We start from the raw sequence: 67,520 nt of genomic DNA, 5'->3' as shown, positions 1-67,520 counted from the left end.
ATCTACGTGCGATCGATGCCACCTTCTCCCATCAACGTACCTTGAGCTGGATCATCTTGTGCAGCAAAATGCCAATCGACACCAAATGGGACAAGTCCCCTGCAGCTGCTGTTAGCCCATGGGCTCTCTGCCTCCTGCCATCGGCTCTGTTTCCATCATGGGATCTTCGCTCCCGCCGTCGTTACGTACCAAACACGCGAAAAACGTTCAACCCCATCGTGGCGCCCTTGTCTCTCGGTCCGCTGCACTTGGCAGGATAGGAGGCACAGCGGCGCGGAAGGCCCAGTACACAGTCCCAAACGGGGGCGAAGCAAATGAGCTACTATCGTCACCGGTGGTCGTCGTTGGTATCACCGCTGTCGTCGTATCGTCGGTGCAGCTGTCAGCTGTGCCGGTTTGGTTTTGCGTCAGGGGAACGTGCGGGAGCCAGATTCGTGGAACGGATGCGCAGGTTCGCAAACGCGCGTATCCTCGGGATCAAAGGCGAGGCGAAAGAAGCGAGAGTCCGTCGGATGCAGCGATTGAATGACAACGACTGCCGAGCGTTATCTGTCCCCTTGTGGAAAGTGGAAAAGTGGTGGATTGTTCTTGCCGAAATGAGAGCAGAGTGCAGCCCGCGCCGGAAGGTGCAAAAGGGAAAGGACACGAACGCGATTAGCTCCTTATTGGCTGCATGGCCCACTGAGAGAGATGAGAGAGAGCTGTCCCGCGTTGTGGCCTCTAGCGCGTTATGCCCACTGAGGGTGCCGAGTGGATCGCCGCCACAGCGGCACACAGTGAGCAACGGCCCCCCTTGTGTGGCAACAAATCTCAGCCGCCACAAGTACCCCTTCTACCAAACACTGCTACAAGGTACTTTTACTACTGCTCACTCAGGCAAGAGGCGGTCCGCCAAATCTTCCGCTTCTGGACGTTTCCTTGGCCCCCGCCATAGGCCCCAAGCTAGCGCCTTCCGTCGTTGTCATTCAACATTACCAAGCAGGCGCACCAAGGCTAGGCGGCCGAGGCGTTGCGCCAGACGCTCACGGAAGCATCGACGACATCCCATAAAACGCTCCTGCCCGCCTTGTTGCCCTCCCTACGGCGGCCCTGTGATAACAAAACAAATATCTACGGGGCCAAGGGCCAGCTGCAACGACTTTTCCACTTGCTCCGTGCACTCTTCTGACTCTCTATTTCTTTCTCAGCTGGCCATATCTTTATTGCGTCATCATACTCCGTGCACAAGATACATATCGTTTTACAGACAACCACCACCCGTCACCATGTCGGCAGACGAAATAACAGACGCTGCCTCTTCGGCCGACGATGACTACATCGAGATTGTCGTCACCCATGGCAAGAAGTCGTACACGTTCCACATGCCGTCCCAGGCCACCGTCGAAGACATAGTGCTCCTTTGCGAGATCGAGCTGCAGGGCCAGGCGGCGGACGGCGAGCCAGCCACGCACTACACCGTCACAAGACTGATTGCACCGCCGCCCGTCGGCTTGATCAATGTGATAAAGGACGGAAACAATGTCCTGGCCGACTACATTGCTCGCCTCGCGGCTGCGCGAAGACGGTCGACCAAAAAACAGCAGCAGCAGCAACCGCCCAACCAGCTCAAACTCACCCTCTTGGCGACGCCGTCCAGCGCCATCCGGAACGTGCGTGAGGCCAGTGAAGAGGCCAGCCGGCGCATCTCCCGCATGTCCCTACTGCGACAGCGTGCTGTTCCCGCGAGGCAGACTGCACGACAGGGCGTGCACACCGTCTCCGGCGCCAGCTCCTACACGTTTTCCGACATCAAGCCGCTGCCCCACCTGCCCGACCCGGACCGCTCGCTTGCCTACCTCCGTCGCCTGCGCGACGACCCAGGCATCCGCCATGTCATGCAGACGCACCAGTTCCGCGTCGGCCTGCTGACGGAGATGGATCCCCGCCTCTACACCGAGGCGAACCACGAGGGCACGTCGCGCACGCTGGGCCTCAACCGCAACCACGGCCAGGTCATTGAGCTGCGGCTTCGGACCGACGACTTCACCGGCTACCGCGACTACAAGACGGTGCGCAAGACGCTGTGCCACGAGCTGGCGCACAACGTGCACGGCCCGCACGACAAGCACTTTTGGGCGCTGTACCGGGAACTGGAGCGGGAGGTGGAGCGCGTGGCCGACAGCCGGGGTGGCCGCGCCGGTGGGCGGACGCTGGCGGGCGGCCGCGACGGAGACTACTACGAGCCGCCGACGGCCTCGTCGGACGACGACCAAGAACACGACCACGACCACGTCGATGCCGGTGGTTTAATCGGTGGAACCTTTGTACTGGGCGGCGCTGAATCCAGCGATCTGGGAACGTCGACGGCGACAACGACCGGACCTGTCGATGGAATTGCCGTCCCGCCTGCGATGGGCGACCGCGAACGGCGTGCGCACGCGGCGGAAGCGCGACTTCGGCGGGGCACCGCAGGCGAGGGCGGTGCTGCCGGCAACGACACGACGAGCAATGATGGCTCGGGCCAGTCCGCTCGCCAGTAGCCGGTAGCTGTTGCTTTTCACGTTTTCACTTTCCTTTCTTTTTCTTCAGCCTGTATTTTGGCCTTTATGGCATGGCCTGGCATGGCATCTGTTGACTCTGCATTGCGAGGGCGTTTTGGGGGTATCTGTCGTTTTTGTATGGTTTGGTTTGCTGGTTGTTTATCGTTGTTTATTGTTGTTTACTAGAGATGCATTTTTATGACAGCATTGCATTTGATGCATTTGATCCATTTGATCCATTTGATGCATTTCAATATACTGTTGCGCATCGCACCACTGCTAGAAAGCAATTGCACAATGGGAACCTCATGATGGTGAACTTGATGGCGAACTTGTAAACTTGTTCGTTGCTTTAGGCTCTTCCATTCGGCGTGTCTGCACATTCAAAAGGGTATCTGACACCAAAATGTAACGAGAACAACACGCTCGTTCCATCACAAAGCGTGACTTCTAAAGAGAGCTCGGGTAGTTTCGACAGAAATCGAAATTGCCACTGTCGGCCGTAGTCCCATAACCAAACGCCATTTTTCCAAAGAAAGTATGCTGTATAACATGAAGAAATACATGAAACCAAAAATACAAGGTAGGCCGTCCGCTAACGCCGTCGTAGGTTGCAGGAAATGCAAAGAATATAAAAGAAATACGTCCTGTTCGGAAAATGTAGGTCCACGAACAGGTCGTGGTCGCAGTTGGTTGTTATGTCGATGGTCGATGATGTATGGAGCGTAAACGATGCTCAGTGGCTAAAAATGCCACCGTGGAATCCGCGCTTCGTCTGTGCGGCGTCCTTTTCAGACGAAGCGGCTTTCTCGGCCGTGGCATCGATGTGCGCCTGCTTCGTGTGTGGGGGGTTCTTGACCCATTCCTTGGCCTCGTGGTTCCATGTATGTCTAGTTGGTTAGCAGGATGCATCTGGCGTTTTGTGTATGTCTGTGTGTATGTCTATGTGTCTGGCACATACCCCTCCCATTGCGTAGCGACGAGGCTCTTGGAGCCATATTCGTCGGTCAGGATCTTGTCGAAGCTGTACGGGATCGTGGCCGGCACGCCTTCAAACTCGGTCTCGCGCATGGGGTACAGCTCGCGCGTCCGATAGCGGTGGAAGTTTTTGCAGCTCCAGATGCCCGGGCTGCGCTTCGGCTCGCGCTCGGCCAGGCCGGTGATGTCGATGAACATGCCGTTGGACGTGTCGATCCAGCGCGCGTCGATGATGTTGAGGCCGTCGCCGCGGGGCAGGCCGTGGTTGGGGTTGATGTCCAGCAGGTACTCCTTGACGACGTCCTCGCCCGTGGCGTCGTCGCGGTAGCGGTACGTGTGCAGGGTGCGGTTGTAGTGCTTGGCCAGGTAAAAGAGCGTCACGTCCGACACCTGGACGTCCAGGTCGTAGTCCCAGGGCATGATCCGGCCGTTCCACCACCAGCCGAGCAGCGTGCCGTGGGCCAGCCAGGTCTCGACGTTGAGCGAACGGAACGTGGTCAGGTACGAGCGGATCAGATGGCGGAGGGCGGGGCGGTGCTCGCCGTAGGGGACGAGGCCCTTGAAATAGCGAATGTCGTAGTGGCCGAGCTCGTTGTCGCTGCCCGGCTCATGGAAGTACTTGTCGCCTTTGACGGGGCGGTTGGGCGGCCGTCTCTTTGCGAGGCGTGGTGATGCAGGTGGCTTTGCCAATGGCTGCTTCGCGGCGGCGGTGGCTGCTGAAGTCGAGCCGGGTACAGTAGCTGCAGCAACGCGTGCTGGTGACTCTGCTGTCGCGAGCACACCGCAAAGCATGAACGAGGCGACCAGTAGAAAGATATGCCGCAGGGAGGTCATGGTGGGCGACGTATAGGCGAGAAACGCAGTTCAACGAAACATGGAAGCAGACATGAATGGCGCACTAGATATGTCGTCCAGGCTCGTGGGACACAAAAGAGTCGCGATATAATCTGTAGAGGAAACGCTGGTGTGTGTTCTGCTCAGCTGGATCTCGTCTGGGTCGGGGATCTGCAAAGCCGAATCGCAAGCCGAAATCCGTGACTGAAAGGATGAAATGGCAAGCAACAAACGAAGTCAAGAAGACAATAGAATGGAAAAGAAAGAAAAAGGCAAGCCAAGGAGTGTCGAAAATAAACAATAGGTGAAAAACAGGAGAACACAAAACAAACCCGACCCGCCTCCGAGGCTGGGCGATGGTTGGTTCTTTGTACGTCTACGAAGTATGATCGGTCGTTCAACTCAGGGACGGAGCATCAAGAAGCGAGAGTAAGGACACGACATATGGGGACAAACTACATAACCACTTATTACGCCGCCCCTTGCGAGGCATGGCAGGAGCGGCCAAGACAACGCGGAAGGCGGTCTTGGGTTGTGTATGGACAGGAAGGTGCAGACGTACACATACCCCGTTCAAAGTGCAAGAAAGGAGAGGCATGCTTGGCGAAGTACAGCTCACAGTGCGAGGAAGTTGACAGAGACTTTTCAGACGAGCAAATGCCCATCGGTTCTGAAAACAGAGTTCTGATGACGGGACTTGGACAGGACTCGGAGAACCTGAGTCTTTCCTTGAATGGCAAAAGGCCACGCGGACAAGGGACCATCTGCCAAAACCTGCAGCACACACTGGAGCCCGGTGGATTCGCAGAGGCCAAAACTGGGAGGCGACGAGACCCTTGCAAAAAGGCATACGTAAGTCTTGGCGCTAGATGCATACCGTGCCGAAGCCAGGCGGCGGACACGGAGTACTTGGGTTCCTGGGAGAGTTGGCAAGCACGCGACCAAGGAAGGAAGGGACAAAAACAAAACGCGCCTTCCTATCTTTTGTTCTGTTCACTACTGTGGTCAATGCAAATGGAACGGGAAGGTGCGTTGCCTTGGCTCTTGGCTCCGTGCAGCCGTTTTGGCAAAATGCAAAATGCCAAATGCCAAAAACAACACAAGAGTTGCAATAGTCGTGGTGTTACAGATGGTATACGGAGTACGATGGAATAAGGAGGGACAAGAGGACTGGACAGGCGAGCACACGACACAACGGCCGATAGACTCACGGCAAGGCGAGTTGGAGGAAATCTTGGCGCCAAAATCTTTAATCAAGTTCTTGGCAGGTGGGTCTGCGCCAAGCCAGTGAGAGCTTGCTTTGGACGCCGGTATCTTGGTATCTGGCCTGTGTCGCGTGTCCTCTGCCCGGGTATTGGCAGGCACAGTTACGGAGCACGGAATAGAGCCTTCTTGTGAAGCGTCGTCCCGCGTCTCCCTTGAAGAGTCGTCAGACAGACTCTCGCTTGAACGGCTCCTTCCTCCAGGGTAAGGGCAGTTCTCCCTTTCCTCTGTACATTGTAAATTGCAATTGTGCCAAATTGACGGAAGGTGCAGCCGTCTGTGGGAAAGAGCGACGGGCTCTCCTGCCAATGCCCACTTTATGCTAACGACTGCTTGCCGCGCGTCCTGTCACTTTTCCGAAACCACTTCCCTTTTCGTTCACTCCTTCCTCTCAGTTGCTTGTGTGCTTGTATTTGCCCCAATTTGAGTTTACGGAGCGCGGAGTGGCTTTTATTGCACCGCGGTGGACAGCGTCTATCATCTCACGAAGGACGTCCGCTCACACTCGCACATAAACTGAACCTTTCTCGCGCGAAAAAGTCGCACTGGACTCTGTGTTGCTCCGTTGCAAAAATACGTGGAAGGAGATTGAAGAAACAGTGGGTCTGTCCGTCTTGGCGCCGTCATGCCAGAGGCGAGGAAGGAGCATGGCGCCAACGGAACACGGCTGCCAATGAGCCTCACATCAACGGGGCCTGGAGGCTCAAAACGACACGCAAACATCCTGACGATTGTGTGCCGGTTTGCCGGGACTGGCATTTGACTGGAAGAACAGAGTATTGCGACTATGCCGTGTGCCGTAGGTGCGGTCGGGCTTTTCTGCGTCATCCAATGGGAGTGCGCGTGCCTTTCCTTTGGCAACCGGCCATTATTGAATGTGATAAGTTGTCCGCTGTTCTGTGGCAGAATTGACTGACGAGAGCGTAACCATACTAAGCAATTACGGGACCTGTTAGTTACGGGGTGCCGCATTTGCAATATCCTTGCGTCGTATATCGAGATTCGTAGAGTACCTGCAAAGCAGCTTCGCAGTTGAGAAAGAGCCCCGAGTGTGTGCTGCTACCCTCTTTACTAATACTGGTTTGTCGTTCCAGACGACTGTCATATCCGGTATTGAAGTATCGTTTCTCGTGTGTTGGGCGTGTGACAGTAATCCTCCCAGCAAGCAGAAACGTGAAACACGTAAACACGATTCTGTCGTTCAACACGACTGTTTGTTCCAAGAATGTGGTTTCAAAACCAGGACCGGTGTGCAAGGCCAGAGGCTTCCACGTAGACGCCGCAGCATCGGTCTTCTTTGTCTATTTTAAGAAGTGGACAAAAATGCAAAAAGATATTTATAAAAATAAGGTAAAAATAAATAGAGGTCTCGCCTCCTTCGTCCGGGCGTCCGGTTTCATCTACGATCGGTCGATCATTTACGACAGTGAGCAGACAGGCAAACAGGCAAACAGAGCAAATGAACAATGCATTCAAACTGAAATCTCGTATGTTGTATTTCGGCAAGGCAATAAAAAAGGTTCGCTGTCCGCCACGTAGCCAATTTTATATCGTATCATCATAACAAACAACTCAAATGTGTCTAGAATAAGGGGACAAGACGCCAAAAAAGAATACCCAAAACAAAGACAACGGTCAAAAAGATGCCAGCGTAACACAAAGCTGACGGGCTCACACATCCGTACTCTCCGGATCCCTGCCCGTAAACACCTTGTAGAGACGCCGGCTCAGCGCCGGCCCGACAGTCCGGTCAGAGGGTGCGCCGTTGCGGTTCCGGCTCCGCAAGCAGGCTTCGAGGGCCAGCGGTCCTTCGTCGGCAAACCCGCGCAGCAGCTCAGGCACCGTATCGTAGCGCGCGGCCACGCCCATGGCGATCGGCTCCGTGACCCGCGCCACCTGCTGCAGCATCAGCACGTACGATTCGGCGGCGTCTTCGCCCGTTGCAATCTGCCCGCTGTCCATGCAGAACGACGCCGCCGCCGCCGCGTACAGGTCGTCACGCTGCTGGCGGTAGCGCGAAAGCGCAATCTGCTCCGTAAAGACCTTGATCCAATGCGCCGTGTCCAGGCCACCACTCGTCTCGTGGACGAGCACATGCCCTTGCCCTTCGCTGCCGTCGCCGTCGGCCCCGCCGCTGTGCTCCATCTGCAGATCCAAAAGCGCCTCGTCCACGAGCGCCTCGTCCAGGTGCTGCGGTGCTTGCTTCTGGCCCCGTCGGCCGAGCCGCTGTGATGGCCGTGCTGCCTGCTGCGCGGTCGCTGCTTGCGCACCGCTCCCGCTCCCGCTGCCCGCCTCGCCCCGCACGGCGGCCACAAACTGGCGGTTTCGAATCGTCTTGTTTCTGCTCCGCCAGTCCTTCAGCCCTTCAATCAGATACACAATCGTGTAGCCGGCAAAGGCGGTCTTCACGGCCGCCACATGGCTGTCGAGGTCGTGGCCGCCCGTCTGATGCAGGGTGTCGGGGTCGCCGTCTCGCGCCAAAACCAACCGCACAAACTCGTCGCCTCGCAATACCACAAGGGCATGCTTCTCGTCCTCGAGACGCGTGGGGACGGGCACCCAGTGGCCCAGGTCCGGTTTGTAGTCGTTGGATACCTTGCGTCGCCACGTCACAATGTTGTCGACTGGGCGGCTTGTCCACTCTTCGTGGGCGGCCTTGACCGCGGCCAGCTTCTCTTGGGTCGTCTCCTTGGTTGCCTGGGACAGGGTCGAGGGCAGCCGGACGACCATCTCGGGTGCGGCCGCGGCCTTGGTCAAACGAGACTTGTTGGCGTCGTGAAACGCGGCCGCCTCGGCCTTCTCTTTGGCTTTCTTTTCTTTGGCCAAGTCGGCTGCAATCTTGCGCCGCTCTCTCTCAACCTCCTTTTCTTTTTGTCGACGCTCCCTCTCGGCTTCCTTCGCTCGACGCCGAAGAGAGGCGTCGAGTTGCTTCTTCTTCTGGCGGTCTGTCGCCACAGTCTCGTCAAACGAGGGTCTCCTCTTCACTGCCCGAGCGGTTCGTCGAGCTGAGGGTTGTAAGGGTGATTTTACTGGCAGTTTCGATTCGATCAGCTTGCGGCTCTCCCTCCACTCTGCCAGGAGCGCATCGGCGGTCGCTTTGTCATACACGTCGTCTTCTTCGTCGGAAAAGACCAACGGCGGGCCCTCTGAAAGGCTTCTTCGTAATTGTCTCTCGCGGTGTGGCTGCGCGTGTGTCGGTGGACGTACGCCAAGATGATCCTTCCTAGACCTTGCAACGGGCGAAACGACAGATGGACTGGAAGACACAATGATTTCATCGCAGGGTTCTCTTTGGTGTCCGGCTTGCTTTTCTCCGAGCTGATTGGTTTGCCAGAGGTCGGCTCCTGGCTGTTGTGGCTCCTGTCGCTTTGGAGATTGCTGCCGTGATCTGGGCGACGGGTTCGCAAGCAGGTCGTCAATGTCGACAAAGTCAGAGTCGATCGTTGATGGCCGCGTCGTTGACCGAGACCGTTCACGTTCCGAGTCAGAAGAACTCAGCAGGTCAATGCATGCCGCATGGTCCTTTGGTGCACTCGGCAGCGGGATTTGAGTTGGGCGTACGGTTGGTGGGAGGGCGTCGTCAAAGACGTCACAATCGTCAAGATCGTCAACGAGGTGCACAAAGCGGTCATTAGGATCCGCGGCGGGTGAATAAAACTGGACAGGCAGGTTGTGCCGCGGTGGGCTGTCGGTGGTCCCGGCCAAAGGCGAGGTCGGCATGGCACGCCGGGGAGCCACGCTCGGCGAGCCAAGACACGGAGACAGCCGTATGCGCTTCGCTGGTCTGCCCTGCGCAGCCTCGGTACTGTCATCGCTGTCGGCAGCATTGGCTCGGAGTCGCTCGAGGGCAGCCCCAGCAGCCTTCTCTCGCATCGACTCCTGCGGTGGGCTTCTGTGTGCGGAGAGCGGTGGTTGGCTCGGAGTCCGGCTCAGAGCCGGCAGTCTTGGTGTAGGAAAGGCACCAGGGAAGGGAGAGGTAAGAAAATCGTCCACGGGGAAACTTGAGACGCCAGGTCGAGCAGAAAGCCGCGCTGCTGGCGAGTGGTGGCTTGGCTTGGACGGCGCCGGGGTATCGAAGATCTCGATGACGTCCGCATGGACGCCCACATTCCGCCCTGCCGTCGTTGGAGCCAGCTTCGGTAGATTAAGCCGTGGCGGCGGAAGCGTCGCCTCTTGTGACGATGCAACTGCACTGGTCCGATTGTTAGCTGGCGATGCGGTGGGCGGGTGCGGCGTGACAAAGGCGCCGTCCGAGTTGGAGTCGTCGCTTAAGAGAATGACGACGTCTCCCGCCATAGTCGATTGTGGTGGCGGATACGAGAAGCGATGGCGAGATGGGTGCGAGAACGTCAATATCAACGTCGCATCGTCGCCAGGAGATCCAACAGCAAGGGAATGGCAGGAGGAGGGGAAGGAGGGACACAAAATGGCCGTTTGTTGACATTGTCAGCTGCAGGCAATTAGCGGCCGCATCCAGCAGTCGCGACCCACAGCGCGTCTATTAAATGCACCCAACGCGAAAGAGCCCCGACGGTCACGTGCGATAGTCAGGGTAATTAACTTGAAGCGCAGTTGTGCAGTGAGAGAAGGCACGATCGACCATCTACCAACCAGCTGGTTGAACGGCACATTCTCATATATTTACCCTTTGCGAGCAGTATCGTATTGTTTCTGCTCATCACTCAGAACTGCGCCAAGATGGTTCCTCTCACAGTAGCTGTATGGTGGGTGGGGCATACAGGAGACGAAAGAAAGGGCCACCAGGCACTGTAAAGCAAGCGACCACGAAATGAAAAGGCATCCTTTTAACGATTGTTTTCGTTGTTCATTATACGACATCAACATTTCTTTTCCTTAAGCACTGTCAAGCCTCTCAAAGTATTCAGTCTTTGTATCTTTTTGTAAAATGTGTGTATGGTATATGTGTGTGTATTTGTACATGAATGGGCTGTGGACAACCTCGTTGAAATCATAATTAGGTATAGTGACAAGGAAAAAGAAGGAGTGCGTAAAAGGAGGAAAAGGAAGGGAAACAAAGAAAGCGAGAAAGGAGAAAAAATAAGAAAAAAAAAGAAGAAGAAGAAACGTCAGCCTAAAAGGCAGAAACACCCACAACTCCCACACGTATCCTACACTCGTCCGCTTGCCACTCGCTCGAAAGACTGACGGGTATCAAGCTCCCATGTTGAATCACCAGACACGCGCAGTTCTGGCCCGTCAGCCCGACAGTCGTTGTCATTGGGTATGATTGCCGCCCGGACCGCCAAACATGCGCACGTTCTGGAGCGGGATGTTGTTCCCAGACGTGGTCGTGGCGGTGACGCCGCTGCCGCCCGTGGACACGGTGCCGTTGTTGCTGCTGCTGCTCAGCTTCTCGTGGGCGCCAAGGGCCATGGCCATGCCGATGCCGTGCATGCCGCCCGAGTGCGCGTGGACAGCGCCGCCAGGGCCGCCGTGGACGCCGACGCCATGGCCGGCGCCGCCCATGGCCGAATGGCGGCCGTGGCCGTGGCCGTCGAGCGAATACAGCGAGCCGTTGTCGTTGTTGCCGTCAATTTCGTTGAGCACCTCGCGGGTCAGCTCGACATAGTCATAGGCAAACTCGCCAATCTCCGAGTCGTCGATGCCCAGGATCTCGGCTTCCTCGCTGGCGCGCAGGCGGAGGCCCGGGATCATGTTCATGACGAACAAGATGAGGGAGGTGCCGACAAACGAGTAGGCGCCGCCCGAGAAGCTGTCGGCGAGCTGGATGCCGAGCTGCGCCCAGTGGTGGTTGACCCAGCCGCCCGCGATGACCTGGACGCCGTCGAGGTGGGCAATGTAGTCGGCGGCAAAGAAGCCGGTGCAGACGTTGCCGACGAGGCCGCCAATGGCGTGGACGGCAAAAATGTCGAGGGCGTCGTCGATGCGCAGCAAGAACTTGAGCTTGGTGGCGTAGTTGGCAAACGCGGCGCCCAGGATGCCGTACGGGATGGCCGCCCAGGCCGGCACATAGCCCGAGCCGGGCGTAATGGCCACGAGGCCCGCCACGACGCCCGAGCAGAAGCCGACGGTCGACCACTTGCGCTCCAGCCGGTAGTCGAGGACGCACCAGGTGATGCCGCCGACGCAGGCGGCCAGGTTGGTGACCACGGCGGCCATGACGGCGCGCAGGTTGGCCGAGAGCGCCGAGCCCGCGTTGAAGCCGAACCAGCCGACCCACAAGAAGACGGTGCCGATGACGATGTGCGTCACGTTGTGCGGCCGGTAGTTGAGCTCGTGCGTGCCGTGGCCGCGGCGCTTGCCCAGCATCATCGAGTACGCCAGCGCCGCCGTGCCGCTGGCAATGTGCACGGGCGTGCCGCCCGCAAAGTCCAGGCCGCCCAGCCGGCTCGTCCAGCCCGACGGGTTCCACGTCCAGCAGGCAATCGGGTCGTAGATCACCGTGGCCCAGATAAACATAAAGAGGACGCACGGCAGCATGCGGCCGCGCTCGGCGACCGCGCCCGTGGCGAGGGCCACGGTGATGGCCGAGAACATGCCCTGGTAGACGGCAAACATGAGGTCCGGGATCCGCGGCGAGCCGACGGACGGCCGCGCCAGCACGTCCTTGAAGCCAATGTTGGCCAGGTCGCCGATAAAGGGCCCCGCCGTGTGTGAAAAGGTCAGCGAGTAGCCCCACAAGAACCACTGGAATGTCGTGACGGCCGTGGCCATGACCGACAGCCAGATCAGCGAGAGCGCCGACTTGCGGCGCGCGAGGCCCGAGTAGAAAAACCCGACGCCCGGGATCATCAGCAGCACCAGCGCCGTCGCCGTGATCATCCATGCAATGTCGCCCGTCTCGTACCAGATGTTGAGGTTGTCAGTAAGGGCGTCGCCGCCCGTCGATCCGGTGCCATTGTACGGCACTTTGAGCACGTACGGCAGGTCGTCAAGGTCGACGCCGTCGATGGTGGCCATTGTAGCGGTGGAGGGGTGTCGGAGGAGAAAAGTGGCAAGAAAAAAGAACAAGAAAAAGAAAAGAGGGACAATTGAAGAGCAGAGACTGCCGGTTCTGAGGTGTAAAGATGACGACGGGATGTGAGATGGGAGTGGGATACGAGTGGGTATATACACGGATGAGCTTGGAGCGGAGGATGTGGATTGGCGTCAGGGAAGCAGAGGGACAAGGAGACGAAAAAATAAAGGCCAAACGACACAAAGGCCAAAAGTTCGAAAAGGCAAACAAGGTACCTCTACGAGTATCAGCTGGTGTGATATGCTGAGAGAAGGTCGTATGCAGACACGGAGTATCACAATACGACGGTTTGAGACACGGAAGAAGGAACTGGGGGCGAGGAGAGAAAACGAAACAAAGCAGCAGGGCAGGGTATCCTTTACTATTCAAAAAGATGACGATAGACAACGGGAGAGCAAAGGTTCACGGTAATTTGAGTCTTTTGATCTGCTGGTAGGTGCATACGCATTAAAGTGAAGAAAAGTGAAGTAAACGGAAATAAGTAAAGAAATAAAGAAATGACAGAATCAAATAAAGGCCAGAGACAGTCCAGCACAAGACGAGATGAGGAGATGAAGAAGGCGTCGACCAGTGTGATGTAGACTATGCCATGCAGTACTCCGTAGAATATACCGCTGCTATTCTCACGGCTGCGGGCTGTGGTCTAGATTTGCAGTGGAAAGTATGAGGCAAAATACATCGAATTCAAAGTACGGAGTATTGCACCGTACTTGTTACAGTGTACCAAAACACTGGAACAGGGGGGTGAAAAGGAAATCGACCAAGCAGAACCCCATGTACGTGGGAGCCGTCCGGCTCGATGATAAGGATACAGCGGAGAGTGGAGGTGGAGGAGAAGAGTGGGTGATGGGTGTGACCGATGCAAGTGGCATGAGTGGTGGATGTGAGTGGAAGGATGCGGAACGTCTGTCCATTGGAGCTTATCTGCGACTCCGTTGACACGAAAGAAAAGCAAAAAGAAAAGGAAAAGAAAACGACAAGTCATGGTCTATGAATCAGGCGGATGTTACAACGTGCATCCAGGAGGCAGCAACCCGGAAAAAGAAACCTAAACGGCAGCGAAATTTAAAATCTATGAGGAAAACAGAAGCAGGAAATAAGAAAATACAAAACGACACTGGATGGACGGCGACTCCATGAAGGGAATATTACGAGAGGTAAGGCAAGTCGCCCAGGTTTGGCAAAACGATAGAAATAGGAGTATTCGAATGGAGAAAATAAGGTGCCAACGGTATTCGGTCGTCTTTTGTCGTCTTTTGTCCTTTTTGACAACTAGAAACAGCTGGGCATCGTCATGCGGGCGAAATTAAGGTGTGAAAATGACAAACAGGGCGAGAGAGACCGCAATGTTGTCGAAAAAGACACTTCTGAAAGCCATCTCCGATTCTTCCTTCGACGCAGGGCTTGTATTCGATATAAAAGTGGGTCCACCGTATCAGCAAGACATATTTCATCGTGTCGAGACTCCAGCAAAGAGGTAGATATCACTTCGAGAGTCGAGTATCACCGATGCATTGGGCATCCCCTGCAAGTGGCCTCGGTGGCTTGCACTTGTATCTTAAGTGACGGTGCGAACCCCTGTCGGAAATGGACCCACAAATTGATAACACTAACAGCGTCGTGTAATAGATAAGGACGGCTGCGGGCCGCCATTGGCCAGACCCGACGACATGCGGAGGAAGGAGCGCAGGACGGCCACCCGCGCAGAGTGGTCTCGAGGAAGGCGCATTCGAAGGACATGGAGCCGCAAAACGGCCTGCATGATGCTTTTGCCAACCGGGAAAGTGCAGGTGGGGGCAACCAGTTGGAGAAGGCACGACCTGCAAACCAGCCAGACTAAGCGGTATTACACAGCACATATGCCTTCGACCAGGTGCCGTTTCTGCTTCTATCTTTGTTTCTTTTTCCTGGATACCACCCTCCATCTTCTTTTCGGGACCCTTTATTGTTTTGTCTTGCATGGAATTGTGCTCGATCACACACCAAAATGGAGGGACAGAGGACAATCACCGTGAGAAATGATTGTCCAGTGAAATAGGAAAATGAGAAGAATTTCAACATACGATCCATAAACCGGTATTGTTGAGACGTAAAATGACCATCGATCGAACCACGTTAGATACGGACTACACTATGTGGCAATAAGCAATCCATACTATGCTTTAAATCCCCAACCACTGTGGCTAAGATCAGACTTAACGCTTGCTTTCTATTGTCTATTCGCCTCGACCGTTCCAGTGCCATGGTAGGGTCCAATGATTGCGACGCAGACGTCAATGCACACTCAAAAAAAAAAAAAAAAAAAAAAAAAAAAAAAAAAAAAAAAAAATAACAAGAACGGGCGGCAGGTCACCGATAGGACCTGCATAAATACTGGATAGTACCACGTAACGGTGAAGGCGGTGCAACAAACACATTCAGGGGAAGCCACGCCAAGTACGACAAAAATATGGTTCTTCAAAGGCAATATTGTAGTAAGTATTCGCTTCCACTATTTGATATGTTCTCGACACGACCATGGTCGAGACGTCACTCGTCAAAACGTCAATCGAGTCGATTTAGCTAGCTCTTGGTCACAGATCGACGGGGGAAGACAAGAATGACAAAGGAAAGACAGCAATCACGCTATGAACAAGCCCTATGAACAAGGATCAGGTACCGGCTGAACGTCAGTTGTATGAGGGTCTCATCTACCAGGGGATGAGTGGATGTGTGGGACGGCTTTTGTGTACTTGTCACCAACGGTCACTCGGGGCGAGGCCCAAGGACGGGAGAGCGGCGCCCAAGGGTTGATTTCGTGAGTTATAACAGGTCGTTCTTTGTTCTCGAAGATCACTATCCACGCCGAGAGAGCTATACCTGGCTACAGCTCATGTAATACGCATATATAAGTGGACGTCGAACCCGTTCTTTCAGACAAAGGTCCTACTAATAACCAAAGAATGAGACAAAACAGATGAGAGATGTGAGTACGAGAAGATACGATGAAATGATGATACGACACGGAATGGTCAAAGCTATATGCCAATAATAAGAGAGAATATCGATTCACAGCTCCATTCAGCCTACTGCACACTTTCTAATGTCTGTCGCAATGCAAAGGAAGAGAAACAAGCCGAGTTTTACATTGGGGTTTTGACAAGTTCCACGCAGGGCAGTTGCAATTAAATAATCAAACTGGGGCACGACCTCATGTCTAAAAGCGTTCGTGATGCTCTCGAAAGACAACATACAACATACACGCACACCCCACATATATACTCGACTCTGCACGTTGGCCTTCTCTCTCATCTTCTTCTGGATAAGTCGGCTCCATCCGCCCACGGCCGCCCCAACGGCAGCCTCTTTGCGTGATAGTCTCGTGTTTTCTACCTTCCTGTAGGAGTGCCATCTTTCATTTTGTCCTCCCCCAACAGCGGTACTGTTTCCAATTTCAGCCCCGCGCGCCCCCCGAGCAGCTGGTCGTTCGCCAGCGTCAGCTCCAACTGGCACACAACACGCGATTCGCGGCCCCACCCCACGCACGACCCGTCGTTTGCTTGTCCCCCTTTTCCCCCATCGCGGCGTCGCCGATGGCGAGAAAGATGCTGCCAGTGAACTAGCACAAACACCAACCCCGTGCATTCAGCTCATCGGTCCTCAAGTCTCCGATCTTGGATCCGCCTTGACTTGCCTGCTTTCATTCTTCCAGAAAGACGCGTGGAAAAAAGCTAAAAGGAAAAAAAATAAGGCGGCCCGGAATTGAATTGCTTGCATCTATTGACCAGTCCGTCCTTCAACCAAGAACAAATAGCGGTGAACTCTGTGTTCCCCATAACAGAGTGGGCAAGTCAGGCCAGTTCTGTAGACACGTACTTTTGCTTCGACTTCACAAACGAAAGTAATGAATGGAACGGCAGTCGTGTGAAACAAGGGATACCTCTTTGCATCCGACTTTAATTTGTTTAAAAGTTAAGATAAAAATATTAACAATAAAGTGTAAAAGCCAAACCGGCCGTCTCAACCATCTATTGGAAGGCGGCCTGGTGATGAATGTGTCTGTTTATACAAGTAGGAAGACGAGCAAAAAAAAAGCAGAGACCCAAACGCCCTCAGATTGGGTTGCCTCCCCGACGAGGCACCCAATATATGCTGTGTGAAATATGCCAAGTTGTACAAGAAGAAAGAAAGAGGCAGAAAGTGTCAGAAAGTCAAAACGTCGTAGTTCGTTACACGACACTGCGCACGCCACAGCATTAGGCAGTCGTCGTCCGGCTCAGCAGCTTGAACCGCTCCTCAAAGCCCTTGACCTTTTCGGTCTCGAGCAGCCGCTGCAGCCGCCGCGTCTCACGGCCGGCCGTCTCCAGGTCCTCCTGGAGCTGCATCACCTCAATCTGCGCCGTGTTCATACGGCCAACCACCTCCTGCATATCCGAGTCGGCCTTGGACAGCGCCGTCTCCAGCTCGCTGACGCGCGCCTTGAGCGTGGCCACCTGCGCCTGCTGCTCCTCGGCGGCGGCCGCCGCGGCCGCGGTGCCAGACGCACTCGCACCGCCACCGCTCATGACGCTGCCACGGCTGCTCGGCCGCGACGACGACGCCGCCGGCGGTGGCACCAGCTTGCCGTTCACCGAGAACATGGGCGACATGGGCGACTTGATGGCGCCGCCGGGGCCGCCGAGGCTGCCCAGGCTGCCCAGACCGCCGAGCTGCGCGGACGAGAGCATGCGCGGCGACGTGACGGGCGACCGGCTGGGCGACGACGCGCGGATGCCGCCCGAGGCGTCGCGCAGGCGCTGCAGCTGCGTGTTGTGCGCTTCCTTGAGCGCCGCGACCTGCTCCTCGTGGCGCGCCACGCGGTCCTCGGCGGCCGTCTGCGTCGCCACGAGCTGCTCCTCGAGGCTGCGCAGGCGCGCCTCCAGAGCCGCGATGCGGTTCTTGTGCGCCTTCTGGTCGGCATCGCCGCGCGCCACCATCTGACTGAGGCGGTCGCGCAGCTTGGCGTTGGTCTCGAGCTGTGTGCGCACCTGCTGCGCGAGCTCTTCGACCCGGCGCGCCGAGGCGTCCAGCTGGCCAGCCAGGCTGCGCTCGTTCTCAAGCATGGTCTTCTCCGAGCCGGCCGAGTCGGCCAGGCGTGTCAGGTGCGTGGCCACCTCGTCGCGTGCCGCATCGCGCTCGGCCATGGTGGACGAGAGCGACCGCTCGAGCCGCTGCAGCGCGAGGGTGGTCTTCTCGTCGGACGGGATCACCGAACCCAGCGCACCGCTCGACGACTCCAAGGCACGGATGCGCTCCAGTGCCTCCGCGTACGACTTTTGCAGGTTCTTGTATGCAGTCTCGAGCGAGGCCGACGTCACGGGCCCGGCGCGGAGGCTGCCGATGCTGGTGGCGGCGGTGTCGTCGGTGTCGTAGACACTGGACGTGTTGGAGCCGCTGCGGCTGGAGCTGCTCGAGGGCAGGAGAATGTCGTGCTGCTGCAGCAGGGTCCGCAGGTGGGCAATCTCGTCCTCGGCACGGTCCAGGTCCATCTTGAGGCCACTCAGGCCCTTCTCCACCTGCCACTTCTGCTCAAGCGCCTCCTCGGCCCGCCGCCGCAGGACGCTGACCTCGTCCCGCAGTCCTGCGACGTCGCGCTCGTAGCCGGCCTTCTTGGGCGACGCCGTGAGCAGGCGCTGGCGCTCCAGCTCGAGGACGCGGATCTTCTTGTCGTTTTCGCGGTTCTGGAACTCCTGGCGCTCCAGCAGGCTCTTGAGGGCGCTGTGCAGAGCATCACGCTGGGCCTCAACGTCCTTGAGACGCTCGGCCAATGCCTCACGGGACTCGGTCGTGGCATTGGCTGGTGTGGCGGACTTGGACGGCGGTCCGCCCGGCATGCCCTTGACGGTGTTGGACCTAGACAGGCTGGCGGCGCCCGATGCAACGGCATCGGCGCTGAAAGCGGCTGCCGAGCGCAGGCCTGAGTTCTCGTCCTTGAGACTTTGCAGCTCCTGTTGCATCTTGGTGGTCTCGTATATCTGGCGCGCGTGCTCCGCCGCCTGCGACTCGAGGCCCTCGACGCGGGCCCGCAGCTGCGGGACGACTTCGTCGCGGAGGTTGTCGCGCTCGTTGGAGGCGTTTTGCAGCTCCGTCTTCATAGCCGACAGGAGATCCTCAAAGTTCTCCTTGACACCGCGCTCCTCGGAGAGGCGGCGGCGCAGGTCTTCGCACGTGCTTTCGAGTTGCTTGACGCGGCCGCTAGCGTCGTTGTTGTTGCGCACGTCCATATCCAGGCCCGATGCGCGCTCGCTGAGCTCCTTGATCTGCTGGTCGAGCCCGCGGCGGCGGGACCGCTCATCGGTCAGCTTCTCGGTGAGCTCGAGGCGGATCTGGGCCTTTTCCTGCTCGGCGCGGCGCTGCACCTGCGCAATCTCCTCCTTGGCGGCATCGTAGTCGCCAAACTTGGAGGAAATGGCGCCCGAGTCGGAAAAGTAGTCGCTGGTGCGCTTGCTGCCTGTGGGTTGTGGGTTGTTGACTTCTGTTTGTAACCTGTCAACGAGGTCTTCGAGGTCCATCTCACGCCGGATGGACGCGGCCAGCTCGGCGCTGATGGCCTTGAGCTCGTCCTCCATCTCTTCGATTTGCCCAAACTGCTCTTGCTGCTGGGCCAGGGAGTGGGGGGAGAGGGTGGAGGATGCAGGTGATGCGGTAGTACGCGCCCCAGGGGTCAAGATGGGGGGTGTCTGCAGGTTCTGCAGGTAGTCCTCGTAGTATGCCGAAGACTCGACGCCGGTCGTGGTCGCGGCAGAATTCGTTTTTGCGGGGGCAATGATACCGAGCAAGTTTCTGTTCTTGTTGGTGTTTGTGTGGGTGCTGCCAAATGCGGTGAAGCCGTCCTGTGCTTGGGAAGGTGAGTTGGTTCCGGGCGTGGACAGCGTTGATGCATGGGTAAAGGTAGTGCTGGGCGGGGGCTGCAGCGAAGACGGGGACGGCAGAGGCGAGTAGCTCTGGTCCGAGAATTCGGTGGTGGACGGCGACGCAGAAGGCCAGCCGAAGAAATTGCCAAGCTTGAAGGCAGAGCTGGGGGATTTGTTGTTTGGTTTCAGAGTATTGGGGCTGTCGACGTCGTTGACGTGATTGTTGGTGACAATGGTGGTGATGGTTTCACTGTTGCCGGTCTTCGGAGAGGTGTTGTTGTCGACGTTGACGACGTTGACGACGGATGTAGAAATGGTGGGGAGAGCAATGGGGATGTTTTTGTCTTGCAGTTCTTCGTCGTCGTAGACCGAGTAGAGTGAATTTCGGTCGTCGGGTGACACTGATCTTTGTGCGTTGTCTTCTTTGTCGTTGAGTGTGGTGTGGTTGCTGTTGCCGTTGGGATTTGTGTTGCTGATGGAGCCGAGACGTAGATGTGGTGGACTAGTCTTGCGTGTGAAGAGGGACATGGTAGAGTTGCGCTGTGTTATATCGTAGCTGGCCTCGCGGTCTTGCACGGGAGACTCGGACTCTTGCAGGGACTCTCTCTTGGAATCGCCGCTCGTTTTGCTGCTTTCACGCTCAGAAAACAACTGTTCCGTGCGGATGTGATCGCTGCTACCCAAGGTTACAGTGGTTGCAGTGGTTAACTCCTGTTCACGTTGCGACGAAACAGTGGTTGGGTCTGTTTGAGGGGCTGCAGGGGTGGTGGCCGAGCTGTTTCGAGACGGCACGATTCCTGCAGCAGCACTCTGAAATCCAGTCTCAGAACCTTTGAATTCGCGGGATTCCTGGATTGCCCGGGATTCCTGAAAATCGGTACTTTGAAAGTCTAGAGCGACGGCAAAGGATCTACCAACCGGGTTAATGAACGATGATTGGGAATAGGCATAAACGAGAGAAGAGAGGCGGGAAAGGAAACAAAGCAAAGAAAAATGATCATAAGTGCTACGTAGGTCGCAAAAACAAAGGCGGCCCAAAACGGGGAATGAAACAACATCAAAGCGTAGAGTGGGGGCTGAGAGAAAAAGAAGGAGAGCAAGAAATCAGGAAAAAGGCAAGCAAGTGGGAGAAAATAACAACTAGGATTCATTTCACTCGCGCATGAAAAGAACGATCAAAAGAAAACCACTCACTCTTTGTTTCCGTCTTTGACCTTGGCGCTCTCTTTGTCGTCTCGGAAGATATCTTCGTTCTCTTCAACAATGCCGTCTTCGACGTCTTGCTCGTGTCCGAGCCCAATGTTCCCAAAGACGCCTTCAACAGTCTTGTCGGAAGACGAGGACGAGACGTGCGAGTGCAGAGACGACTTTGAAAGCGAAGATGGTGTCAACGAAGCGGGCGCAGCCGAAGCAGAGGAGCCAGCAGCAAAGAGCGCCGGGGTCTTGGGGAACTCGTAGAGCGTTGGGCTGTCGACAGAGCCGGAGCGGGTAAAGCGCTGGTCGGGGCGGGGTAAGAAGTCGTCAATGTCAATGTCGAGCGCGCTCTCCAGATCAAAGGCGAACTGCTGAGGATCAGGGTCCGGATGCGGTTGCGGTTGCGGTTGCGGTTGCGGTTGCGGTTGCGGCTGTTCCTGCGAGTCCTGCTCGTGGTAGGCGTCGTCGCCGTATTGGCTGTACTGGTCGTACTCGTCAAACAGGTCGAGACCGCTCTCGCTGTCGGGATGAGCCGCAGGCTCAGACTCCGGCGTGAAGTGCGGCGGGGGTCTCGAAGCAGTGCGGTCAACAATGGTCGGTAGAGACACCGAGTTGACCGACGAGTTGACAGATGAGCTGCTGGCGACTGGCTTCCGTCGGATGGGCGCGGCCGACGCGACAGAAACGCTTGTGCGAGCACTTGCGGTCGGCGTCGGTGAGTCCGAAGTCGGCTGTGCAGTAACGTCCGCGGCAGAATCGGACGCGAGGTTCTGGGATCGCCTCTCGTTGATGGAGATGCTGTTGCCTCTGCTGCTGACGAAGTGGTCGTTGACGTCGGCAGTGCCCTGTGCCGTCTTCAGCGGCAAAGGCGAGGGGCGGGCAGAGGATCGACGGGACAAATCTAACTCTCGCGGCGCCGGCAGTGGCAGGGGCGACGAGAAGAGAGAAGAGAGAGAAGACGGGTCGGTGACGGAGGCGTCGACGTCGAGAGCAGATGAAGGAGTGTCACCAATGGAGTTGGATGACGGGGAGGGGAGAGGGCGAGGGCGGGCGTGTGCTGGGAGGACGCTGGATAGATGGAGGAGTAGTTGGAGGAAGCCGACACAAGGGAGGAGGCCGATTCCGAAGTTGAGAAAGGGATGGGTGTCGGAAAGGGAGAAGGGGACGTGGACGAAACTAGCGAGGGAGAAGGAGAGGGGAGGGGGGGGAGAGGGAGAGAAGCAGAGGCAGCGGTAGATGGTCCGTGGCCGTTGTAGTTGTTGCGAACTGGAAAGAGAAGATCGGTCCTCCTTCCGGAGGACGTATCGAGCGACATGATGGGGGCCGTGATGGTTTTGTATGGCGCTCGCATATATTATTGTGGTAGTATGAGATTGTGCCAAGTGAGGGGGGGTGTGACGGAGGAGAGAACGATATCTGCCGCTCGCTCGTTCGGCCGGCTGTCTCTCAGAGTCACAGGGCTGCCGGTGTGGCGTTGTTGTTGGACGCTGCTGGCCTATCGTGGTGGTGGGATACGACGATGTACCTGACAGCGTAACCGTGTACGGCGTGGTACGGCGTATCAACGGAAGAAGAGAGGAGAGACAGAGATGACAGACGACAGGGGTGGTGTGTATTCAGGCGGCCAAGAGGGTCACGCACATTGTCAATGTAGCTTCGAGGGGGGGTAGCAGCGGAGGAAACTCTCCAAAAAGAGTGTAGACACACAGACACACAGAAAAGAGAGGAGAGGAAGGGGACGAAGGAGACAGGAAGCAACCAGGAAGCGATCACGAAAGGCAGCTCGTGAAAGGGAGCTGAGAGAGATTGCACGGACAGAAAAGGGGAAAAGCGCTGCCAATCAATTTGGGGAAATTGGGCCTGGCCGAGTTGAGAATGATTCGAGATGAGCCGATGAGCATATGAGCAGATGAGCAGATGAGCAGCGTGGGATAGTGCGAAAGGAGGAGCCACATGGAACGGATGGGCGAAAAGAAACGAGGGAGGAGGCAACAGGGAGAGGAAAAAGGGAGAAAAAAAGTCGAGAAATCGAGCAGCACAAAAAGATACAGAACATGGGACGACAACAAAAACGACAGTTCGCATTGACAAAATACAAAATACAAACGTCGTCGACAAACAAAGACGAGACGACAAAGGTGCTCGACAAAGTTAAGAAGCCTCGAGGATTCCATTGGGCGACGCGTCATGAACCGTGCGAGTCGCGCGCGGCAGCACTATTGTATGAGAACAGGCCTCAAAAGACCAGACAAAAGTACTTCTGGGTCTGTGTTTGTCTGTTTGTTTGTTTGCCGTGCAGTTGTGGAGCATCGCGGTCTCTCTTTGGGCATTTTGCATTTCCTCTGCTGTGGCAAATCTTGTTTGCTGCTCTTTTTCGGTCTATTCTTGCTGGTGCATATGCCTGCATGCACAGGGGTTCGGACGGCCCGCTGAGAGACGACTAAGCAAAGCAGGGACCCAGAAGAGAGCGGTCGGGCATGTTGACGAGTCGACTGGTAAGCTGGCGATAGTTTGGAGGGCCGTTGGAGCGACGAGGAGACGTGGGCAAGCGGCAAAAGTGGAAGAAGAGGAAAAGTGGATGTTTGCCCCTGGCGCTACTCGACGAGCAGTTGCACTTTCTGACTTTGTAAAGCTCGCGCTCGCAGCTTCCTCGAACGCGAAGGAAGTCTCGAATGGAAAGAACAGCGACCGAAGAAAGCAGGAGCAGGTCGTGTTTCCTGCTTGGTTCCTGCCTTGGTTCCTGACCGTTCCTGACCGTTCCTGACGGTCCAGCAGCTCCTGCCCAATCAGCACGCGCTGGCGGCGTGGAGAATGGCCAGGGGCAATCCTTGTCGCGCGCTCCCTCCATCCCTGCTCGTATCTTAGCGCCGCACCGTGAAGCACTTCGTACCTGTCGCCGCGTTGTTGTATGGGCAAACTACTTTGCCAGTGGGGACTGTAGGAGGTCTCATTTCGCGACTTTCTTAATTTGGCAGTTCGCCCTTTCCCTTTTGGGAGCTGCGAGAGCACATGGGAAATTGCACTGCAGCAAGCAAAAAGAGTCGCCGGTGGAAGTTGCGATGCTCGCAGCCATCGGCAGCCACTTCCTATCTTACCTCGTTGGGAAAGAGCGACTTGAAATGCGATCAACATCGTGCATGCAAAATGGTCGACATCGTCATCCCATTTGCTACTAGCACAGGAACAAGCCTCTTTTCTCGTTTACACAGTACATGTGCACAAGATATTTCGTATTCTCCAGCACAATTGCCGGCACATCCGCCTATGCAAGCAAAGTTCCGTGCATGCTGCTTATGCACGACGCCGTGCATCTGCAGAATGCACTGTATCCCTTGCTGGTGATAAAGAAGAGGCGGTCGACTCACCCTCAACGCTGTCGAACTTCCTTTCTTCAACGCCACATATTTCGTACATCGTACAGAATACCGAAAAGCACTTCTATGCCCCACGACCTCCTCTCCTCTCCAGACGGTTGAGAGACGGGCTGACACTACTGTAAGGGCGGCCCAACTCGTGCGCTATCTCTAAAGTGCTCGCAGCAGTCGATGCGGAGGAGACAGGGAAGCTGCCTCTCCATCCCAGTGTCATCGCCTGTTTGTTCTTGTGCACCTCCCTGCTCCCTGGTCTGCTGGCGATACGACACTATCCCCTCGCCGTGCAGCCTGGAGCGGTCTTTGCCTTTTTTTTTTCCACTTGTCCCCTTTGCCCCTTTTCCCCTGTTCTTCTTTATTTTTGGGCCTGCTGCGTAGTTTGTGTCCCTGGCTGTGGTCCCTTTTGCTGTCTCTTTTGTTACCGAGTTCTCAAGTTGGTGGAGCTGCGACTCCGTGTGGAGGCAGTTTGAGGCGGTAAGAGGAGACAGATGTGGCGGTCAAAGTGGGCTACAGACTGATTACATCGTATTGCAGAGTACAGTGGGCTTGCGGGTCCAGTTCGTTGTGGATTGGCCATGTCGTGGCAAGTGACCCTGGGCCGAAGTGGTCTGGCCTCTTCCTGGCCAGCCTCCTCGAGATATCGTCCAGTCGTCTCCTCCAGTCCTTTACGATGTACAGATGTTCATGTAAACCAAGCGTAACGCCCTGTGGCCCTGTGGCTGCCGGCGGCTCTTTGTCATCCTGATGGACCCTTTCGTAAGTCCTGGTCAGCGTCTTGCAGTGAGCATAGAATCGCTCTATTACGCTTATTTCTTGCCCACTGTCGCCGTCAAATTATCTGTCATGCACGGCGATTCGCAGGCCGTAGCCGTGCAACCAAAAATAATAATAATAATAGTAATAATAATAAATAAAATTAAAAAATGAGAGGAGAGAGAGAGTATTTTTACAAATTAGTAGTGCCATTTACATCAATTCCAATACCAGGTCCTCTCATTGAGACAGACTCATGACACAAATATTCCGATGACCGTTAACATGCCGAAACTGGCCCCTGTGTCTCTCCGTTGAGCCTTGATGGCTTGTCTTTGCAAAATGCCAGCCTGGTACCATCTTGCTGTCCTCTTCAAAAATAAACTGTCGGTAACTTTCTTTGTTACGGAGTCATATTCCCTGATTGAAAACCACGAACCCGCCCGTGCCCAAGACGACCAAGGAAAACACTCTTACGGTCCCGCGGCGATCAGGGAGAACACGAAAGCTTGCGCTCTGGGTTCGGGTAGGTGGTGGAATGCAAAATATGGACACAGGCCAGACAGTCTCGCCAGGCCGCACTCCAGTCATTGGAAAATGGCCGCAGTTCCTCATTGCCCATCCGACAATCCCATCCACGTATTCTGTATTACTTCGCACATGCTCCGTACAAAGAATATGGTTAAACGGCAAAGGGTCCAGCAACATGCCAGCGCTGAGCTGGAGTGACACTCTCAGGGTCCATGCCGACGTGCTTCCAAGTCATCGGCATGCCAGACGGCATTGGTTTGGTCGTACTGACCTGTTTTCGATACGTACCGAGCCAGACAAAGCGGAGTGTGTGCTCGCCATGGAACCGGGAACTCTTTCATTCAAAAGCTCACATTGTCGACACATGTCTGGCATGTTCATAGGCGGCACAAAATATGCTGGACGCGGGTGTGGCGTATGGCCCGTCGAATTGGTGTCTCGGGTAGGGCGTTAGTGCCTCATACGCGGGGTGTGGTCCCCTCATTTTTCACACTGCCGTTATTCTCTTCGTCTTTCATTCCTGTTCTGACGGACCCTTTCATTTCTGCAGCATGGCAGGTTCAGGACCTTTCTGTCTTCGTGTGGACACTGGACGTGTAAAGTTTGCGGTTGACGATTGGCAGCGAGAAATTGAAAATGCCACGGCCGCTCTGCCTTTTATGTTTCCGGCGTTGTGATAATCATCGATGCGGCGCGAAGGAAGCAATGTTATCCACGCATACAATTTTGCAGCCGTGTGAACGAAATCCAAATGTATCACCACAGCTGGGTAGTACGAAGGGGTGAAGATATCATACGTATTGAGACCTCACAACGTCGATGAAGGTAAGCACAGGTGGAGGGCTATTAGGAACAAACGGTGAATATAAAAGTAGGAAATATTTGAATAAATGAAAACATGCCTTTGTTATTATTAAATATTTTGAAATTATCTAACTAAATTCATATCAGCGGGAGAACATTAGAAATATACAATAACTGGATACGCATTTCAGAACCCACATACAGCCTCGTAGAAAATTGAAGAAACGCAGATGCACGGCCTACTTTCATCGGGTTGATGGCTGCCTTAAAAGTGATCATTCTGGAGTAGTCTGTGGATGTGTGGCACCCATTGTACGAATTATTTCTGTCTCAGATGCAGATGAGGGGAGGCGGGCGCATGACTTGGAGGTTTTGAGTACATGATCCAGCTCTCATGTGACACCCGTTGAAGAACAACTCAGTCGACGCATGGCAGGCAAGCAAGGTAAAAGACTGTCCATCACAAAATAACTCTGTAACGAGAACGAGAACATCTGCCAGGCCGATTTGGGTTCGTTTTCTATTATTTTATTTTATTTTATTCGCAACGCGTCGAAAATAAAGACATACTGGAAACAGGCGTCATTTGCGATATCGCCACCCTCATGGCTTCTGATTGGGCACGAGACCCCCCTTATGGTCAACCGGCACAGACACAGCCTTGTCGCCTGGTGATTTCCTGGTGGTTTCGCCTGTCTTATTGTCGATCGCCGGTCGGGTGCCTGCCGTTGCTCGATCGAATCACGAGGCCGCCTACTGTCTTTGTAGCCTTGCCGCAGCAAGTTCTTTTGTCGCCCAATCTTTGTGCCACACCTACTCTACCTATTTTTACCTATTTGCCTTTTGGCTTTGACCATGCAACTGCCATGTCCCGTTCTGATTGTTTCAGCCCTTTGCCTCCCTTCATCTCTCAAAAGGACCACATGGCCCAGCATCGACATCCTGATGTTGGTGCGCAGCCACACGACTGGCCCCAAAATGGCCTCATTGAGCCTCACAAGAGCATAAATAGCTGCAAAGGTGCACTCACGCGGTACGGTCACCTTTGAGACCGGCCTCGCGCCTGTTTGCATTCTGACCATGGGGAGAAAATGAAAATAGAATCAAAGTTCCGTATATAGTTCCGTATATATATAGCAAGAGAGATATATCATAGCATCGTAAAAGTTGGTAAACCAAATGTACAGCACCCAAGACCAAACCTATTCAAATAAACCTGAGTTTGACCGTCTTAATACGCAGAGCAACAAAGAAAGAAGAAAAAAACACACACAAAAGAATAAATCATCACGACACCATCGGCTGGATCACCACCAGCAAAAATACATCGTCATGAACGGCTCCTACAGTTCCCTCCAACCCACACCGCCCTTTTCCATCAACATCCTGTGGCCGACCGGCGCTGATGGAGATGCAAATTCTGATCTGCCCCCCTCACCCAAGGCGCCCCCACGATCGCCGCCACCGCCGCCGCCGCCGCTCGAATCGTACCTGCCCGGCGTCTACCGCGACGAGAGCCTTCCCCAGCTGTCCACCCCGTCCTTGACCGCCGCCTACCTCGTGACCGAGCTCGGCCTCGGCCGCCTCGATGGGTTCAGCCACCACTGGTTCTGGCTGCTCGGCTCGCCCGCCCTGCCGCGGCCCCTGCACGACTGTGTCCACCGGGGCCGCACAATCTGCGTGACAGAGCGGATGGACCGCCACCTGGGTCTGGGCCTGGGCAGCGAGGGCGGCCGCGGCGGCGGTGGCGGCAAGCGAGACCTGCTGTACCTCAAGCCGCTGCCGCGTCTCCTGCTGGACACCCGCTTTTGGGAGCAGGTGCTGGCGTGCGAGTGCAAGCGGGACGACACCGTTGTCGTCATGTCCGGGCGGCGGTCGTGGGTCAGCCGGCGAAGCGGCAACAACAACAGCAATGCCAGCGCACAGTCGTCCACCCCTGGCAGTCTGCGCTCCCAGTCACAGATGCAGCCGCCTCCACAGTCCCAGCAACAGCAACAGCGACAGCAACAGCAACAGCGGCAGCAACGGGCACAATCAGAAAAGACAGTCACGTCCTCTGCGTCGGCTGCCTCCACCTCCTCCTCAGCATCGTCCACCTGCGAGAAGCGCCACCTCTGGGACTGTGCCCTCGGCTTCCTGTACTCGTATGCCGCGCTCGTTGCCCACGAGAGTGACTTCCGCATTGCACAGGAACACGGGCTGTTGCCAGCCGAGGTCACCTGGCACAGCTGGCGACTCCTCACGCGGCAGGTCGTCACGTCGCCCGACGTCGTGGCCCATCGCTTCCACCAGCGGTTCTTGTACGGCGAGATGATGCTGCACCGCCTGCGCGAGATCAGCCAGCTGAAGCGCGGCGGGCTGGTGCCTGTGCTGATTGGCCGGCTGGACCGCTTTGCGCGTTTCTTCCAGGGGAATGTGCGCTGGTTGGCCTCTCTCATGGCCTACATTGCCATTGTATTGAGCTCCCTGCAGGCGGGGCTGACGACAGACAGACTCGCGGCGAGCTCTGCCTTCCAGTCCTTTGCGTCCGGCTTCACCATGTTTTCGCTCATCGCGCCACTGTCCATACTGCTCGCGTTCGGTGGCTACTTTGGCCTGTCTCTCGTCTACCACGTCGGCGTCCATCTGGTGACGAGCCACCTCTATGTTGGCACTGCTCGCCAGGCCATGATTGTTGACGGTGTCAACGCCTTCCAGCACCACTGGGGCGACTCGAAGAGCGAGGTGTAGACTGAAAAGGGCATAGAATGGGTGTAATGAGTGGAGCCGGCCGACTCGCATCCCGCACAACAGTCTACAGCCCGCCATATGCCATCAATGGCCCATTGAACCCCATCAAGGCCGATGCCTCGTCGGGGCCTGTGACGCTGTCGGCTGCCCACAGCAGGTACCTGCGCCCGGTCACGACGACCTGCTCGAGGTCGTTGGTTGCATCGACTACCTGGGAGAGCAAGTCGCCGTCTGACCGCAGGCCGCGGAAGCATGAAAAGAAGATGGCCACGCTCAGGAACTCCTCAAAATGGGCGACGGACCGGTACGACCGGTCACGCATGGTCTCGTAGCTGTGGCGGACCGTGGTCAAGGTTGACGCTTCCTCTTGAGGGCTCCCAAGGAGAGGGCCCTGACCCTGACAATGGATACCCCGCAGAACGAGCACCGTGTATAGCAAAGCCGCTCTAAAATCGTCGTGGCAGAGATCGAGCAGCCACCCAGTGTTGCACGCTGCTGCTGTTGGCATTTCAGCTGTCGTGGATATTGGCAGTCCAGCAACGGTCGTTATGTCGCCACCACACCCGAACATGGCTGGCGAGGACCGTCCCGAAAGTGGGATGGGCAGCTGCTGCAGTTGGCGATACTGTTCTTGCTGTTGCTGTTGCTGTTGCTGTTGCTGTTGCTGTTGCTGTTGCTGTTGCTGTTGCTGTTGCTGTTGTTGCTGCTGCTGTTGTTGGATCATCATCTCTGCGGCGGTGGGTTTGATTAGTCCCATCATATGGTCACCGCCGGTTGGCAGGTGCAACAAGGACAAGTACGGTGAATCCACACTTGCCACTGTGGCCGTTGCTGTTGCTGATGTCGTGAGATTCGTGCAGATGCTCGGGCAGCGATCGACAATCGCGGTTATCGGCGCAGCCCATGCTCCGTGGGTATTGAGCAAGGCCACCGAGATCTCGACAACAGCAGCCTTCGACAGCTCATGCAGAGAGGACATCTCTGACGATTCTCGACTTGGAATCCTCTCATCCGGTCGTACCAGGGACTGACAGAACGAGTCGTGGTGTAGTGCAAGCAAGGCGCGATTGGCAAGTGCCTCAAGATGCTGGTATTGGACTTTTGCTCGCTGCATTTGGCCGGCTGAAGTGATTGGATCGAACGTCTCCACGCCCAGCTGCTGCCAGCCAACGCTGGCGCTGGTTTCCATTGCATGCGGGCCTGCTCCTGGACCAGGAAGAAGGGCCGCTTTGGCCTCGCCCAGAAGCTTGCGAGTGCGTGCATGCCATAACTTGATTCGAGAGTATCCCGGGCTGGACGTGGTGGGTGAGTTGGCTGAGTTTACCATTGCGACAAGCAGCGGCATGAAGGCTGTTAGTTTGTGGTGGTAGAGACCATCGGGGTCACCATGAAAGTCGTCGGTTCCGGCGCTTATGGGCATTGTGTGTGTAGCTTGGAAGCCATAGTCGTTTGATGAAATTGATCTCAAATACGAGTACCCAGACACTTCCTTCGTACCAACATGGGTACAACTCGACCCTTCGTAGATAGCACTGCAGTCACTTCTACTACACGATACGTTTGAGATCGGTAGAGGCCGTAGCAGTTCAGTATCATAGTCTCCCGGCTTCTGCATTGTGATCATACCGGCTCGGAGAGCTGTCTTGAGGTCAAGAAGTTGGACCGTGACCCATATCCGACGCTTCATTTCTGTTTCGACGCTGTCTGCTGCTGTATGCTTGCTCGCGTCTGGGTGATCTGACCTGCGAAACGCTTGTATTCCAGCCTTCGTTGAGCGGTGTAGAAGCAGAGATCTGGCTGTGCTCATTGTGAACGCCATGAGAGATACAAGAGGCGAGTAGCCGTTGGTGAAAGACGGTATGCCGTCGCTACTTTCTGTGGTAGCACTGTCGCGCCCGATGTCTCCATTGTTTCCACTGGTGCTGCCACCACTGGCCTGTGCTTCGACCAACTTGGCCAGAAGCATCATGCAGAGCGTGCGAACGGTACAGAGGGTTGGCGCCACCATATAGGACGAGCGGCCAAACGAGGCCTGGGCTGCGTTAAGAAAGATGTTTGACCATTCTGTGGAAGACTGGCCCGAGCCACTGAAGAGAGAGTCAGGCAAGGATTCGGCACCGAGTGCGAGAATCATGCAAAGCTGGGCAAGCCATTCGTCGGACACCTCGGAGCGCGCATCGTAAAACTGCTGGACTTCGTACCGCAGCTGTGCCGGGTGGAAAAGGCAATGCGTGGCACCGAATGAGTCGAGATAATGGTTGACGAGCGTATCGACAACGTCGTCAGATGGTAGAGAGGCGAGAATCTGGCCCTTGGTAGCCGGGTTTGCGTTGCTAAAAGGGAAATTGACGTTGTCGTCGAAACAGGGATACAGGTATTTGAGGCTCTTGATTTGGCAGTACCTCTGTTGCCACTGTAAATCCGTACCAAACAAATATGGGAGGGCCTCTGAGAACTAAAGTGTGTTAGAAGAGAACAGCCTTGCTGCCGCGACGACAAGGCAAAATCTGGCAATGTGCTGGGCGGTTTGCCTCACCTCGCATGCAATTCGGCTCCAGTGTGACACGCCATTCAATGGTCTGGAACCCCTGCTGCTGTTGCTTTGGATCACACTGAAATTTGTCTGTTCATATGTCTCGCCGTTTGAGTCCGTAAACGCTGTCGTTTGCTTTGGGTTGATTGGGCTCGGAGGCAACGGGGAAGGCGACCGAGACGGAGATGACGAAGGACAAGGCGTCAAGGATGACAGGTGCGACGATACCGATGATGCAGAGAGAGATGGACTGCATACTCGTTTTACATGCAGCTTGGTAGGTTCGGTGATATCCTTAGGGGCTTTGTAACGATCGACAACCTTCCGATCTTGTCCCCTTTTCGAGCGGCTTGCAGCATGCAATGGCGGTGGCATGTACGAGCATTCATCTGCCATTTCGGCTGCCGTACACCGAGAGCACGGAAGCAGCTTGTCACACTTCAGCTTCCGGCGATGGCAGGGAATGCAGACGAAGACACGCCGGTTGCGTTTCTGGGCCTTGACGATGTGCCCGGATGCTGGGTTGTGTGGGTCGGAGATGGAGAAGGTGGAGAAGAAACCGGGTGGGATGTCTGATGAGTCGACTGAAGCCATTGTGGGTGAGCTAGAAGGTGATTGGGGCGTATTTGATTATTAGCTAGTGATTCTTGAGATGTGTATGCAAGACTGAAAACGAGAGATGAGGAACAGCATGTCGAATTGTGAAAATAAGTATATGAACGAGAAGGAAGAGACTTGAACGACCGCATAAGGTGAGGAAAGGAGACTGTATAAAAAATAAAGAATTACAAATAAGAAGAGACGAAGAGAAACGCCGCAAGACCCCAGCAGAAGAACGCGCTTGCGTCAAACGAACGCGGCCACCAATAGCAAATGCAAAATGGCCTCCCAGAACAAAGAGTACGGTTGCTCTGTGGCGAGGTTGCGACCGTTATATATCGACCACACGTTGGTTAGAGCTGTGGGCAAGTAATGTGCAGCTATTTTGGGAGAGCGGAGGTGGGACGGTAGGACGGCGTTGGGAATGAAACATATCAACGCAAGCTGGGCAGGATAACCTACATCAGTTCTGCAGGTAACGTGAGAGAGAGAGAGAGAGAGAGAGAGAGAGAGAGAGAGAGAGTTGTGCGAGGGACGATATGATCGACTTCGTTCAGTGCCTTGGGTCACGGCCAGAGATGGTGTCGACACCCAAGCAAGGGGTCTAGAAGTGTGACGGAGAGGCTGAAGAGCAAAGGCGGGGTGAGTTTGATGACATGGTAACCCGGAAGAAAAGTAAAGACAGCCACGCACGGCCTCGTCTTTTGCAGTGCGGGCTCGTCGTATTGACTTCAACTCTTTTCTTCCAATCCTGTAACAAGGCCACGGCATATTCCGTGGCTGTCCTTTCGCGAGCGAATCTGGAGCCGTTATTAAGGACCAAGGGCATAGAAAGAACACAAATAAAAAATGTATATCTTGGCATGATATCGAGGTTTCTGGAACATGAGACGCCCTGCTGGGTTTCGGCACATGGCCAGACCGTACACGTCCAGTCCGCTTCGAGCCGTAGGGCAAAACGTAAAACGGGACAGGACACAAGTTGCTCCGGATGCCGTGGCGCATGGATGGAACTGGCAGGGAAAGGGGTGGTCGCGCCCATGCACCACGAATCCTTCGACACGGCAGCTCGGAGGAGCGTACATGTACAAGCGTGCACGTGCATGTAGGCATGCTGGCATGGGGCAATGGACAGCACTGTCATTCTCTTGGAGGGCCCTTCCGGAAGGGTAAATGGGAACACGCGCAGATGAGCCGGGAGAATGTTGCGAGCGTATTAGCAGTGTACATCGTAGTAATTGATGTGATCGAATCCCTGCTCGTGAGGACGAATTGGTAAAACCGCAACAGCTGGCCGGCAACGCCACACGTACCAAACGATTCATTTTGTCTTATCTGCGTCTTTCTATCAGACTGCGCTTCGCCTTGTTTGCCCGACCGCGACATGATACTGTCAATAAAAAAAGTCCGGTATTGGGCCAATCGCCATCCAGGTCCCGGCGCGGCTAGCTGTTGACATTGAGACAACCTCTCAAAAGGTTTAGTGTCGAGGTCTAGACCTGGCGTTTCTCGGTTTCCCATCGTGACATCCCAGCTAGTTTTGCAAACAGACCGAAAAGGGGCATATGCCGAGACGTATGCGGAGGGGCGCGTGGTAAACAGGGCAAGGAAGAATACGACACGCGGCTCAGACGAGAAACGAGAAACGAGAAACGAGAAACAAGCAAGCCCAAAGGCAGCAAAAGCGAGAAAAGCAAGAAAGAAGTGACGACCAAGCTTGCGAAAGAGGGTGTCGTCGAGCGAGTCCTGGTTGGGCTGCATGGGCTTCACGTGGGCGGTGATTTTGACTGAAGGTCAATATGTCCAAGGGGGTTGATCCAATGGTGGTCCAATAGAGGAGCAGGGGAGACGCTCACCGGTTGAAAACCGTAGGGCCACAACAAAACGGAAACAAGAAAGGTCAGCCCATCGGAGACAATCGCTTTCAAGACAAGAGGCATGCAAGGAGAGGCCACCAGACCGGGACATTGTGCGCGGGACACTGTGTGCTCGAGGCCCCAACGTCGTAATAAACGCTTCTGCGTACCAGCCGTTAGCCCGGATGCAGTGGAAAGGTGAGAGGTCTCGGCCTGTCGAGGGTTCCATTGCTGTCCAAGGCAAAAGTCGCATCCGCGCATTCCTATTCCGCATGTCCCACTTGTCATACGGAGGATCTCGTCGAAACATGTTGAAGGGCTCGGGCGATGCTGGAAGCCCTTTGGTGTGGATGAGCTCGATGGTGCCATGGGGGAGGGCTGGCCGGGTTGATGAGGACGAGGGGAAAAAAGAACTGGGAAACGAGGAGAAAGACAAGGAGAAAGAAAAGGAGGCATCACACATGCATTCGTCACATGGACTAAGCCCAAAACCAAGGACGGCAAGAGCTTACGACAGGGTAGGAAAGAGCGACAGGAGCGGTGTGCTTAACAGGAAGCGACGATGTACGACGGGCAAAGGTGGCAAGCGCAGTGTATGCAAAGTGCGGCCCAAGATTGGGCAAGAACGGACCCAAAACCCGCGATGCACGAATTGGGAAGGGACGGACGACGCGAGGGGTGAGAAAGAAGGTCGCACACAACGACGTACTCCGTACACAGAAGGAGCGACGTGCAGGCACGACTGAGAAGCGGCAGGCAACACCGCCGTAACTCGTCACTGGCGGAGGACCTTCTCCGACAATCTGGGACGCATTAGTCCGCACGCCGTACGACACACCTCGAGACATGTCGCTGAGCATCTTTGTTGGACGATGCTTTTGCCGCTTCCAGTCGCTGGGGAGAGCTGATTGTGCGATGATGGCGTTCACAAGCGAAGCTCTGGTCTTTTGTTCTTTTGTCGACAAAATTTCCTGTTTAGGCAACTAGCACGGAAAAGTGGGTTCTTGAACGCTGTGTCTTTCCTTTCGTCGATTGTTTATGTTGAATACTTATTTTAACTCATTTTTCTTTGCTTTCTGTCGTCGTCATGATACTTTTTGGATGTTGGCGGAAGATCTAAACCTTAACAATACCGTCGTACTTCGCGTACATTATTTCTACTTTCAATCAAACCCGCCCCTTCCCGATGGCTTACTGACAGGGATGCGACCCGAGTGACGAGATTCGTAATGAAAAAAAAAAAAAAATAATGAAAAAAAGGGGAAAAAAAGAGAAATGAATAAAACACCCCATGAGAAAACGGACGCAAGAAGCAATAGTCAAACAGCAACAGAATGACAAAAAGAATGTCACCACCGGGCCTTATCTTGTTCACCGTTGTGTCGTGACCTGGGGTGACGCATTGTGATTTGCTGCCCAAAACGTGTGCCACTGTTTTTGTCATTCTTAAATGGGTCCTCTCGGCCCTGTTGGGCGGCCCTGTTCAGCCGCCTCTGCGAGCACACGTTCCGTGCATATTTGATCCAGGCAACGGCGCATTTCTGGAGCATCTAAGCCTGATTTCGGCTGAGCAGGGGGATGGGAAGAGGGGAGGAAGAATGCATACGGAATGGAAGGACTCTACGATTTAGAAAAGCTACGAATTACAGCGACAGGCATAGACTGACAAATTGTCGAGGATGGGTTTGTGCACCTGGTGGAAAGTCGGTCTAGCCTTCATTTGGATATCATGTCGGTTGGAGGGACTACCAAAAGAGACAGGATCGCCAAAGAGCGTGCGTATTCTATGCAGTGGCGTTTGTAGGGTCGCAATACACGCACAACAACTTCAAGCTACGAATTACAATATCCCAAATAGTCGGAAGGGGACGAAAAGGGACAAGGCAGTGCCAATGGTGCAACATACGACGGTGGGACGAGCAGGAAACACAGTCCCTGATTTGCAGCTTCCCAGGCGCTACCGACGTTCTTGGCCCAGTCACAAAATTGACGAGAGCATGGTTGTTAGAAATCAAAATGGAAAATGGATCGTGTGGTTAAAAATAAATAAATCCAATAGTTTGAATGAGGCGGCCAACAGGCGACACGATCCGCCAACGTCCCAAACCAATTGAAACGAGACCCAAGGTTAACAAGCATCGTAAAGATAGGGAACAAGGAACAAGGAACAAGGAATAGGAATAAGAATAAGAACAAAGTGTAGAGGTGACAAGGTGGTAAGACTCCTAAGCCTTATTCCGTACACTTTGCGTTTTGCTCAGCGTGCAACTTGATTGCATGCAGATCTCAAAATAACAGAAAAGGGCCGAGGCCGAAGATGACCGCGTTAGGTGCCATACACGATGCAAGAGTGGTTCAAAGAGGATGAAGGATTCGCGAACACGAGGCCGAGATAGGGCTCCTTGTATGTACTGGCGAAGATGGGAATGTGACGATCAAATCTTTCCACGCATCTTACTACCGCCCGAGCGTATCTCTCGCTTTGTCATCTTGCCTTTGCGAGGGGCGGCTGTTATTAACCGCCTGTCGTGTCGGTTGCCATTCGTCTCTTGCTTTACTGGTTGAAAGAACGAAAAAAGGAGAGAAGGAAATAAGGAAAGGAGGGAAGAAACAGCAAGACAAAAACATGGGACCCGCCAAAAGACATCCGACAATTAGACGCCCTGTGTGGAGTACCAGAAAGACGGACAAGGAGAAAACGCTCAGCCGTGTGGCGTCAAATCCTGTTTTGCGATTTGTTGGAAATCCTGTGCAGAGAGCCGACTCTGACATGCCCTTGTGCATCTTACCTGGCACTTTGACCCGAACGTTTTCCTCTTGTAAATTGTACCTCTGACATCGATCCTTCTTACGCCTTCCACGATACGTTCTCCTTCTCCACAACACTTGTTCCTTGCATAAAACGGGTCGGCTGTGCTGGACACGGCCATTTACAAGACCACGGGTCCTGCACACTGCACACTCATTCTCACCGTCTCACCTTCCCTAGTGTTCGTCTCTCCGCCTTTTCTGGCAAAAGAGGAGACACGAAAAGGTTTCGTCTGTTATTAATTTGATCTGAAGAGGCAGTGTGCATATAAAATAAGCCTCCAATCAGGCTTGCCTATAGATGTAAAGCAGGAGAATGCGATTCGACATAAAAAATCATGAAAAAAAAAAAAAAAAAAAAAAAAAAAAAAAAAAAAACATAACAGCACGGTACATCAAGCCATTCAATAAAACGCCGTCCCAATCGGCCGTGACACACCAATGTGTGTACAAAGTCGTAATGCAGGCCGTATACATCATAATACAAGGGTAGAGGGAGATATGGACAAGGATGAAGGGAGACGGAGGGAGACGGTGAAGGAAGACGAAAAGGACACCAATGAAGAATATGACGCAATCGGCTTAAATGGTCGACTCCATCCCCAGCGGCGCATACCCTGGAGTCGTGACAGAGAGCGGCGACCAGACGGGCAGGTCTTCCCGCCGGGGCTCACTGCCGCTGGACGTCGAGGAGAGGGACGAGAGCGAGCAAAGGGACGCCGACGGCGAGTGCTGGCTTGGCCGGCGAGGCGCATGGCTGGCGTTTTTGTTGACGTTGTGGACCGCTTTGTTGACGTTTTTGTGGACGTTGTTGTGGACAGCCTCGCTGACCGGTTTGCTGGCATCTTTGACGTCCATCCTGACATCCATCCTGACGTCCATCCTGACGTCCATCCTGACGTCTTTGCCCAAGCCCAGAGGCAGCGCCAGCGACGACACGAGGTCGAGGGCGCCGCGGCGCCGCGCGCGCTCGTGCGGGCAGCGGCCCTCGCCGGCGGCGCGGCGGTGGCTGTGGAACGAGCACTGGCGGAAGCCAAAGTGGCGGTCCTCGCGGCGCAGCTGGTTGCTGGGGATGCGCAGCTGGGGGTTCTTGATGCGGGTGTCGGCGCGGCTGGCCGTCATTTTGCTGATGTGGGCGGCGTACTCGTCGGCGAGGGGTTCCATGAGGCGGAGGAGGGCGCGCAGCCGAGCGTGTTCGGCATGTTCGGCGTGTTCGGCGAGTCCGCCGTGGCGGGCCGGTTCTGCATGGTCATCGCCGCTGCTGTTGCTGTTGGCGAGGGTCCATGCCAACAGGGCGACACTCCATTTGCGCAGACGGCAGGCGGCCCGCGGGTCGGCCTCGACGTACAAAAAGGTCAAGAGGGCCGGCGTGGCGGTCCAGTCGAAGCGCAGGTACAGGTCCTGCAGGGCGTCCATGACGGCGTCCTGGAGGACGGGTATGTCGATGTAGGCGGCGAAGAGGTGGAGGCGAACCAGGTGCCAATGGAGGTCGCTCAAGTTGGCCGAGGCCGATGAGTCAGCCGATGTGTTGGTCAATGTATTCGCCAATGTATCAGCCGATGTGTCGGTCAATATGTCGGTCAATATGTCGTTCAATATGTCGGTCGTGTCCGAGTCGTGCTCGGGGTAAAGAGTAATAACCTCATCAGGCCTGGCCTCACGGGCGAGGATGGTGACGGCGTCTTCGACGACCGCACGGAAGGCGTGTCGGCGGTAGAGCCAGAGCACAAACAGCTCAAAGACATTGGCAGACTCGCCGGAGAGCCAAATGAGGGTGGGTTTTGTTGACGGAGACGGCGAGGGCGCCGACGGAGGTGGCGTCGACGCCGGAGACGACGGCGTCAGGGCCTCCGGGACGGCGTCGATGCTGTCGCGGAAAAAGGGACTGCTGGCACAGAGCAGGCCCCGGTGGACGACAAACTCGCGGTGGTCCTGACCGACGAGGACGCGGAGGAGATCACTGCGCAGTGGGTGGTGAGTGGCGAGTGCAAGAAAGGTGTCGTACGAGGTGATGCAAGGAGGACAACTTACGAATCCATGGCTGGTTAGAAAAGGTCGATCGATGAGACAAGAAGCACCGAACCACACACGTGGGACGACGGTGACGACAAATGAGTCGATGTTGACGATGATGAGGACAGTCGATGGACGACAAACGAAGCCGACATAAGAGGGGACGGATACTCTTATGCAGTCTCCGACGACAGGCGACTATGACTGCAAGTGCAAGTGCGCCCAGTCTCTGGCACATCCGGCCTGTCATGGCACGATGTTGAGCCAGGGTCGGATGGGGGTGCCACAGACGGGGGGGGCTACATGTACAGATGGAGCGTGCACGGAGGTGTGCCGGGGGGGTGATCGGAGGGAGGAGGGGCCTTGGACTCGTCTCTCGTGCCACCAACGCTTCATGGCTTGCCAGTGTTTGTGATAGGGGTAGGACGTCTGGGATACCATGTCAGAACGGTGATGACGATGGCCGTCTTGGGTTTATGACATGCTTTGTTACTATTAGTCGATTGGTCTACGTAGCCCTTTCTTTCCTTCTCGTCTGTTTTGAACGATTTCTTTTTTGAACGATTTTCTTCATCTTCTCCTTATCCTGGCCAGCCATTTGTTAAAGTGCCTACCCACACGACGCACTTCTCGTCCCATTTATGGATCGACTTCGCGAAAGAGTGATCCGAGTTGATGTTCACCCGCATGCTACGCTGCGAGCTATCGTGGGCGGAGCATCGCTGTATTACTGTATCTTCTGTCTGCTCCCGTCTCCCCTTTCCCTTTATTGCTGAACAGTCCTGCCTGCCCTTCTCTGTGTCGTCGTTTCGCCTCTGCCGGCGTTTACCCTTTTCGTCCACTCTGCTGTTTCAAAGGGTTTCGTGGCGAGCGGAGCCTTGTTCCATTGTGTTCCCTGTCTGGTCAGTTTTGGCCTGCTTCCTGCCAGTGACCCCTGTTAGCTCGGAGAGGCCAGAGAGCCACGAGGGACAGATGCAGCACTCCGTAGAGTGGGGTTTCTCTTCTTGTACTGAAGCATCGACTCACTTTACTTTGTCTGTGCTCAAGAGGGGAAAAGGAAATCAATTAATGCAAAGTTGACGAGATGAGCAGAGATTGCTTTAACTGTGGACTGTCAGATGGACTACTCCGCACACAGTATGAATTTTATTTATTAATTTGAATTTACTTTCAGCTCCTCGTACAAAAGAATCATCATCCTGTGCTATTGACATGCCCGCAACTGACACCTGCACGATCCAGGGACGAGTCGAAGGCTCGCCCAATTCGGCCTTTTTATTTCTTGTATTTTGCCACAGGACAGGGCACTCAAACACTGGACCGCTGTCTCTCGTCTCTCGTGTAAGCGGATGGAACGGCCCAGACAAAAAAGTACAAGAAAGTCGATCTCATTTGCCAATCCACCAATCCACCAGTGTAAATAGACTCTGCCCTCGGCTGCCGCATCTGAAACATTTGGCAGGTTCTGGCCCCGCCGACAGCGAACAACTCACAGCAGACAGCTACGCGCCCCAGCCAATGTCGAAGCTGCGAGTCCCAGCTCTCGAAATCCCGTTTTCCCGACCACTTGTGTACAGAGAGCATTGCGGGACGCTGCTTTCATCTCTGTTGAAATCGTATTGTACGTCGTACTTCAAAGTCAAGTGCCTGGCCATCATCTAATCGTTTCGTCCTCGTCTTTTTATGCACGTTAAATTACGCTGTCGATGGAGAGCTTGCATGACATACATAGCTGCACGCACTGAAGCTCATTGCATCGAAAGCTGCAGCGCACAGCCATGCGCTCGAGCAGTGCGGACACGGAGCACGCCCGTCTTGTGGCTTCCGGGGTCTTATTTCCAGCTGTTTGGGGTCGTTGGCGTGCTCTGCACGCCGTGTCTTCTCCTCCAACTCTAAACTTTAATGAGGATAAGCACGACGTACGACGTACGACGTACTTGTTTCTTTCCCCTCATCTTGCCGTCCATCTCATACACGATGCGGAGAGCGCCGCCCGTTGTCGAAAGAGGGATGTTCCGTGATCGGATTGGATGCAAGGCGGAGTCGACACACCATTTTCTTCCTCTCTTACTTTTTCTTTTTTCACATACTTCCTCGACTTCGGTTTCGTCATTCATCACTTCCTTTTGTCCCCCTTTTCTTTACTCCTTTTATTCCTCCTCATCATCTCGTATTCTTCATGGCCTAACAGCTCGGCCGTCGTGCGGTTGGCCGGGGTTCTGTTTCCGTCTGTTTCATAATCATGCGTTTCACCTGCACAAAAAATAGAAGAAGGAGAAAAGATAGGACGTTTCAAAACAACGTTTCGAGAAAGCTGTGGTAGTACAGTGATTTGTGTGTTCCATACACGGCCTTCACTCACCAATTGCGTGTGATACTGTATTGATTGCGTCGTCATTGGCTCATGTCATGTGCCGCTTCCTGAGTGCTGTATTTTGAGCGCTCGGGCAAATAAAGTGATTGGCGATCTTCAAGACCCCCAAATGGAAAAGCTTGGGACAATCGTGGACCAAATACAACATACTATGTACAGAATAGAAATCTCTCTATGAATCCAGGAAAACAGCTCAGAATGACGAGGTTACAAGTAAACGCCCAAAAAGAAATTTTCTTTGGCTGACAAAACCACTGGATGAATAATAGAAGGAAAAAGCGGACCGAAGATGCTTCTAAAGGCGAGACGAGGCGAGACGCGAGGTAAGGCTGAGGAACCAAAAAGCAAAGCTAAAAACGGCCGCCAACAAATCCAATTGACCTGAACAGGAAAGCAAAAGAAAAACGAATAACGAATAACGAATAACAAAACGAGTCTCGACGCCGAGTCTCCCAGTTGGCAGCTGCCGAACCAACTCGAAGCCGTCCGAGTGAGCACGACGAGACTGCCATCGTCTAGTTGTAGTCATGAAAAATACCAGTACAAGTGCGTACGTCTTATGATGTATGGCTGCGAAAATTCGGTCGTCTGGCTGCCGCGACGAGGAACGCTTGGGTTTGTCAGCAAAGCGGCTCGACGCACGGCGCTGTGGGTCCCTTTCGTGATTTCGTCATTAGCGCCTTCCTGCCCTGAGCCCCTGGCTGTTGGTAGCGCTCCGAGCCGAATTCAGACTCCTCACACTGCCTTGCGGCGAACGAATTGCAACTGTTTATTCCTTTGACGCCGCGGACATTGTGGCTCTCCAAAACGGCCCAACGGGCGAGTGCTAGCCTTCCGGGGACCTTCTCGGTATCGTCCACGATGTGGGAGACGGACGTACAAGGTCGATGCGAATGCATCACCAACGGCCAGGTGTATTGAGCATACGTCAAATTCTCATTAATAATGGTAGAGTTGGTCGACGCGGTCATTGAAGGGCCTGCAGGAATTGGGAATCATTTTGCTCCATCGACTTACGACGTAGATGCTCCCCTTGGAAGTAAATGCCGTGTCCGGGTTCTATTCATTCGATCGACTTCTCCTGGCTCTTCTTCTGGCTCGTTCTTCTCGCTTTCCCTATGGACACCCCGAACATCCCCCCGTTCCTTCTCCCTTTAGCGTCACGGGCGTGCCCACACTCTCTAAATTCTGCCGCAAAACGCAGCCTGCCTTATTAGAAAGCACGCGCGGGAATATGTTTGACCAAGGTCCACTAAACACACAAATAAAACCCTCCAATAATATACGGCCACCGGTGGCCGCAATGCAATTCAAGATCCCCTCCTCCCGTATAAGACGCAAGACCCTGAGTAATTCACTGTGGCGCGCCCTTGATATGTCATGATTCGGAGTGCTTCCGAGCCGCGTTCGCTTGCAGGGCGCGCCTTCCCTCGATACGGGCCTAAGCGGCATCTCGGCAGCTGCCATTTTGATTTCGAACGAGTCTGCTCAATAACTGCAAGTTTTGCTCTGCTTGCGTGCTAAGCAGGCGCCATCCACTGACCGCACCTGCCTTCTTCCTCGTCGAGAGCATTCCTTCCCTCACAGGGCCCACCCCCGCGTATAGACGGCCATCGCTCCTGCCGGGCAAGACGCAATCGCATTTTTTTCGTTTTTCGTTTTTTCGTTCTTGGCTGCCGGAGAGCCACTTTTGTGCAGCTGCCTCTTGCTTCTTTGGCCTCGATCCTCTCTGGCTTTCCGCAGTCTTTGCTTGTTTTCTGTTTTCTTTCTATCTCCTTTTCTGTCCCCCACCCCCCCTCCCCCCCCGGTATAAAAGGCACGATCCCATCCAACCTCAATGACATTGATCGCTTCAGTTCGATCGCGTCACCATCTGTTGTTCTCATCCCAACACGTCTTCTCTCCACTCTCTCCCAATTTCAGCATCACCACATCCTCTCTACCTTCCACAAAGACACAGACACACCTCATTGCCACCATGACACGTCCTACGGGCATCACCCACCGCGGCAAAAAGACCGCCAGCTTGCCCGCAGCTGGTGTGCCCTTCTACACGCCGGCCCAGACACCGCCGCCCGGCACCGCCACCCGGTCGACGACGTTTGACGGCAAGCCCATTCCGACCCTCTTCACGCCGCACAAGATCCGGGGCGTCGAGTTCAGCAACCGCTTTGTCGTCTCGCCCATGTGCATGTACTCGGCCGACGACGGCCACTTGACCGACTTCCATCTGGTCCACCTCGGCCAGTTTGCGCTGAACGGCGCCGCCCTCACCATTGTCGAGGCCACCGCGGTCCTGCCCAACGGCCGCATCTCGCCCGAGGACTCGGGTCTGTGGCAGGACAGCCAGATTGCGCCCCTCAAGCGCATTGCCGACTTTGTGCACAGCCAGGGCAACAAGATTGGCATCCAGCTGGGCCACGCCGGCCGCAAGGCGAGCACGCTGGCGCCGTGGCACGCGGCCCAGCGCGGCGAGAAGCTGTTCGCCCTCGAGAGCGAGGGCGGCTGGCCCGACAACACGTGGGCGCCCTCGGCCATCCCCTATGCGCCCGACTGGCTGCAGCCGCACGAGGTGACGCTGGACGACATCCAGGAGATCAAGGCGAGCTTCGCGGCCGCGGCCAAGCGCGCCGTGGCGGCCGGCGTCGACGTCGTTGAGATCCACGCCGCCCACGGCTACCTCCTCACGCAGTTTCTGTCGCCCACCACCAACAAGCGCACCGACCAGTACGGCGGCTCCTTTGAGAACCGCACCCGCCTGGTGCTGGAGATTGTCCGGGACGTCCGGGCCGTCCTCCCCGACAGCACGCCGCTGTTCCTGCGCGTGTCGGCCACCGAGTGGCTCGAGACCGTCACCGACGCGCCCTCGTGGACCGTCGAGGACACCGTCAAGCTGGCCGACCAGCTGCCCGCCTTGGGCGTCGACCTGCTCGACGTCTCGTCCGGCGGCAACTCCCGCGACCAGTCCATCCAGCTGCATCCCCGCTACCAGATCGACCTCGTGCCCGCGATCAAGAAGGCCCTGCGCGCCCAGGGCAGCAAGGCCGCCGACACGCTCCAGTTTGGCGCCGTCGGCTTTGTTCGGGATGCCGAGCTGGCCAAGGACGCGGTCCAAAAGGGCGGCGACGTCGAGGCCGACCTGGTCCTCGCGGCCCGCCAGTTCCTCAAGGAACCCGAGTTTGTGCGGCGCGTGGCCCACAAGCTGGGTGTGCCCATCAGCTGGCCGACGCAGTACGGCCGTGCCCTGTGGAAGCCGGACGCAAAGATCTAGACGATGGGGCGATCAGACGATACTACGGTTTGCTTCGACGATTAGAGAGATACATAGACAGCGTGTTTTGACAGTTATTCTGGGTTTGTGCGGATCTGTTTTTGTTTTTGTATATAGCCTGCACCCTTGGCCTCAATTTCGACGTCATATTCAACATGCATACATGCAATCCAAATCGTGCATGTGCCGAGACGCGCCTACTGCTGACGGGCGTCCGCTTTGCCGCGCCGTAAGACGTGCCGATAGTAAGCAACAGACGTAGCTGTGTTGAGAGACTGGGGTAAGAAAGAGACGTGGGCGAAGAACAATGGGTCAATGTCACATGAATCGGGCATACGAGCTGGCACTACGGCGAATACACATAGTACATAACAGTGGGGTCTAGAAATCATGTCATCAACCAAAAGGTGGTATTGCTAGACTTATGCCACACATGTCGCTCATGCATGCTCGCTCTCACGCAGTCTCACGTCCGCTCACTCGCCCTCTCCCGTGCCCTTGTCGCCGTCCCGGTCGCCCCCCTAGTCGCGATACCACTTCCCCGTCACTGTATCTGCCCCCGGCGCCGGCGCACTCGCCGCAGCCGCCGCCGCCGCCGACGCCTTCGTCTTGGGCGTGTCGCCGCTCCCCCGGGCCACCACCTCCGACTCCACCAGCGACCGGATCAGCGCCACCACGAGCGCCTGCCCGGCCTCCACCCGCTCGGGCGTGGCGGCCGCTGGCACGTGCAAAAAGGCCACCCGGCGCCGCGCATACCGCGCGTCCTTGTGGCCGGCTTCCTGGTCGCGCCGGTACAGGTGGGCCAGCGAGCTAAAGTAGATAAAGTCGCAGAGGTAGCGCCCGGCGTCCACGGAGATGCGCAGGTCCGCGCCGGGCGCCGCATGCGCGCGCCACCGGGCCAGCACGTCGTCCAGGTCGATGTGGGACTCGAGGGCGGCCGGCACGCCGTACCAGGGCCAGCGGGGGTCGCCGCGGTCGGCGGGGGTGTCGCCGAGCAGCTGGTCGTCGACGTCGCGCAACGTGTAGCCGTCGCGGCGGCCGACGCGCTCGAGGGCGTAGTGGAGGCGGGGGCCGGCCATGCCAATGTGGAGGACGAGGTCAATCTTTTTCGGGGGCTTAAATTCCGTGCCCTCTCTGCCCTCTCTGCCTTCTCTGCCCTCTCTGCCCTCTTTGCCATCGTCATACGCCCCGCCCCCACCTTGGTCGGCGTGCCGTCCCAGAGTGTGGGCACCAGCGTGCGGACAGCCTGGTAGTTGACGCGGACGGGTCCTGGGTAGACGACAATGCGCACGGGCGGTACACTGGGAGCAGACGGTGGCGGCGGAGCCGCCGTCGTAGAGGATGTCGTAGAGGATGCCGTCTTTGTCCGCGCCGGCAGGTAGTCGGGCAGCCGGCGGGCAATCTCCCACGAGGGGTTCTGAGGGTATTCCGACTTGAACGCCTGTGCCAGGTAAAGGCAACCGTGAGCATGCGACGCACTACTATTCCATTGCAGACAAAGATGAACCACGTACGTCAAAGCCGGTGACGAGGACCGTAAACTCCTCAAACTCCTCGACGGGAGAGTCTTGGACGGAGCCCATTGCGGAGACACTGGCGGGACGGGCGTACTAGGGGACGCTTCAGGGACGCAATTGGAGGGGGAAGGACTGGAGCGGTGATGGCCAGGAGAGAAGCAGAAGATGCGGCGAAAGTACGGACAACCGGTCGCCTAGTTTCGCGGGAGACAGTTGAAAACGGCCGGTTAGGGGCGATGAGGAGAGCCGCAAGGGATAAGATGACAAGTGATGACAGGTGATGACAGAAACGGAGAGGAGGGAGTGACACAAGACCGGCGTAATGACTCTGGGGATAAGACAGAAACGACAACGGGAAGAGGCAAGACAGAAGCAGCCGGGAAACCAGTCGAAATACTTCAGAGGTCAAGATACACCACAGGAATCAACAGAAACCAGGTCCGACTGGGCATCTCGCCATGCATATCGTCTGTTATGCAAGGCAGTCTCGTGCCTTGCAATCTGCTCGGCTGAAGCGACAAAGGGCAATCAGGACAGCGATTCCAGTGGCTGTCATGGACTTTGGCGTGAGACTGGGGGGAGCTATCGCCGAAATATAGTGGTCTTTACCCCACATTGTAACTCCCAGAGGGGACACTAAAGCGATAGCGCAGCACAAGGCCGCTCAAGATAGCAAAGACGTCATTAGAAGGCGGATAGTTGCATCACAGTGCATGGAGCGCCTCCTGACACAATTGTGTTTTGTGCACGGTTTATTGAAGAACGGCCTCGATTATGGTTCCAATCTGCATCAAGTCCTACATAGTTTGACAGGGAAAGGTCAGGGTGCGCTGCCGAAAATCAACGACGCAACCACAACACCTTATTTGATAACAAACGGACACAAAAGAAGACGATTTTCTAAGAGTCTGACGAAATAGTGTCCATAAAAAATAACAAAAGTGACAAAATAAAATTTGGATGACTGCAACAAATTCAAAAACTCCGGTGTGTGTGTGCTCCAATGCTGTGTTGTGCCCCAAGAATGTTGGACAATGCTTGCCAAGGAAGATGAAAAGGAACGAAAGAAAATACAAAAAATACAAGCTCTTTGACATGCCCAATGCCCAATGCCCAAATGCCCAAATGCGCCGCGCATAACAAGCAACGGAAGGATGGTTGAGAAGACAAAATGGACCAAAAAAAACATAAACTTGTAGTGGCTGAAGAGGGACAAATGCGATAATAAAGAAACATAAAGAAACGTGGAAGCGAGTGACAGAGAAGTAAGGCGGTAGAGTCGCGTGGCGAGTCCTGTGGCGAGTCCCGTGGCGAGTCCCGTGGCAGTCGCCTACGAAGACAGAGCCAGGCCGCTGTCCAGCGACGAGCCGGCCGAGCGGTCATGCGGTGCCTTGGTGGCATCGCCGTTTCCGGGAGACGCGGCAACGCCTGTGCTCGTGCTCGTGCTCGTGCTCGTCGTGGCGCTCTTGAGGACGCCGGGCCGCGTGTTTTCTTTTCGTCCGCGGCTGCTGCTGCTGCTGCGGCTCATGTCCATCTTGCCGCTGGCGTCCGAGCTCAAGATCGTCTCGAGCTTCGTGCGGCTCGGGTTCTGGCTGTTCGCGTGCAGCGAGGACCGTGGCTGGAGGCTGGAGGTCGGAAAGGAGGCACCGGCATCACCGCTGCTGCCTGGCAGCACGGCAGTAGCGGGGAGCGACGGCATGGCGGGGACCGGCGGAGGTGCACAGTTTGGGAACCGCCACTTTGTGCGCAGCATGCCGTCATCATCCGACGACCAGTTTGGGTCCTCGACAGACGATGCAAGGCTGCCGCTGCGGCTCCTAGCGGCGGCGGCGGCGGCGGCGGCACCTCGCGACCCGAGTCGCTGCTGGCTCTTGGGACGGATCTCGTTTCCGGTGGTAGCAGACTTGCGAGAAACAGTGCGGCTAAGGTTGGCAGTGGCCGCCGCCGCGGCAACGGCTGCAGCATCGTCTTCCTCCGTCGAAGTGGAAGACGAAGCGCGTGGGCGACCCGTGACGGTGGCGCCGCTGTTGGCTGACTCGCCACGGCGCAGACGCGCCTCGCGGGCCATTCTGCGCGTGAGGGACACCTCGGAGCCGGCGACGGCTGTGGTCGACCGGCGCATGCTGCCTCCATTCATAGAGCTGGTCACACTGGTGCTGCGGCTGACGGGGACCTTGCCCTCCATCACTTTGGCCGGCGGCGGCGGCTGCAGCATCCAGCGCAGCGCGTCCTTGTGGGCTGGCTTGCTGCCGACAACGGGTGGGTGGTAGTCGTTGACGGGTGGGTGGATGATGGTCGGCGAGTAAAAGTTGGCACGGTCTTCGTCGGTGACGGCGAGGTTGCCACCGTTGTAGTAACCGCGCTCCTTAGTCCCCAGCGTACTCTCGAGCAGACGGCCCGCAGACGACCCGGCCTTAACAATGGCGTCCATGAGCTTGTGCGTCCGAGACGGCTCCGAGCCCCACAGCTCCTCGTCCTCGCGCTGGTACCGCTTGTAGTTCCAGCCCTCGGCGCTGGTCGTCGTGGTCGTACCGACTGTCGCGGCCGTCGCGGCCGTCGCTGTGGCTTCGAGCATGCTCATGCTGCGAGCGTCATCGGAGTTGAATGTTGGGCTGACCGGTGCCTGGCCGCCACTCGTGCGTGATTTGTTGGCGACATTGGCGCCGCTGGAGTTATTTGAGGCCGGCACGCTGTTGTCGGCGCTTCTTCGGTCGGCTGCGGCACCGGCTGCTGTTGCGTCGGTAGCATCACCGGCGCCAGCTGCGGCTCCTTTTGGCAATGGCTCCGAGCCACCGTTGGCTCCTTGTAGAATTCCGCCGCTGCCGCCGCTGCCACCGCTGCTAGTCGGCACACCTCCGTGATTGCTAATCGCTAGACTACTACGCGTGGCAATGCTGCTATCTTTGCCGGCGCTGGTGAGTTTGCGTTGGCTCGAGTTCTGCTTGGCGGCACGGCCCTTTTTCGGCAGACTGGGCCCCATCATGATTTCTTCCTGCCAGTAGGGGTTGACATTGAAGGGACTGGGATGGCGGTAGATTGGCGGTTCGTCTTCCTCCATCGCCGCGCGCTCCTTGCGCTCCTTGTCGAACTTCTTTTTGGCACGATGCCGGGTGCGTGCGGACATGCATGGCGTGCATGCCAGGTAGTAGAAGACGACCGACTGGATGGCTACGGGTAACGCCATTGTGGCGGATGCGTGTGAGAAGGCGGATGGGTAACGACGTCGGAAATGGGTCGGTCAGGGTCGACGAAGAGGACGAAGAGGACGAGGGAAGACGAGGGCTAGCGAGATCACGGCCGTCGTCTTCAATTCGCCGTCGTTGTTGGTTGTCGGTACACCCCCTCTCTCGTGTTTACCCTGCCTCCTGACACGTCCCCCCCAAAAAGCAACAGAGCGGCACACGACACAGCCCAGCAGCCCGGGTAATTTGACGTCGATCCCAGCAAAGCGAACTTGTGCGGGACAGGGACAGGAACGCTAAAGAGCCTCAATTAAGGGACGACTCCAAAAAGAGCGTTCAATAATCTGGTCGAGCGGGTACGCAGGTGTATGTTTCGTGGAAGCATGAAAAGGCTGGATGGCGGCTGAAAGGAGATGGAGGGACAAAAGTTCTAAGAGGAAATGAAACGCTGGTTGGGCGACTGTCGAAAAACCTGCGAGTCAGTCCTTCGCAAACGAGATGTGTGTCGCACACGGAAATGGATCGTATTGTGTATGTCGTATACAAAACAGTCTTCTCTCCAGGAGAAGCGTTTGTGTAAATGTTTTGGAGCCGTCGGCTTGGTGCGTCAAGGTTTTGCAAGAGCCAGGTGAAGGCTGCGAGAAGCGAGGAGCGAGTTAATGTGCTACGGGCCAAAACGCTGATGCTGAATGCTGACCGCTCAATCCAATCTGCTTGTCGATTTTGCCCGCTGTTGTCTGTCGTGTCCCCAGACACAACGGCACTTGCAGGGAAACCTACTTCGCCGGGTCGAAAATCGATTTGTGTCCAGGTGCTCCTGCGTTGCGTAGCCGTACACCGTATAGGCCGTGCCCGTGCTGTGATAGTCGATGCGTACAGATATATTCTTCGCGCCTGTGGGGACAAGGAGAGGGTCGATCTCGTCGCGTTCGAGGACCCAGACAGGCGGGAAAGGCAATCCAAGGGATACCGAAGAAATGTTGGTTAGCGCCGGGGATGGTTGTCGAGGGCGAGAACGAAACGATGGTCGACAGGTTCAAGGGAGATCAAGGAGCAAACACGGCTGGTGCAAGGGCGTTTGAGTTCGGACTGAGACAAATTGAGTTGTTGGCGAGAAAGAAAGGAAAGTCGGCGTTGTTGCTGGGGGAAAAGCAAAAGGGGCGCAGCGGCCTGAAGTGGGCGAGTGATGGCTAAGCGCCCTCGGCCGGGACCTTTGTTTGCCGAGTCCTAGCAGACAGAATGCTTGGCGTATGTCGTACTGGATTCCGAGGTCGAATTGAATTGGAGAGAAACTGGAGAGGCGAAAGTGACGAGAACAAAATTGATGTAAGGCGGACGAAGGAGAGATATTTGAGAAAGAAAGGAGGGCAAGTGCGGCGGGTTGGTTGCTACCCGGTTCGCCAGTCCTAATCCAGTATGGCCTGCCGTGGAGGGAAGGAACGATGCAGATTGTTGCAATGGAACTCGGAAAGAACGAGAAAACGTAAACAAGGACTGGTTGGAAGGGCAAGAGGGGGGGCGAGAAAGAGCGATGCACAAGAATAGCACAAAGGGAAACAAAAAGGGAAGGAATGTTGAAACAAACAAACGGGAAGGAACAAGCAAGAGGGCGAATATCAAGAAAGAGGAGCCTGGTAAAGAACTGTGAAACAATCAATGGAAACTAGGATAGATTCGGGCGAGCAGGAGTCCTGTCCAAAGTGAGGAAAACTACGCCCTACAATACGACGTAAAACGACGGCGCAACTGTACGAAATATTCCAAAGGCATTCCCACGAAAAGAACATGAAAAACGCCTACAGAGCCTCCCGTGCAGAAAGGTATATGGGATGTTCCTGAAAGAACCAGCCAAGGAGGGAGGGGATGGAGGATGATTAAGGTGCGGAAGAGGCGTGTGCTCACGCCAACTATAGTATAGGCTACCGTCGAGTGACATGGGAACGAACGACTGTGCCATCCTCGCCACGTTGGGGAACGCTTGGGCCACAAAGGCGTCCACACGTTGCCCCGAAAACAAAGGACGCAGGGACTGCTTGGCCAACAAAGTGTCGGACACGAACGCCGGGGGCTGATTGAGGGACCAAATACCACATTCCTAGCCAGGCTTGGCCGGGGAACTGATACGCCCAAACGCCTTTGTCTGTTCAAGTAATCCGCAACGAGATCAGTTACCAGCAGAATGCGTCACCAGCCAAGATCATGGAGCGCCCAGTAATACGAGTAATACTGGCATTTTCTTGAACACGTTCACGGTGGGCTTCGTACAAGTCCTTCGATGTCCCACATTCTGCCTTTGCCTTCCGTATTCGTGTGGAATTACGACACAACGACGCCCCTTTTGCGTCGAGCAAATGCCCACAATCCAATATTCTTGCACAATGTCTTGCTTTTGTCTCGAGTGTTTTACAACAAATAAAATGCTGACCGCATGTCTTCGGCCCGTTTGGTGATGGGACTTGTCACGAGTTGGGACGTACAGAAGGTAAGAGGCTGGCGAAAGACCCAGTCACCGAGACTCAATCGTCAGCAAAGCCAAGGCTGTTTTGAGGGGTCAGGCAACACGTACAACCAACACGTACAACATCCTTGACTGTGGCTACAGCCAGCGCATCCCGCGTGACGACACAGTCAAGGCAAGGCGACGTGCAAAATGCATACAGTGACGATTAGGCAAGACAAGTGGCAGAGGCGGAGGCCTAATGATGAGAACACGATCCCAATGGAGGAGGGACCATTCGTCATTCCCGTAGATCCCGGTGACCATTTTGGTGCTCAGACATGGACGGGGAAGAGAAAAACGTGGCTAGTAAATTGGCCAGTAAAGTGGCTGTTGGCAACGTCATGCACCAAGCTCGACTGGGACCGAAACTATGCTCATTGCAGCGTCAGGCTCCAGGAGTCGAGGAGAGCCGGGGGCGATGAGATTGTCATCCCACAGAGAATAACTGCGGAGTTCACCGTAGTTGATCGTGGCTGTAAAACGAATATGAATTGTCTGCGATAGGTGGTATTGGACCGATATCCCTTTTGAATATAAAAATGAAGACGACATACCTCCTCCGTTGACAGATTTGTGTCCTTTTCGAGCTCTCCTTTGCATACTCATGCTGACGGACCTGGCTGTTGAACCTCACGATAATATTAAACACCCCACGTTTTCCTTTTTCCCGTCCTGGTTCCTTCATCAACAGTGACCCCTGGCTGTGATCTGCACATATGAACCAGACGGCAGAGGACGTACAAAGACAGTAAATGTCTCCAACAATGCCTCCGATTAAAAGTAAACTGGACTCAAACAAAACAGGAAAACGAAAAAAAAAAAAAAAAAAAAAAAAAAAAGAAAAAAAAAAAAAGGTAGATTATTCCGGGCCTCCTGGCAAGCAAGCCCCTCACTTTAAGCATATTCCCATTTAGACGCGGTCGCTAAATGCAACCTCCTTGTCATCTGCCCGGCTGACCGGCACACACGTTGCGCCATTCCGCTTCCCCATACGGCCAGCAGGGCCAGGCCGGTTACCCAGTTGGGCGGTGTCCCGTGCACCCTCCACGTTCGGTCGCACGTCGCACGTGTCAAACCAAGCTGCCAAATGGGCCAGGCTCGTCTGTATTCTCGAGATGCGGCTCAAAAGCATCGGAGTTTGCATGTGCATCTGCGCAACGCCTGGACTGGCTGCAAGCCGCAGTCTAGGGGCATCATCAAAAAGTGAATGTCGATCGTGATTGGCCTGAACTGGCCGAAGGCGTTGACGCCTGCATCAACACGCAGCTCATGCACGACGTATGCACGATGCAGCGATAATCACAGATCGACCAAAGCTCATCAGATGAATGCAGCTCGGTTCGAAACGGTGGTAACCAAAAGGCAGTGATAAGAGCAAATGCCAGAGTGTCGATAATGCAATTGTCCAAAAATACGTGCTAAGCAAAAACGACCAAAACAGACAAGAAAGCGTTCCACACAGCCGTCGAACTCTGTAGCCACGACCACCTGTGGCCGCTGATGCGCCAATTGCGATGCTACAAGCTCCCGAGGATATCCATCTGAAAATGCACAACAAGAACGCCGGCCTCGAGTGAGCATCTGTCCTTGGACAGGCTGCCCTTCCAAAGCACAATGCCGCGACATATGTACAATCCAAGCAAGAACAAGGAATAAGAACAAGGACAAGGCCTCCCGCACGCCCTGCTTCGTAGACGCGCCGCTAGGTCGGCTGCACGACCACCACCACGACAAGCGACGTCACCATGAGCGCAAAGGCGACCAGCGACACAATCAGGATGGTGCCACGGCTCGCGGGGAACTTGCCCTTTAGGATCCACTGCTGGCTCTGGTAGTAGCGGTGGTAGCCCAAAAACAGAATAAGCACACTGATTCCCAAAAACGCGGTGCCCAGCGGACGGCCGACATTGCGCAGCCGGTGGAAGCCGCTGTTGTTGTTGTTGTTGTTGTTGTTGTTGCTATCGGTGGACGTGTTGAGACGAAACAGCTGCGTGACGGCAATGCCAATGGAGGTAAAGGCGAGCGACGTGCGCAGCCACGCCAAAAAGGTGCGCTCGAGGGCCAAGTGGTCGCGGGCGACGCTGCCCTTGTTCTCGAGCTCGACGGACTGGAAGCCGGCCCAAAAGTCCGTCCAGCGGCTGCTTGGCGGAGGTGGTGGTGGTGCGCCGGCGCTGGTGGTTCTGCTTCTGCTCCGCACCGACGCCGCGCGCGATCCTCCTCTTGGCACCCCACCGCCACTGCCATCACCCTGGCTCCCCTGGCCCCCCTGGCCGCTCTCGTTCCCTCCTGGTTTCCGCGCCCGTGGGCCAGAGTGGGAAGACCGCGACGCGGGCTCCGACGTCGTCTGGTAGTTTAGGCCGTGGCTGCCTCGCCGGTTGATGCGCGTTGTCTCGTCGGCGCTCTCGCTCTCGTACTGCTCGGCAATGCCGGCAAACGCGCCCGGTGCGGACTGGTTGCGGAGGAGCGGTTCCATGCGGAAGGTGGCGCGTCGGTTGCGGTCGGGTGACGTGGCAGATGGGGCTGCCGCAGTATAGGTTTCGGCGCGGTTGCGGGCCGTCTGTCCCAGTGTGTTAGACGATGTGTGGATGAACGGAGCAAGTCGCGGGCGACGAGAGGAAAAACGGTAAAAAAAAAAAAAAAAAAAAAAAAGTAAAGGAAAACCTGCCTCCAGAATCTCATCCAAACGGTCTTGAGTGGCCTTTCGCCGGATGCCTGACAAGCTGCGGTTGAAGAGGCCGGAGCGTCCAATAGAGCCGGTGGACGAGGACGTAGACGCACCGCGTGTTGGGCGTGTCGTTGGCGAAGAAGGTGACGCGGGTGAGGCGCCTTCGCCGGACGAGACAACCGAGGCGGATCTTGGTGACGAGGGCGCCGAGAGGACGGGGGGAGGGATCGACGGGAGCTCGTCTGGTCGGTTCTGCGACGAGTCGTGTGCCGAGGTGGAGGTCGGGATCGAGGTCAAAGAATGTCCTTGAGGTTCAACTTGAGCTTCTGCGTGCTGCGAGGAAGAAGACGTCGGTGGAGGACCAGAGACAAGACGAGGATCAGCGGTGGCAGCAGTGGGAGCAGTGGCCATGGCGGGTCATGAAATACTCGGGTACTGCTGCAATATGTCGTATAAATACGGGTCTGTTCGAGTTTTCTCTCCCGTTAATGGTGCCGGCAGTCCTGCCCACCCGACACAAAGCACGACAGATGTGCGGAAATGGGGGGAGAGAAAGGAAAATGGATTACACAGTACACAGTACGCCGTTATGCCGGGAGCATAAAAAAATAAATAAAAAAAAATAAAAAAATAAAAAAGCGAAAAGTCTGAAAAAGGAAAGACCGGGACGTGCGAGCCAGGGAAAGGGCAGGGGAGGCCCAGCACGCAAGGCACGCGGCTGGCGGGGAAAGAAGGACAACAATGAGAGAACAATGACGGGGCAAGGGCGATTGAGCACAGACAAATGATGTTGGCCAGCGCCTGCCGTCCGAGTGTGGATATGTGTACGGAGGATGTCGTAAGATACGTCCGCGTGGCGGGAAGGCGTGACGGAAAGTGCAGTAGCAGGGGGTGCACACGCCGCAAGGAAAGAGCGAATCTCATCGAGGTTTGGCTTGTGTATCTCTGCAATGCAGTGTCGACAGCCTTGCAGTTGATTGGGAGGAACAAAGCGACAAGAAACGATAAGAAACGATGCAGAACACAGAACAGTAGCGTGGAGCACGTCAGTCCGGAGTCAATGGCGACAGGGAAACGAAAGAAAGGACGCGCAAATTCGAGCGTGGTGGCTATTTTATTAGCGGAATTCGACAATGAGCTTGGAGCTTGCAAGAAGCGCCAAAGCTTGGTGAAGTGAAGCTTGGACAGGTGCACTATCTCAAGGGCGGGGTCTGTTACAGGCTAGCCCTGCTTGAAAACTGTCAAAGACGGGGCGGGCGCGGCATGTGATGGAATCGGCACAAGTCTTGGATGGCTCGAGCACCTATTTCGTATAGGAACGACCGCTACCGGTAAGCCGACTAGCAAAATAGAGAGCCTTCTAACACCAAGGCTAGAGAACAGGTCTGAGGTACCGTGGTCAACACGACCTTGTAAGGAGGTAACGATATGAAGAGGCACGAGACTCGTTCACAGTGCAACAAATACCAGCCATGCCATACGAAATCAGCGAAAACAATGAACGCGAGAGACGGCGAGATGTGACAAAAAAATATAGCAACCTTGCTCTCACAAAGAGCAGGAAAACGCAGTTTCTCTCGCTACGACGTAATCCGGTCGATACAGCCCAGACGCAGGACGGGCTGGATAAAAGCGGCATTGAATAATCGTCCCGAAAACCAGCATGGCAGAGGACACCAGACTCTAGACATTAAAACCAGTCGAAAGATTAAGAACGTTTAGGAAATCCGGGTTTACAATACATCGTATAGCAGCATGCTCCGACGCCGCACCAGAACTGCCACCTCGCTGACGTCCTGATACGAGGACCAGCCAATGTGAGATAAAAGTAAAAAATGGCAATCAATGAGCTATACGACATGTGATAGGATTCACATTGCTTCTCATACAATAGATACTTGCTTAAAGGACCTGGAAATCTGTCGCACAGTTGCTCTTTCCTTCTTGATGGGATTTCCTCTTTCCTTTCCCATGTCTTGCTCTGATGTTTGCAAAAACAGCAGGAACGAAGGAGCGAATAGGGGGTCAGGGGCAGCATGGCCACTCCACACACCCAAGATCGACGTGGATGCTTAGTGTGGATTCTTCTAATGCACACGACAGTTTGTGTTTATCGAGACGTTGGAATGTCCAACAGCAACTGCGCCTCGTGATCTCTTGATGCCGCATTTCGACCAACAACGGGCTTGCACGGCCTGTGCGGATGACAATTGACGCGGCTAAAAAGCAGCCTCGCAGACCAGACGGCATGGCCGATCGAAAACGCATCGCTGCGGATCAATCGGACGCGCACGCCGCCGAGACGATTCGGCTGCTGTCGCGCGGTCCGTCGAACGGGCGTGGCGGCGACAATGTCCACGACGACCACGACGAAGGCGAGTTTGACGACGACGTCGACAGCAACTTGGACAGCAACTTGGACAGCGCAGACGGGCATGCGGACGGCGACAGCTACCTCGATGACAGCGGCGGCGACAACGCCAGCAGCAGTCGCCACAGCAGCGAGCGCGGTCCGTTGGCGCGGGGCGGTGCCGGCGCAGGCACGACACGGGCCCAGCAGAACGAGCACCTCCGACGCCGCCGACGCCGCACGGCCGGCCTCCTGTGCGTCATCACCTTTGTGCTCCTTTTTGCACTGGCCATTGCGGCCGGCATCGACCGCCGGCACAAGAACGGCGACAACGACGGCGGCGGCGTTGGTCCTCGCGTCAACCTGGGCTACGCGCACTACGCCGGCACGCGGCTCCCAAACGTGTATCCACCCTCGAGCAACGGAGGCAGCGATCACGATACGCGTGCCAGCCCCATCGCCGTGAACAAGTTCCTGGGCATGCGCTATGCTGCACCGCCCGTGGGCGCGCGACGCTGGCAGGCACCCGCGCCACCGGACAATGAAACGGCCCCGCAGGCGGCCACGGACTTCCGGCCAATCTGCCTGGGCATGGGTGCGGATCCAGCGCCGGGCAGCGGGCAGGCCGAGGACTGTCTGTTTGTCAACGTGTGGGCGCCCGCGTCGGCCATGGACGACGCAGCTGCAGCCGACGAGACGGCCAGCGCCAAAGGCGTTCCCGTCTGGGTCTTTATCCAGGGCGGCGGCTACGTTGCCAATAGCAATCCCAACATTGACGGCGCCGACGTGGTGGCACGGTCGGGCGGCCACGTTGTCTTTGTCAATTTCAGCTACCGGGTGGGCCTGTACGGCTTTCTGGCGGCGCCCGGCACAGCCGCCGACGTCGTGCCCAATGCCGGCCTGCTCGACCAGCGCGCCCTGCTCGCCTGGGTGCAGGAGCACATCCACCGCTTCGGCGGCGACCCGCGGCACGTCGTCGTGCATGGTGGCTCGGCCGGTGCGGGGTCGGTGGCGCTGCACACAGTCGCCTATGGTGGCCGCGACGACGGCCTGTTTGTGGGCGTCGTCGCCCAGTCTGTGTTTGTGCCGACGCTGCCGACGTGTGCGGACGTCACCTACAAGTTCTGGCGCGCCGTCCACGCCGTGTGCCCGGACCGCAAAGACGACGACGACGACGACGACGACAAGGCCGTCGGCGATGCTCTCGCGTGCCTGCGCAAGACGCCCGTCGAGCTGCTCCAGCAGCGTGCCAATGTCCCGTCGTCGTTCCAGTTTCGCGGGAATGCATCGACCGAGGGACCCGGCATTGCAGGCTTCTATTGGGGCCCCTGCGTGGACGGCGACCTGCTTGTCGACCGGCCCTCTGTCCTCTTCCGGCAAGGACGCTATGTGCGTGTACCCATGCTGTACGGCGTGGCCTCGGACGAAGGCACATTGTTGGTGGCCAACGCCGCCAGCCAAGACGACGTCGTTGGCTTCATCGTCAGCAACTACCCCGGTCTGGGCCCGGCCGGCGAGGCGGGAACAGCCGCCTCTGTCATTGCCCAGCACTACCCCCAGGCGCCGGCCGTGCCGCAGCATGCGCCGTGGTTCCCGACGCTTGCGCACGTGTACGGCGAGGTGACGTTTGTCTGTCCCGCGGTCAATACCCTGGATGCCGTGGCCGCGGCGACGACAAACAAATCTGCGGCACCTCGACCGGCCCTCTTTGCCTACCGCTACGCCATGCAGGACCCCGGCCTGATGGCCGCTGGCCTCGGCACCGTCCACATGATGGACGCCGCCGCCGTCTTTGGGCCCCGCAACGTCATCTGCTGTCCGCCCGCCAGCTACTTCCGTCCGGACGACGGCTCCACGTCGCCGGAGGAGGACCGCAATGGCAACCCCGGCTTGGTGCCCGTCATGATGGACTACTTCATCTCATTTGTGCGCACCCTCGATCCCAACACGCACAAGAGCCCACACGCGGCCGACTGGGTGCCGTGGGGACGTCCCGAGGAGCGCACCGACGCCGACCGGCGCCAGCGACTCGTCGTCTACACGGGCGGGCACCAGGCCATGGAGACGGTGCCGGACGACCAGTCGGCGCGGTGCCGCGTTTGGCTGGACCTGGCAGATCGACTAGAGCAATAGCGAATGCCAGGAGAGAAAGTCGCATTTGATTTACTGTTTTTTGGGACACATATTGGCTACATTGGCTACATTGTCTACATTGGCTACATTGGCAACAATTTCGGACATACTCTTGGACATATATCCATGTAACATTAGACACACGGTTGGAAATCTTGCTCAATGCGTTCATTGCGTTTTATCTGAGCGTTCTTGTTCCTTGCTCTCTACCAATCGTCTATTTGCATAGAGAGTCTCGTCGACTAGCTTCCGTTTCTCAATGTCCACTGACCACCCCACGATGCACATGACGGTTCATTGCCTATCAGTTTCGGCGCTGGCCTGACGAGTTGCATCCAAAGTGGCCCTCTCGTCTGGAATCGGGTCTCGCGGGCAACTCTCACGGGACGGCGTCTGGATCTACGTGCCTGGCCGCTAATAATTGGCCGGCTGATGCATCTAGAACCGACCCCTCTCTGTGCACACAAGTACGGTCCTTTCACCTTTCAGCTTGCATGGCACTGGCAGGATGTACACTAAAGAGGGCTCGGGGGCGGGTAATGGGCAGAAGGCAGCCGACGAATCCAACACCCACGGTCCACCATCTGGCATACGACGTAGGCATTCAGCTTCAACTTGGGCCATTTTGTCTTTCTTTACCATTAGTCGGCGGCTTGCTTTCATGAGACGAGTGGCAACGGCTATCATGTAGTCGGTCAACAAACAGATCGATGAATGGCGACTAAATCACGCAAGGAAGGGAGCCACGTCGTGGCGGGGGGCAAAAGCAAGTAGTTGATGATCACAGAGCCAATGGGGAAGCCATCACAAGAACCATTGCGAACCATTGCGACCATCGCAACCATCGCGAACCATTGCAAACCATCATGGGAGGGATAGGCTACGGCGGGATTCAAAGCAAGGGCAGCCATCAACCACTGGCCTTCAGCCTTCAGCCCTCTATCCACAGTCGTGCTTGCTGGTGCGGTCGCCGACCATCTTGTCTGCATCCCTCCCACACCGCACGATACTTGGCGGGCAAACCCTGGATGGCAGTCCTGTCTTTCAAAGCACTGCTACTACAAGCGTACGGCACTGTCGCGCGTGCATTCCCGGCATGCACGATGCACATCGTCGGATGGTGGAGCATTGTCGATGGAGGCAGGGAGGAGGATGGTGTCACGTTGTCGACGATGGGAGGGGAAGGAACCTGACCCAACTGCTATTTGTCGCAGAGGGTGTCGCGAGAGTCGAAAATCGAGAGTCAATAATCGAAAGTCGAAAAAATCGAAAACCAAAAAGAGCAAAAAAAGAAGGAAAAAAGGAAAACAGCAAAACTTGAAACGCTCCAGAAGAACTGAGACAGGCATGCATCAAGGCACGCACAGAGGCAAGGGAGAGCCAGTGCCAGCGAGGGCCGACAAAGGTCCCTCCCTGCCGCACCATTGGTATTGGTGACCAACGCCAACCCAATCCACGAATTCGCAATCCGAGACACACGACTCAGACCACGGGCGCGGACAGGGCGGACAGGGCGGACAGGGCGGGGGAACCAACGGCGCGGCAGGCGAAGCGAAGCGAGGGCGCGCGGGGGTGGGAACGACACCGGCGGAGGCGGGCGGTAGAGGGGGCGTGGACGGAAGCGACAAAGTGAGACACAAGCGAGAGGCGACAGGTCAGCGGAAGACGCCAGGTGAGACCTGCAGATGGATTTACAAAGTATGAACGCCAGACAAGATCTCGACGAGGCCCCAAAGGCAGACCGCGCAAGACCGACCGGGCGGCTTGGATGCAAGGGATGAAAAGGTTGAAAAGGTTGAAAAGGTCGAAAAAAGGCAGACAGGCTGCAGACATACCGAGCCATGCCAAAGATCTCCCTCTAAAGCGAGACAAGCAGAGACATTCTAACATACGGAACGATGCAAGACATTTCTGCCTGTCAACGCCAACTAGCAACTTGCCTTTTGTCCGCTTTCTGTCTTGTCTCGGTTGAGTTTGACGCGGTCGACCACATCAACATCCATCATATGGAGTACCATCACATCCTCTATCCGGAGGTGTCGCCCGCTTGCTACTTGTCCCGGACACTGTGACGTCTTCTGGCCTCCCTTGCAGGACGAACGGCTTTTTTCCCACTGCCTGTCGACGTCCGTCGGGGACAAGATGTGGAGGAAGATGCCGAGGAAAGACGGCAGAGGCAATAGGGAACGAGGCCAAACGTCACAAAATTTACATTCAAGCACAAGCCGAAGCATCAGGAGATTTAGATGCGAGTAAGATGTAAGAATCCGAGCATACATATCCCAAAAAGCAATTGCATTGAGCGGTTGTGGAGCAAGAGTCAATACTCTGCATTTTCTTGGCATCTCACAGTCTCTCACTGCTTGTGTCCCATCTCTTATCTTACAATCACCGCTGTCATCTAACAGTGCACTAGGTATTTGTCGTCAGGATTTGATTTGATAAGAATATACAGAACACCAGCATACAACATTGAGAGCAGCACCGCCATCCTATCCAAAGACAACGTCAGTCCTCCTCCAAAACAATGAGCAAAGGAAAGGAACATTCAACGGCGATGTATCACATGAAAGACAGACAGATACAGCCAGCAATGTGCATATCGGCCCGGAGGACATGATCCGGCCGCGTAATGGCAAACAAAAGAAAACAACAAAAGAAAACAAAACACGAATGACGAACAACGAACGACGTACATGGCCAATGGCCTTCACGGCAACCATCGAGACGGTGAGACAATACACACAAAGTCAAAAGAGATCAACGGCCTCGAGCAAGATCGTCTCTACTCGGCCCCGTGGCCTGCGGAGTAGTAAAAGCGTTCTGGTCTTGCCGGAACGACATTTCCACCCATCTGTTCTTTGTCTGTCTCTTTCTCTCTCCCTGTCTTCTTTCCATCGGCCGTCGATGGCGATCTGCTCAACACAGCACAGCACTGCGACGAGATGTTTCGGGACACTTGCCTGCCTCTCTGCTGCAGGAGCGTGATACCGTCCAAGACAAGATGTGAGCAGCGATAGGGGCAACAGGAAGGGCCAACAAAAGGAATGAGAAAAAGAAAGCAACAACGACAAAGATAACGTCGACAAACCCAAAAGTCCACGGTTCACGAGCACCATACGGTCAGTATTACGTCGCACATTGTCAGCTCAAACGGCTTGCGGCTTTTCCGTTATCCAACGCCTACTACCCAACGACGGTCGAAATTTATCGTGCAGATGGCCCTGCTCCATGGCTACTTCGTACGACAGCATGCATGGATTGCACATGCAGACACATGCAAGGGAAATGGGACCCCAGGCTCGGTCGCAACGGCAAACGGGCGAGCTTGGCAGGCGACAGGCGACAGGCGACGGGTGACAGGCGACAGGCGACAGGCGACAGACAACAGCCGGCCGGCAGACCGTTGTCTCTGCGCATCACTTCCTCATTTCAACGCAGATCGGCATCAGCAAAGGGTGCAACACTCGACGGACCTCACGACGGACCTCCCGCCAGCTACAATGCCATTGAATGCATGCAACTGCCCTTCAAGACATTACCCACCGGCCGCCGCCGCCATGGTACGAAGTAGTCGCAAGTGTTCTACCGGTGCCGGACGCTGCTCGTGCCAGCACGACGACACCGTCGCGCGAACCGCACGGATTTGGAAGACAGACGACGTCGATCCCCCTCCCCACATTGACACATGCTTGGAGGACGCCCGACTTTGTGTTTGGAGACAAGGCACTCGATGCCAACGGCGAGGTGCATAATTTGCACTCCGTCCACTTGCGCTACTGCACACTACTGCCCGGTGAGAATCGAATGCCTGGCAAAGTGCCAGAGTGCCTGGCGTGTCTCTCGTGGTTTAGTGTCTGTTCACAGCCCGCACTTTACCATTTCCACACTGAACATCAACACCAGCCAGCAAGTGGCCCGAGCTGTGTACGGCGTAGCACGGCGTATTCATCTGCGTTGTCCGCCCGTCTTGGTCTGTGTTGGGCAATCGTTTCGCGGCCATGGGCTGGAGACATGATCCCGACGAAAAGAAATGGCATGCAGCAGAGAGGAATTGCTCCGGAACTCGTCCAAAGGCCCTCAACATTGTTTGTGCTTGGTCCACGGACCTGTTCATCGTCCATGCGGTCTTGGCAGGGACCATCCGTGTCGCTAAATCAAGAGAGGCTGTGTGGTATTACTGGGTGTGAGTTTGTGAAAGAGCAAAGACAGAAGCCATGGAAGCCAGGGAATCTCTTTGGAAGTTGCCTTCCCCAGAGGTGTCAAGTTTTCCAGGGTTCCCCAGTTTGAGGAGTATGCTTTCGGTTTTTGTTTTTTTTTTTTTTTTTTTTTTTTTTTTTTTAGCGTTCCTTGGTGATTTCTCGACCGACTCGTCTAGTTTCTTTCTCCGCCATATCTGGGGCCCAGAACAGACGCAATATGCGCCGCGATGATCAGAAGGAATGTGCAGGATCACAAGGAAATAATGAGTAGTTCTCAAGAGGGGAAAAAATAGTGAATGCCGAAGAAACGAAAAGAAAAGGCATCTCAACATGCAGACTCCGGAAAGTAGACACGCTTTCCCGACTTGCCTGTTCGCCTAAACAAAGCGTCCGCACGATATTACCCTGCCCCAGTGTTCTCCATCCAGACGGTGCCATTCCCCAGTCTCCCAGAAGGTTCCCCATAGTTTTCCCCAGTTTTCACTACTTTTGCCTTTTGCCTGCCTGCGCTTGAAAATTTTCTCCTCTCCCCTCCTCTCCTCCTCATCTTCACAGGCTGACATGAGATACCCTCTTTTCCTGGCGTCCCACGGAGCCACGGAGACAACGGCGCCTTTCCCGGCGTATCCTGCGGAGAGCGTTGTACTGTGCAGTGAGATAAGCCTTCATTGCGTGGTCTTCTCACATCAGAACGTCTCTCGCCGTCTCGGCCTTATTCGGGTCTATTCCCCCCCAAGCAATGCCTTTTGCCGTTCAATTCATCCTCCACTAGCACCTTTCTATTAGCATCCCCATCCAACGTCACAATTTTCCGGGGTAGCGCCATTTTTGAAATGATTTTCTTTTTCTTTTTTTCTCTCCTTCTCTTTAACCTCTACTTGTCTTCGTCTTCCCCTCTTCCCCTCTTCTCCTCTGTGGAGGTCGCGCGGAATGCTGCCCGTCGAGACAGTGATTATCGCGAAGAAAAGATGGCGACGCCTATACGTCGTACTCAGATACTCTATACGAAGTACACGACGCAGGATGCAAACATGTGCGAGATAGTCGTCGATACGACCCACCTTCGTAGACTCGGCCCGGAGACAAAGGGCAATGGGCGATGGTAACTAGGCGAGGCAGACGCGTATTACTCGGCAAGGTAAGAACGCTGTCATGTGTGAGTACACGACAGTGATCCGTTGCTTAACGTTACTTTGGATCTGTGGTGGTTTAAAAAAAAAAACAATACCGCAAAATCCTCTTTGACATTCCTCTTTCATACCCCTACGAAATCAAAGGTCGGAAGAGGCTGTAGGAGGGTAACCTATATTACGCGCAGAAAAGCCCGTGTGTTGCGGGTGGTTGGTTGCCAAAGAAGATTGCGAGGGAGAATGGGAAGTGATCAAACGGGAGATAGAAGAGAGGGAAAAAAAGGAAGAACAAAACTCGACATAAGACAACAGAAATTTCCAAATACAGCAGCCATTTCTTTTCCTTTCCTTTTTCATGTCTTTATGTTAACACCAAAAGAAAGATGGTGAAAAAAGAAACGTAAAAATACGGTGAGAAGGAGGCTTTTCAGCTCATGCAATGTCTCAAAAAAAAAAAAAAAAAAAAAAAAAAAAAAAAAAAAAAAAACTTTAAAAACAAACCCTTCCTTCTCCATCACACCTGCTTCTCGCTTCTTCTCCAACATGCGCCATTTTTTCGTCATCACTCGTTCTCATCACGGCTTGCGTTTGACATCTTGCGCGTTTTCCATTTCTTTTTCGCGTTCTTTTTCGTCATCTTTATCTTTCTTTCTCTCTCTCAGCTGCAGGTACAAGGGGGCAGTCCACTGTGTTGGGCGACCTTTTGTGAGGTTGTGAGATCGTTTGACTTTTCCTCAGCAGTGATTGTGATTATGAAGTCACTGCGTAGTGACTATGCAGTGACCGCAGTTGCTGTGACTGTGACTGTGATATAATAATGCTTCCAGTGATATGATACGCGTCTGTTTTATGTGCTGGTGATAGTGATATTGGCCATTTAGAGAGAGCCTGGCCCCATTTTTTTTACTTTTCAAAGTGCAAACCCAGTGGACGGCGGACTACAGCATGCATATGCAAGGGACGCTGTCATGCAATGCAGTCGCATTCAACAAGGACGCTGCTTGTGTGGACCAGAGGTTTTTTTTTTTTTTTTTTTTTTTTTTTTTTTTTTTGTCTCTTCGACACACCTAGTAAACACAAATAAACCACAGAACGCAAAACGCGGTAATGGACGGCAAGGGACGTAAATCATGACACACGGACGCGGGATCGAGTTGCTGGGACCAGAACCAAAGCAATGTCGTAGAAACCAGAATAGACACTAGAAACGAGAAACCAGAAACCAAAACTCGAGAATCTTTGGGCAAGGGACGTGAGCGTGTCGATGGATTTACAGACTTGCGTGGCTAGCGAACGGCTGGCGAACGGCTTGTGAACGGCTGGAGAGCGGTTTGGCTTCAAACACGGCAGAGACCGGTGAAACGGCGTCTTTTGCGCTCCCGCTGCAAGTCTGCCATGAAGTCAAGCAATTCAAGGCACCACATACGGAGTATTTCGTATAGATGCGAAGCACACGGTCCGTCGTCGCTGCAAAATGGAGTGCAGGCCTAAAGAGCGCCGTAACTTTGACGACCTCAGTGCTAGGAATGACAGAGACGACAAGCGAATTGGCTTCTCACTAAAACCTCACAAATGCTGCCGCCGTGGCTATTGCTGTCAGAATGGTGTCGATTTTTCCGCGGTCGTCGACGGCCTGTCGTTTCGTCCTGCCGACCCCCAGCCTCACCGACGGTGTGTCCATCTCCAATGCCTCCTTCTTGTCCTTTTGTCCTCCTGTCCGCGGCCTCCCTCGCTTCTTTTCTTCCATTCTTCACCTTCTTGTTTTCCTTCTCTTACGGCATCCATACGTAACCTTGGACCCGTTTTCATTCACTCGTCGTGGCCGTCTAAGGCCCTTGTTTCGTCTGAAGTGTCGACCTCACTTGGCTCCTCTTTCATCCACAGAGAACAAGGACCCCCCTCGTTCCTGGGAATGCAACCCTATGTGTTCCGGCGTACAGCAGTACATGTACAAGACGGCCTCGATCGCCTTCATCTTCCCAAACCTCAAACACACACGCCCTCCCCTTGCGCCCCCAGCCTCCTCTCTCGTGGGACACGTTTCTTCCTGCGCATAAATAACGGCCGTGGCTGAGCGATCCTGTCCCCTCTAGACCCTGCCACCGAGAACCAAGAACCTAGAACCAAGAAACCTTTGCCAGTCTGCTAGTATGCCACGGCTTGTCCTCTGCTGTCCGTCCATCTTGGTTCCAGTGGTCCTGCCGTGGATCCCTCTGTCCTTGGTCCTTGATCTTCTGATCCCTCCGAGATGCGCGTCCTTGAATGTTTATGCGTTGATCGTCGACAAGTTTGCCTCTCGGCAGCATTTCTGCGCATCCTGTTTCCTGTCTGGGCCGTGGATCTCGTCGTTTCACACGAGCAAAGTGCTCAGCCATACCAGACACGCAATGATGCAATCCGTCAGGGCGCAGCAAACCGTCTGCTCTCAGGCCCCCAGGCTAGCACATCCAAGAAACTGCCGGCAATGCACCAGGCCACGACGATCGTTCCTCGGCCTCGACATCATGCTCGTCTATGCTCATCCATATGCTCATCCATGTGCTCGTATGCTCATCGATGCTCACCCTCATGCGTTATCATTGTTGATCGACCAATACTCCGTCGTCCTCCAGAATCGTCTGTTCACGGGCTCTTGGCTCTTGGCCAATCTCAATGCCCAATGCGTCCGTTTCGAGGCCATATCTTGACTCTCTATGTAGCTCTCTGACCTCCATCGGCTCCTTGCTCTCGCTCTTGGACGCTCCGGACATTCTAACCAGATATGCCAGTTTGGTGCGACTCGCTAAACGTTAGGCCTTTCTTGGAGGATTTGGGGGGTGTTTTGGGTCACAGACTCGCCGTCGAGCACATGATATTACACTTTTAGTGCCTGCTAGGCCTCTGGCCCTGGTTTTCTGGGCTGTAAAAAATGCTGCCGACCACCGAGCCACCTTACCGGGCGGTTAGTGTGCCGTGATCTGCGTTGTTGGCTAAGAAGCCGCTAAAAAGCGCTAAAAAGCCCGCTGGAAGAACCCGGAGCCGGGTGGCAAAAAAGTCCCAGTACAGCTCTTACGTGCGCTATATGCGTTGCTTTAGGGCGTTTCAGCTGGTGTTTTGTCGCACTGAAGATACAGAGGCCTTCAGCTGGTTAGCACTAGAGGTCCCTGGCCCGCTCCCGTTTGTGAACAACATAGCGTTGTCAAAGTGTCGTCAGGTATTGTCAACTAACTTCCAGTTCGCCGAGTTTAGAAGTCCCCTTCAGGCTTAAGCTGAAAGCTCAAGGCTTAATGCTAAGGCGTACGACCCTGAACAACTCCCAACAGCTTTAGTGCCGTCTATGCGCGGGAATGCCCTGCCGCGTTTCCAGCTTTTATTTGCCGTATGTTGTCTGTTTCTTTGTTCTCACAACCAGAGCTACCGCATGGCGTCTGTTTCGGCGTGAGAGGATACTGTTGTAAAAATAGAAAAGAAAGCCGCCCGAGGCGATGGTAGTTCTTTTGGCTTTTTGGGTCTTTTTCGCACTTTGCGTTTTTAGCCCTTTTGATATTTTTTCATCGA

General features: G+C 55.4%; 16 protein-coding genes across 16 annotated transcripts in view; 5 read left to right on the top strand and 11 right to left on the bottom strand.

Annotated features, from left to right (window-relative positions):
* SPBR_03526 (ER lumen protein retaining receptor) overlaps window positions 1–217 on the bottom strand; it is a gene marked incomplete at both ends in the record, with an annotated part of 863 nt that extends 646 nt beyond the window's left edge. The window contains 2 exons of the mRNA XM_040761817.1: window positions 41–99; window positions 190–217. Of these exons, the coding sequence (XP_040623163.1) occupies window positions 41–99; window positions 190–217 (87 nt within the window). The remainder of the gene's footprint in view (window positions 1–40; window positions 100–189) is intronic.
* Window positions 218–1,265: 1,048 nt separating this feature from the next.
* On the top strand, window positions 1,266–2,519 carry SPBR_03504 (zinc metalloproteinase; the record flags this gene model as incomplete). Its single annotated transcript, XM_040761795.1, has 1 exon — window positions 1,266–2,519. The coding sequence occupies one exon, from the start codon at window positions 1,266–1,268 to the stop codon at window positions 2,517–2,519; it is 1,254 nt and encodes a 417-aa protein (XP_040623162.1).
* Window positions 2,520–3,255: 736 nt separating this feature from the next.
* Window positions 3,256–4,331, bottom strand: SPBR_03515 (uncharacterized protein; the record flags this gene model as incomplete). Its single annotated transcript, XM_040761806.1, has 2 exons — window positions 3,256–3,409; window positions 3,481–4,331. 2 exons carry the CDS (start codon window positions 4,329–4,331, stop codon window positions 3,256–3,258), a joined length of 1,005 nt encoding a protein of 334 aa, XP_040623161.1.
* Window positions 4,332–7,265: 2,934 nt separating this feature from the next.
* On the bottom strand, window positions 7,266–9,890 carry SPBR_03423 (alpha-mannosyltransferase; the record flags this gene model as incomplete). Its single annotated transcript, XM_040761714.1, has 1 exon — window positions 7,266–9,890. The coding sequence occupies one exon, from the start codon at window positions 9,888–9,890 to the stop codon at window positions 7,266–7,268; it is 2,625 nt and encodes an 874-aa protein (XP_040623160.1).
* A 939-nt stretch (window positions 9,891–10,829) lies between these two features.
* On the bottom strand, window positions 10,830–12,536 carry SPBR_03463 (ammonium transporter; the record flags this gene model as incomplete). The annotated part of the gene is made up of 1 exon (XM_040761754.1): window positions 10,830–12,536. One exon carries the CDS (start codon window positions 12,534–12,536, stop codon window positions 10,830–10,832), a length of 1,707 nt encoding a protein of 568 aa, XP_040623159.1.
* A 4,293-nt stretch (window positions 12,537–16,829) lies between these two features.
* Window positions 16,830–21,975, bottom strand: SPBR_03403 (intracellular protein transport-like protein; the record flags this gene model as incomplete). Its single annotated transcript, XM_040761694.1, has 3 exons — window positions 16,830–20,376; window positions 20,661–21,514; window positions 21,928–21,975. The coding sequence occupies 3 exons, from the start codon at window positions 21,973–21,975 to the stop codon at window positions 16,830–16,832; spliced, it is 4,449 nt and encodes a 1,482-aa protein (XP_040623158.1).
* Window positions 21,976–27,451: 5,476 nt separating this feature from the next.
* Window positions 27,452–28,849, top strand: SPBR_03487 (uncharacterized protein; the record flags this gene model as incomplete). Its single annotated transcript, XM_040761778.1, has 1 exon — window positions 27,452–28,849. The coding sequence occupies one exon, from the start codon at window positions 27,452–27,454 to the stop codon at window positions 28,847–28,849; it is 1,398 nt and encodes a 465-aa protein (XP_040623157.1).
* A 26-nt stretch (window positions 28,850–28,875) lies between these two features.
* Window positions 28,876–29,181, top strand: SPBR_03553 (uncharacterized protein; the record flags this gene model as incomplete). The annotated part of the gene is made up of 1 exon (XM_040761844.1): window positions 28,876–29,181. The coding sequence occupies one exon, from the start codon at window positions 28,876–28,878 to the stop codon at window positions 29,179–29,181; it is 306 nt and encodes a 101-aa protein (XP_040623156.1).
* A 214-nt stretch (window positions 29,182–29,395) lies between these two features.
* Window positions 29,396–30,269, bottom strand: SPBR_09251 (uncharacterized protein; the record flags this gene model as incomplete). Its single annotated transcript, XM_040767377.1, has 2 exons — window positions 29,396–29,558; window positions 29,650–30,269. 2 exons carry the CDS (start codon window positions 30,267–30,269, stop codon window positions 29,396–29,398), a joined length of 783 nt encoding a protein of 260 aa, XP_040623155.1.
* A 263-nt stretch (window positions 30,270–30,532) lies between these two features.
* Window positions 30,533–31,420, bottom strand: SPBR_03523 (uncharacterized protein; the record flags this gene model as incomplete). Its single annotated transcript, XM_040761814.1, has 3 exons — window positions 30,533–30,646; window positions 30,678–31,182; window positions 31,386–31,420. 3 exons carry the CDS (start codon window positions 31,418–31,420, stop codon window positions 30,533–30,535), a joined length of 654 nt encoding a protein of 217 aa, XP_040623154.1.
* Window positions 31,421–37,228: 5,808 nt separating this feature from the next.
* Window positions 37,229–38,685, bottom strand: SPBR_03480 (uncharacterized protein; the record flags this gene model as incomplete). The annotated part of the gene is made up of 2 exons (XM_040761771.1): window positions 37,229–38,606; window positions 38,678–38,685. The coding sequence occupies 2 exons, from the start codon at window positions 38,683–38,685 to the stop codon at window positions 37,229–37,231; spliced, it is 1,386 nt and encodes a 461-aa protein (XP_040623153.1).
* A 4,326-nt stretch (window positions 38,686–43,011) lies between these two features.
* On the top strand, window positions 43,012–44,304 carry SPBR_03503 (NADPH dehydrogenase; the record flags this gene model as incomplete). The annotated part of the gene is made up of 1 exon (XM_040761794.1): window positions 43,012–44,304. The coding sequence occupies one exon, from the start codon at window positions 43,012–43,014 to the stop codon at window positions 44,302–44,304; it is 1,293 nt and encodes a 430-aa protein (XP_040623152.1).
* Window positions 44,305–44,825: 521 nt separating this feature from the next.
* SPBR_09249 (uncharacterized protein) lies at window positions 44,826–45,887 on the bottom strand (the record flags this gene model as incomplete). The annotated part of the gene is made up of 3 exons (XM_040767375.1): window positions 44,826–45,407; window positions 45,503–45,745; window positions 45,819–45,887. The coding sequence occupies 3 exons, from the start codon at window positions 45,885–45,887 to the stop codon at window positions 44,826–44,828; spliced, it is 894 nt and encodes a 297-aa protein (XP_040623151.1).
* A 1,264-nt stretch (window positions 45,888–47,151) lies between these two features.
* Window positions 47,152–49,005, bottom strand: SPBR_03454 (uncharacterized protein; the record flags this gene model as incomplete). Its single annotated transcript, XM_040761745.1, has 1 exon — window positions 47,152–49,005. One exon carries the CDS (start codon window positions 49,003–49,005, stop codon window positions 47,152–47,154), a length of 1,854 nt encoding a protein of 617 aa, XP_040623150.1.
* Window positions 49,006–53,205: 4,200 nt separating this feature from the next.
* On the bottom strand, window positions 53,206–54,579 carry SPBR_03493 (uncharacterized protein; the record flags this gene model as incomplete). Its single annotated transcript, XM_040761784.1, has 2 exons — window positions 53,206–54,023; window positions 54,165–54,579. 2 exons carry the CDS (start codon window positions 54,577–54,579, stop codon window positions 53,206–53,208), a joined length of 1,233 nt encoding a protein of 410 aa, XP_040623149.1.
* Window positions 54,580–56,416: 1,837 nt separating this feature from the next.
* On the top strand, window positions 56,417–58,651 carry SPBR_03435 (uncharacterized protein; the record flags this gene model as incomplete). Its single annotated transcript, XM_040761726.1, has 1 exon — window positions 56,417–58,651. The coding sequence occupies one exon, from the start codon at window positions 56,417–56,419 to the stop codon at window positions 58,649–58,651; it is 2,235 nt and encodes a 744-aa protein (XP_040623148.1).
* Between the last annotated feature and the right edge of the window lie 8,869 nt (window positions 58,652–67,520).

This window comes from Sporothrix brasiliensis (assembly GCF_000820605.1).
Source record: "Sporothrix brasiliensis 5110 chromosome Unknown Cont13, whole genome shotgun sequence".
In the NCBI taxonomy this organism is placed as follows: Eukaryota; Fungi; Ascomycota; class Sordariomycetes; order Ophiostomatales; family Ophiostomataceae; genus Sporothrix; species Sporothrix brasiliensis.
This window is presented reverse-complemented; position numbering and strand designations above follow the sequence as displayed.